Source organism: Vicia villosa, linkage group LG3 (genome assembly GCF_029867415.1).
Source record: "Vicia villosa cultivar HV-30 ecotype Madison, WI linkage group LG3, Vvil1.0, whole genome shotgun sequence".
Lineage (NCBI taxonomy): Eukaryota > Viridiplantae > Streptophyta > Magnoliopsida > Fabales > Fabaceae > Vicia > Vicia villosa.
In genome coordinates, this window is record NC_081182.1 from 4,607,510 (window position 1) to 4,674,248 (window position 66,739).

The 66,739-nt window shown below is 33.1% G+C and overlaps 7 protein-coding genes across 12 annotated transcripts; 5 read left to right on the forward strand and 2 right to left on the reverse strand.

The window, feature by feature from the left end:
• Positions 1 to 2,332: 2,332 nt before the first annotated feature.
• Positions 2,333 to 3,196, reverse strand: LOC131657446 (uncharacterized). The gene has a single exon (XM_058926844.1). It carries the CDS (start codon positions 3,194 to 3,196, stop codon positions 2,333 to 2,335), a length of 864 nt encoding a protein of 287 aa, XP_058782827.1.
• A 6,088-nt stretch (positions 3,197 to 9,284) lies between these two features.
• On the forward strand, positions 9,285 to 13,138 carry LOC131660114 (NADP-dependent malic enzyme). The gene is made up of 18 exons (XM_058929257.1): positions 9,285 to 9,668; positions 9,757 to 9,831; positions 9,926 to 10,077; positions 10,166 to 10,271; positions 10,371 to 10,436; positions 10,529 to 10,624; positions 10,718 to 10,789; positions 10,878 to 10,961; positions 11,040 to 11,138; positions 11,329 to 11,376; positions 11,466 to 11,519; positions 11,650 to 11,748; positions 11,844 to 11,933; positions 12,027 to 12,104; positions 12,198 to 12,272; positions 12,377 to 12,467; positions 12,600 to 12,728; positions 12,822 to 13,138. The coding sequence occupies exons 1-18, from the start codon at positions 9,441 to 9,443 to the stop codon at positions 12,908 to 12,910; spliced, it is 1,731 nt and encodes a 576-aa protein (XP_058785240.1). The 5' UTR covers positions 9,285 to 9,440; the 3' UTR covers positions 12,911 to 13,138.
• A 155-nt stretch (positions 13,139 to 13,293) lies between these two features.
• LOC131660116 (uncharacterized) lies at positions 13,294 to 17,244 on the reverse strand. The gene is made up of 10 exons (XM_058929258.1): positions 16,999 to 17,244; positions 16,837 to 16,913; positions 16,681 to 16,758; positions 16,427 to 16,533; positions 16,247 to 16,312; positions 15,251 to 15,352; positions 14,699 to 15,122; positions 14,200 to 14,405; positions 13,891 to 14,054; positions 13,294 to 13,648 (listed from the first exon to the last, which is right to left on the reverse strand). Exons 1-10 carry the CDS (start codon positions 17,139 to 17,141, stop codon positions 13,504 to 13,506), a joined length of 1,512 nt encoding a protein of 503 aa, XP_058785241.1. The 5' UTR covers positions 17,142 to 17,244; the 3' UTR covers positions 13,294 to 13,503.
• Positions 17,245 to 28,527: 11,283 nt separating this feature from the next.
• LOC131660117 (tryptophan--tRNA ligase, chloroplastic/mitochondrial-like) lies at positions 28,528 to 40,283 on the forward strand. Of its 2 annotated transcripts, none has more exons than XM_058929259.1 (15): positions 28,528 to 28,670; positions 28,753 to 28,866; positions 28,947 to 29,034; positions 30,019 to 30,060; positions 30,825 to 30,914; positions 31,020 to 31,142; positions 36,123 to 36,194; positions 36,443 to 36,555; positions 36,658 to 36,679; positions 36,768 to 36,833; positions 37,299 to 37,355; positions 37,710 to 37,756; positions 37,936 to 38,017; positions 39,048 to 39,137; positions 39,724 to 40,283. In XM_058929259.1, exons 1-15 carry the CDS (start codon positions 28,621 to 28,623, stop codon positions 39,859 to 39,861), a joined length of 1,194 nt encoding a protein of 397 aa, XP_058785242.1. In that variant the 5' UTR covers positions 28,528 to 28,620; the 3' UTR covers positions 39,862 to 40,283. The 2 variants fall into 2 exon arrangements, with proteins under 2 accessions (XP_058785242.1, XP_058785243.1); XM_058929260.1 differs by having other exon boundaries at positions 28,539 to 28,675.
• Positions 40,284 to 41,497: 1,214 nt separating this feature from the next.
• LOC131660118 (amino acid permease 8-like) lies at positions 41,498 to 48,371 on the forward strand. 4 transcript variants are annotated; one of them, XM_058929265.1, is made up of 9 exons: positions 41,498 to 41,772; positions 42,327 to 42,447; positions 42,983 to 43,102; positions 46,500 to 46,688; positions 46,785 to 46,827; positions 46,924 to 47,141; positions 47,243 to 47,382; positions 47,490 to 47,717; positions 47,806 to 48,371. In XM_058929265.1, exons 3-9 carry the CDS (start codon positions 43,024 to 43,026, stop codon positions 48,226 to 48,228), a joined length of 1,320 nt encoding a protein of 439 aa, XP_058785248.1. In that variant the 5' UTR covers positions 41,498 to 41,772; positions 42,327 to 42,447; positions 42,983 to 43,023; the 3' UTR covers positions 48,229 to 48,371. The 4 variants fall into 4 exon arrangements, with proteins under 4 accessions (XP_058785248.1, XP_058785247.1, XP_058785244.1 ...); XM_058929264.1 differs by having other exon boundaries at positions 41,501 to 41,772; positions 42,352 to 42,447; positions 46,500 to 46,827; positions 47,806 to 48,368; XM_058929261.1 differs by having other exon boundaries at positions 41,501 to 41,772; positions 46,500 to 46,827; positions 47,806 to 48,367.
• Positions 48,372 to 50,633: 2,262 nt separating this feature from the next.
• On the forward strand, positions 50,634 to 51,929 carry LOC131657447 (uncharacterized). The gene has a single exon (XM_058926845.1). It carries the CDS (start codon positions 50,634 to 50,636, stop codon positions 51,927 to 51,929), a length of 1,296 nt encoding a protein of 431 aa, XP_058782828.1.
• A 348-nt stretch (positions 51,930 to 52,277) lies between these two features.
• LOC131654789 (amino acid permease 1-like) lies at positions 52,278 to 57,829 on the forward strand. 2 transcript variants are annotated; one of them, XM_058924720.1, is made up of 6 exons: positions 52,278 to 52,406; positions 52,538 to 52,633; positions 55,312 to 55,639; positions 55,731 to 55,948; positions 56,759 to 57,129; positions 57,217 to 57,829. In XM_058924720.1, the coding sequence occupies exons 2-6, from the start codon at positions 52,546 to 52,548 to the stop codon at positions 57,637 to 57,639; spliced, it is 1,428 nt and encodes a 475-aa protein (XP_058780703.1). In that variant the 5' UTR covers positions 52,278 to 52,406; positions 52,538 to 52,545; the 3' UTR covers positions 57,640 to 57,829. The 2 variants fall into 2 exon arrangements, with proteins under 2 accessions (XP_058780703.1, XP_058780704.1); XM_058924721.1 differs by lacking the exon at positions 52,278 to 52,406 and having other exon boundaries at positions 52,425 to 52,633.
• Positions 57,830 to 66,739: the final 8,910 nt, after the last annotated feature.

Below are 66,739 nucleotides of genomic sequence, written 5' to 3' on the forward strand. Positions count from 1 at the left end.
CAATTCAAGCTGAGTATTGATCAGTGTCCCAGTACTGATGTCGAAAGAGCCTATATGAATAGCATCCCATATGCTAATATAGTCGGTTCTTTGATGTATGCTATGGTCTGTACTAGACCCGACATAGCATACGCAGTAAGTCTTGTAAGCAGGTACATGGCGAATCCTGGAAAGGCTCACTGGCAAGCATTGAAGTGGATTTTAAGGTACATAAATGGGTCTCTGAATAGAGTCCTAATTTATGGTGGAGCCTTGGGTGAAGATGGTAAAGCAGTAATCGAAGGATATGTCGACTCTGATTATGCAGGTTGTATGGATTCCAGGAAATCTATTTCTGGATATGTTTTCACTATGTTTGGCACAGCAATTAGTTGGAAAGCAACACTTCAGAAGGTTGTTGCTCTATCAACCACTGGAGCGGAGTACATTGCATTAACTGAAGCTGTGAAAGAAGCATTGTGGCTTGAAGGTTTTGCGAAGGAGCTGAAACTTCAAGGTCGAGGTATCACTGTTAAATGTGATAGTCAAAGTGCAATACACCTGTCGAAGAATTCAGCCTATCATGAGCGAACTAAGCACATTGATGTGAGGCTGCATTTCGTCAGAGGAGTAATCGAGCGTGGAGAAGTCCAAGTGCTGAAGGTTTCGACTGAAGACAATGCTGCTGATATGATCACCAAGACATTGCCGAGTTGCAAGTTTTTCCACTGTATGCAGTTGATAAAACTGCATGAAGAAAGCTAGTTTGTTCCCTTGATGTTGTAGAGTTAGATCCAAGGTGGAGATTTGTGAGATTTTGGATCGAACTCTAGTATGGCCGAAGGGTAGCTTCTTGGTTCGACAGGGTTAAGCATGAAGTCGAAGGTTGTTCACATGCTTGTGTCGAAGATGCTAGGGTTGTTAGCATGTTAAATTAGGTTTTAGTGTTTAAACCCTTATTTGTTAAGTTAGCTTGTTTATTAAGTTGACTTGTGTAATGGGCCTTGTGGAAAAAGCCCATTAGTTAGTATGTTAGGTTTTATTATAAATAGCATACTAGTCTCTCATCATTGCTAAGCTGCAAATCCTAATTTAGGGTGAGAGAGATTATTTGTTATTCTTGTAAACTTGTAATCTTGTTTTAAGAGAAAGTAAAAGAATAACGGTTATAACCAATTCTTGTGTTCCTCTTCTTCCTTGTCCTTTATTCTTCTCTTGCATTATACTTTGTTCTTGGCATTGAATTCACAACAATAACAAAGAGAAGTGGGGACAGGGGGTCTCCCTGTCTCAGCCCCCTCTTGGCCTCAATTATATCAGTAACATTATGGTTAATTTTGTACCTATAGGAGACAGTTCTTACCATAGTCATGATCCATCCAATACACTTATTTGGAAATCCCAGTTCAGCAAGAATGTCCTCAAGCGTTGTCCAATCTACACTATCATAGGCCTTCTGGATATCCATCTGAATCATGCATCTGGGTGGTCCACTTATTGCGCCATAGCCTCGAATAAGTTCATAAGCCAGTAGTACATGGTCTTGGATGTGTTGGCCAGGGATGAAAGCAGTCTGACTTTGGTCAACAATGCTCCCTATCATGCTTCCAATTCTGTTTGTGAGGACCTTAGAAATAAGTTTGTAAACAATTGTGCAGCAGGATATTGGTCTGAAGTCCTTAACCTCACAAGCATTTACCTTCTTGGGAATAACAGTCACCAGGGTACAGTTAATAGCCTTTTACATTCTCCCATTCTCAAAGAAATCCTGCACAGCCTCAACCACATCCTTTTTTATGATATGCCAGCAGGCTTTGTAGAATTTTGCCCCAAAACCATCTATACCTGGAGCAGTGAGGTCATTGATCTTTTTAAGTGCATTGTAAATCTCTTCTTCAGTAATGGGTGCTATGAGCATTTTGCAATGGTCTCTACTCACTTGCTTTCCATTCCTTAGCACTTCAATGTCCACCTTTTGCTGCATAGGTTTTTCATCACCCACAAGTTTCCTATAGAAGCTAAGCACTTCCTCCTCAATTTCCTCTTGAGTACTCAGATTTTTCCCATTTGCATCCTTTAGCATTGTAATAGAGGTTTGAGAGAATTTGCTCTTAAGGAGAGCAAAGAAATATGCATTATTACAATCTCCTAGCTTAATCCACTCAGCTTAGGCCCTTTGTCGAAGGAGATTCTCTTCTATACCAGCCAGGTCCAACAGAATCTGCCTTTTCTCCTAAACCAAATCAATTCTGATTGTTGACATTCTATCATTGAGGAGATTTTCCTGAGCTTCTGCCAAGTCTTTTCTAGCATTATCAATTTGTTTAGTCAGCCCTTTTAGTGGCTTCATGTTCTACTTTACCACCTGCTGCAATCTTTTCAATTTTTTCCACAGCCTAACCATAGGTTTACCTTCAATCTCAACACACCAGTTTTCCTTCACAGAGCTCTCAAAACCCTCCATTTGTAGTAGGACATTAGGGAATCTGAAACTTTTGTGCACTGGGGTTTGCTGCATTTTGTATTCCAGACATAACAGGGCATGGTCTAACACTCCATGGTCCATAATTTGCAATTTGGAGTCAGCATGCTGTTGTTGCCATATCACATTTCTAATGACTCTGTCAATTCTAGAGTAGATAATCCCATTCACTTGATTGTTTGACCATGTGAAGTGATCTCCACTACTTTCTTTCTCGAACAGACCTGTAGCAGCCATCATATCTCTCAAATCTCTAAACTCATGCTCTAGTACAGGGTTCCCTCCAATCCTATCATGTACAGACATCACGTTGTTAAAATCCCCCATGAGAAACCATGGCCCCTGGGAAATTTGAGCAAGACTCTCAATATCAGACCACAACACCTTTCGTTTCTCCAGCGTATTGTGTGCATATATGGCAGTCCCCCACATATGAAAATCTCCATTAGGTTTGTAGACACTAAAATGGATAAACTGATCGGATACTTTGATAGTCTTAATACAAACTTTATTAGGATTCCAGAAAATCCACAATCTACCATTTTCATGGGATTGGTAATTGTCAATAAAAGACAAATGACCACCCAGCTTATTCCGAATACTATCCTTCTTAGAAAACTTCACTCGGGTTTCTACCAAGATACCAAAATCAGGGTTAAGTTTTTTGAGACGGGCTGCGATCTCTCTACATTTCCCTGCTTTATTCAACCCTCGCACGTTCCAGGAGATGATCATGGGACATGTTCAGAGCCCACTATGGGTTCCTTCCCAATTACTAATGGATGAAAAATATTTCTACATGGAATCTCCGTCTCATCTTGAAGAACAGCTTTCCCTTTCAAGCGCCTAGTGGAGACCTGTGTCCATTCCTCATAAGTACTGATTGGGTTATCAGGTGTGCTTACCTCAGCAGTGTTCTTTGGAGCCTCCTCTACTTTCTATATTATTTCTGCTCTAGCTTTTGGCTGCCATTGTTTCTTTACTTGACGTTTCTCCTCTTCACAGTGGTGCCCTACCTTTTGGCAAGTATCACAATACTTTGGTTTCCACTCATACTCCAATGGTTGATCAAATTGAATGCCTTGGTTGTCTTTGATCATAATACTCTCCTTCAGTTTCTTAGTGATGTCAATCTCAACCAAAATTCTGGCAAAAGATATCCTTAATTTGTTCGCAGTGCATTCATCCGTAAACAAGGGTTTACCAATCGCACTACCAATATTTCCCAGGCTCGAAGCACCCCACAGAGGTAGGGGAGGTTTGGGAGTTTCACCCACACTGGGATGGTCCTTATCATATCCCTCTTGAAAATAAAGCTAGGATCCCAATGCTTCAGCACCATTGGCATGTTATAAATCGAGTATGGTCCTTTGGCCAACACTAATTCCTTATCCTCCGCCGAGTGAAACTTCATCAGAAAATAGCCCTCGTCGTGGTACAACAGGTATGGTAGCTTGACAAAGTTCCAGGAACGCTCCATGAATTGCTTAGTAGCATTCATACTCATATCTTTTCCTAGTGCATACATTATTAGAGAGTCTTCCCAGAAGCGAACTTCTGAATCTACATCTGCGTTCTCAATCTCTATTTCGATTTCACCATCAACAAGCTTTGGCACTGAGTACTCAATAGCTAGGCCATTAGCTGGGAGTCTGTTACCACTAATAACATCAACCCACAGCTTTTTCCCTTCATCTATCTTTCCTTCAAGCATCTTACTTTGTTCAGTCTTTTTTTGGTTGCCACCCGCCTCCGAACTACCATCCTTTACCACTGCATCATCCCTAGAACCTTGTGTTTCAGAACTTGTGCCCCCCTTCTCACTTCTCACCCCTGATTGCACCGTCGGAACTGACACCTTTCCTTTTGGACGTCCCCTCCCACGAGCCATCGCACCAACTTTTCCAGAGTCCTCGTCGACCTTTCTCCTCTTCCCGTGGTCCCTAACCCTAGAGCTAGGAATTTAAACCAACAGGAGCGAGGAAATTAGCTTAGATTATCTCTGGAACCACCGCGTCGAAAACCTAAAAACCTTCGCCGGAAATCGCTTTAGAGAGAGCACTTCGGAAACCTCCCAATTACAAAGTCTTTTATTCCTTATTATTATTATTATTATTATTATTATTATTATTATTATTATTATTATTATTATTATTATTATTATTATTATTATTATTATTATTATTATCATCATCATCATCATAAATTATAATCCTATAACTTCTTCCCTCCAAAACTCCCACAAAAATTAATTCACTTATTAATTAATTAATAATTAAAATAAAATTAATAATAATAATTATCTTAAATTAATATTAATAATAATAAAATATTAAAATTAATGATAATAATAATAGTATTAAATTAATATTAATAATAATAAAATTCATTTACCCACTAACTATTAACCATAATAACCCACTTCCCACTTTCTATTTTTAAAATTTCCTAAATTTATTAATAAATTAATAATAATAATAATAATAATAATAATAATAAAGATGTTAAATTAAAATTAAGAATAATAAAATTCATTTATCCATTAACTATTAACCAAAATAACCCACTACCCACTTCCTAATTTTAAAATTCCTAAATTTATTTTTAAAAAAATTAATTAATTAAAAAAAACAAGAATAACGGTAACCCACATTAAAATTTCAAAACCCAAATTTTCTTTAATTTTTATTTCTTTTTATATTCAACACTTTTTCAATATTTATGAATGAATTTAATATTTGATACAATACTCAATCAATAAAGATAAACTAAAGACATCACATGTCAAATGTGAATTAGTTTATTTGTAAACCATGGATTAATATGTGAATTAGTTTTTTTCTATTTTCTTTAAATTTTAATATTTTTTATTCTTTAATTTTCTCGTTTTCAAATTATATTAAAAATACTTTAATTTTCCCGTTTTCAAATTATATTAAAAATACAAATTATTAAATCATTGCTATTTTTTTTATAAAATAATGCAATCAATATAAAACAAAATTACATCAACATATTCTTTTTTAAAACATTAATATATAATATAAAAATTCAATAAAACTAACCCGTGCATTGCACGGGTAGAATGTCTAGTTATTATTATTATTATTATTATTTTTATTATTATTATTATTATTATTATTATTATTATTATTATAATAGAGTTTATAGAAATGAAAAACTTTATCATGGATTATTATAATTTTATATTATATTAGATTATTTTAAACTAATACTGTGTTTGTTTTTATAGAAAGATAAAACTAAGGAAAGAAAATGAGTGGATTGCTTCTCTTTCCACCGTTTGAAAACGCTGCAAAAAAAAAGCAAAGAAAGATTCACGTGGAACCCATAAAAAATCCTTTCCGCGCGACGGAAACAAAAACATGAGTTAAGTTTTTGAGGAACAACCCTATATAATAACTTATAATACTAAATAATATTTATTGTTTTTGTGATTAAGAAGAATAATGCAGTAACTCACAACAACAAAAATATTTTAGTATACATATCTGACGTATTATTATCTTTGTAAACAAATACTATCAATTCTATTGTAATTTTTTACAAGAAAATTTTAACCTCTATTTCTTTAATCAAGTTATTGACATTTTTGTTAAAACACATGTAATTAGTTAAACTTGAAAACGATGAATTTTGTTTAAAAATTAAATAAAAAGTTTCACTTAAAATTTGATTAAACTTAATAAATAAATAGTTAAATAAAAACAAATAAAATTATTAGGGTTATTTTTGTCATTGTACCAATATAATTTTTATTTCTTTATATTTTTAATTTTCTTTCCATTCACTTTCTCTCATACAAACAATTAAATAATTATTTTATTTTCTACTGTTTTCTTTTTTTATACTTTCTTTACTTTTATTTTCTTTCCTCTCACTTTTTCTCGTGATCCAAGCATACCATGATTAAAAAGTTATTTTAAATTATTTCAATATTTTAAATTTAATTATAAATAACTTTATAAATTATATTTATAGTTTTTTATTTTTATTTTTCTTAACAAAAATGCGGGGAAATGAGATAAAAAAATATCATGTCAAAGACAATTATAATTTTTTATTATATTAAAAAAATAAAAAAAATTTATGGGCAAATATAAAATTTAACTTTTTATTTATTTATGTATGATATTATATATTATTTAATAAGTCGATATATGATTTGTGGTTCTAAATAAATAAAAACCACGGAATATTTATTTTTTCAAAGGAAAATAGAATATATTATATATAAAATAAAAGAAACATTAAATTTAAAGATTTTAAATTTCAATTGTGGAAAATGAATTTTTTTATATTATTTAGAAGAATCTTTAATTCCTCATTATCTAAAGAATTAAATTAAAAATATAATAGAAAAAGCATCTGAAAATAACAGTATTATTATAAAGTTATCTAAATGGATTTTTTTTTTAGATTTGACATGTCAACAATGTATTTGCTTTAGCAATATATATAGATATTTTTTACTAAAAGATGTTAAAGAATATTTTAGACTAAAAGATTTTAAAAATAATTTTAAATTTATTTATGAATAATATTATATATTATTTAATTAGTCTATGTAGTGTTTGTTATTTTAAATAAATAAAAACCACTAAATGTTTCTTTTGTTTTCAAAAGCAAATATAATATACTATATACATAAAGATAAAAGAAACATAAAATTTAAAAAAATTTAGATTTGAATTGTGAAAGATGGAAAGTTTTCATAAAGAATAGGGGACTTTAATTTTTTTATTATTCTAGAAAATAAAATTTAAAAATTTTAATATAAAAAAAATATGAAAATTACATTATTATCGTAGAATTTATAGAAATGGAGAATTGTTTTAGATTTTACACGTCAGTAAATTGTAAGTTGCTTTTAGAATATTGCAAAAAATAAGATTAAAAAAATTATATCAAAAACTTTAATAATTTTATATTGCTTTAGAATATTTTAGACTAGAAGAAGTTCAAAATATTTTTTAATTTACTTATGAATAATATTATATATTATTTAATTAGTCTATGTAGTGTTTGTGATTTTAAATAAATAAAAACCACTAAATCTTTCTTTTTTTCAAAAGCAAATATAATATATTATATACATAAAGATAAAAGAAACATAAAATTTAAAGATTTTAAATTTGAATTGTGAAAGATGGAAAGTTTTTATATTCTTTGTAAGGGTCTTTAATTTATTATTAATCTGAAGAATAAAATTAAAAAATTTTGATATAAAAAGACTCTAAAAATTATATTATTATCATAAAATTTATAGAAATTGAAATTTTATTTTAGATTTAACACGTCAGTAAATTGTAATTTGCTTTAGAGTATTGCAGAAAATAAAATAAAAAAATCACATCAAAGACTATTATAATTTTAAATTGCTTTAGAATATTTTAGACAAAAAGAAGTTAAAAGTTTATTTAATTGTTTCAATATTTTAAATTTATTATGAATAACTTTATAATTATTTTATTGTTTTTTAATTTTTTTTGTATCATTTCTTAAAAAAAATGCGGAAAAAATGAGATAACAAAAAAGCATGTCAAAGACAACTATAATTTTATGTTATATTAGAAAAAATTTAAACTCTTTCAAAAGCATATATAAAATTTAATATTAATTATAAAAATAATTTTTTGATTTAATTATGTTTAACATTATATATTATTTAATTATTTTATGTAGTATTTGTGATTCTAAATAAATAAAAGCCACTAATTTTTTTTTCAAATGCAAATTTAATATATTATATATATGAAAAAAGAAACATTAAATTTAAAGATTTTAAATTTGAATTGTGAAAGTTGGAAAGATTTTATATTTTTGTAAGAACTTTAATTCATTATTATTCTAAAGAATAAATTTAAAAATTGATATGAAAGGCATTTGAAAATTACATTATTATCATAGAGTTGATAGAAAGGGAAGATATTTTTGTAGATTTGACATGTAAGCAAAATATAGTTTGCTTTAGAAAAAAATATATAGATAGATATATAGAAGGTCTATTTACTATTTAGGATAGATAAGAAAAATGATTTTAGTTTTTCATCTCATATTAATGGAAAAAATTTGTTTGGTAATCCAATTTTAGCTTTTAGTTTTTTTATTAGTTTTTAACTTATTTTTAAAAGTTATTTGATGTAATTTTTGAGCTTTTAGCTTTTAACTCGTGACTTTTTGGTCATTTATATACTCTTATTATTTTAATAAAATATTATTACACTTATTAAAATAATTTTTTATATCATTTTATATCTATCCGCTAATGAAAGTATGAAACAGATAATTTACCAAACATTCATATTAACTTATCAGCTATTAATCACCAACTCTAAACAATCAACTATCAGCTATAAACTACCTACTAATTTTACCGAACATAACCTTAATTTCTGATTCTGAATAAATAAAAAAACACTATCTTTTTTAGACTTGTCTCCAACTTGAACTTTTGTTTGCTGTTTTCACAGTTTGACCGTGCCACTTTCATTGATTATTGACTTTTACAAAACGCGGAAAATCTACGAATCTTCTTCCACCGCTTTCACCCAGGCCAGGCTTATCTACTAAGGTGTTTACTGTTGTCCATCCTCATTTTTTTCCTTTCATATTATTATGACGACAACAACAACAACAACGTGAAATATAAGGCAAGAAAAAATCAATAAATAATTGACTTGTATCTGTTTGTTTTCTAGAATCATGTCTTTCAACTGGTCCATATCAGTAAAGACAGCTCATAACTGGTCAGAAAAAGACAACAAATAGTACTTTCTCTATTTCCATCATTAATGCACGTTCCTGCCCATGTTGAAATTATCATATCTACCTCTATTCTTTTCCCATCACATAACCAACCAAACAACAGATTATATATATACAGATATAACATAAGGTTTTCATGCACATTCATTACATTACATATCACAAACAGTTAAGGTTAATCTGAGACAATATGGCTTACGAGAACGGTTCTGTCGGTGGTGGTGTTAAGGATCTATATGGTGAAGATAGAGCTACAGAAGATCAAACTATCACACCATGGAGTTTCTCTGTTGCTAGTGGAAGCACTTTGCTCAGAGATCCACGTTACAACAAAGGACTTGCTTTCACTGAGAAAGAAAGAGATGCTCATTACGTTCGTGGCCTTTTGCCTCCTGCTCTTTTCACTCAAGATCTTCAGGTTCATCACTTACATTTTCAACACACTGTGTAACATATATAATCACATTTCATGTATTAACTTATCAATTATAATTGTCATATCATAGGAAAAGAGATTAATGCATAATCTTCGCCAATATGATGTTCCTCTTCATAGGTATATAGCCTTGATGGATCTTCAGGTATGTGCTTCTTCTGTTATACATGTTGTTAACTATATAGTTTCATTTGAAGTTTCATTTTTTTCACTTTCTTTGAAATTTTTCCTATTGACAGGAGAGGAATGAGAGGCTGTTTTACAAGGTTCTTATCAATAATGTCGAGGAATTGCTTCCTGTTGTTTACACTCCAACTGTTGGTGAAGCATGTCAGAAATATGGAAGCATTTTTAGGCGTCCTCAGGGTTTATATATCAGTTTGAAGGAGAAGTATGTTTTTTATTTTACGCAGTACTTTTTTTTTATAACTTACATTTTAGATTGGAAAATTCTGATCAAGTGCTTGAAAATTTTCCAGAGGCAAGATCCTTGAGGTTCTTAAGAACTGGCCTGAAAAAACTATTCAAGTTATTGTTGTGACCGATGGTGAACGTATTCTAGGACTAGGAGATCTTGGTTGCCAGGTAAATTGCGGGTTTAGTTACGCTGTGAATCTTTATGTTTAGAAAAATTCAGGTGAACCTTAATATTGACATGGTCCGCTTCTTTGATTATTTTGTTAGGGAATGGGAATTCCTGTTGGGAAGCTTTCTCTATATACTGCATTAGGAGGTGTTCGTCCTTCATCGGTAAGAACTACGAAATGCTTTTCTTTTTCCTTTTCCCTTTTGAATTGATTAACCAACTAATGGATTACAATCTGCGTATTTGTTAATTTCAGTGCTTGCCTATAACGATTGATGTTGGCACAAACAATGAGAAGTTGCTGAATGACGAGTTTTACATTGGCCTTCGACAGAAGCGTGCAACTGGGAAGGTTTGATCACCCCTCATACTCACTGGATTTTTTACATTGGGAGTGAAATTTCTATATTGCTAACATTGTGTTTGTTTGTTCATTGTGGTTTAGGAATACGCGGAGCTTCTAGACGAGTTTATGCATGCAGTTAAGCAGAACTATGGAGAGAAAATTCTTGTGCAGGTATATATCTGATTCAACATCTTAAGTGGCTTCGGTGTTTTGCTTGAATTGATTGTTTTCCTGATTTTATGATTCTTTTGTGTTCCAGTTCGAAGATTTCGCCAATCATAATGCGTTCGATCTTCTGGATAAATACAGCTCGTCACATCTTGTTTTCAATGATGATATACAGGTAAGGTAGCATAGTCGAAAGATTTTGACTTATGAACAGTTTCTGTTATTGACTGTGCTCTACTTTGATTCAATTCAGGGTACAGCTTCTGTGGTATTAGCAGGATTGCTTGCTTCCCTTAAGTTAATCGGAGGAACCTTAGCTGACCACACATTCTTATTCTTGGGAGCTGGAGAGGTAGGTTTCTTAGCAAGCGTAATTTAGTTATTTATGTTTGTTATGAAGTTAACTTTTTTGTATTTAAACTTTAGAATCTATGAAACACAGGATACGATACTGACATTGACACGTAGAAAGTAGTAATGTTACATAGTTTAGAACTCTCTCTGTAAGTGAAATTCTTACTTCTATATTTTGATTATTGAAGGCTGGAACTGGTATAGCAGAGTTGATAGCTCTTGAGATTTCAAAGCAGGTATAACTTGGTTTTTATACTCGTTTCTTTATATCTAAAGGCTTTCTTTTATTTTAAGTACTTAGATTAAATTCTATGATTTTAACCAGACAAAAGCCCCTGTTGAAGAGACTCGCAAGAAGATCTGGCTTGTGGACTCCAAGGTAATAAGAGCAACTAACTTCTGACTCGGTGTAACTAGTTTGTAACTAACTTTTACATCTCTATACCTTGCAAAGATGAACGGCACGTCATTTTTTCATAACCTCTCATGACAAGTTTACGCTTTTGCAGGGTCTTATTGTTAGCTCTCGTCTGCAATCTCTTCAGCACTTCAAAAAGCCTTGGGCTCATGATCATGAACCTGTGAAGGAGCTTCTAGATGCTGTCAAGGTGAGCAAAGTGTCTCGAGTTTTATTCTTTTTGCTCAATAAAATATTTGCTACCCTTAACTCTTTTACATGATGTCTCACAATTCATTTCATCAGGCAATTAAGCCGACCGTATTGATTGGATCATCTGGAGTAGGAAAGACATTTACCAAGGAGGTTGTTGAAACCATGGCATCCTTGAATAAGGTACACTCATGCTTTTCTCTAGTAATAATTCTACCACAGTATGAGAAGATTCTTATAACTAATATTTGTAATATTTCTTGGCATGTAATGTAGAAACCTCTCATTCTTGCACTCTCCAACCCAACTTCACAATCTGAGTGCACAGCTGAAGAAGCTTATACATGGAGCAAGGTAAGCTTGTATACATTATTTCTGATTTGCTCAACTTAAGAAACATCTTTTTATGAATTATTTCTTACTATATTATGCCTCTTATATTTGCAGGGTAAAGCAATTTTTGCTAGTGGAAGTCCATTCGATCCTGTTAAATATGAAGGAAAAGTTTTTGTTCCTGGACAGGTGTTAATTAAATTCTTTACTAAGCTTATTCTTTTTCAACAGACATGCCTTACCACAATTTAGTGACTAACTTTATATTTTGTTTTTTCTGCTATGCAATTTAGGCCAACAATGCTTACATCTTTCCTGGCTTGGGTTTGGGTTTGATCATCTCTGGTGCAATCCGTGTGCGCGACGAGATGCTCTTGGCAGCCTGTAAGTACATACAATTACAAACTTGAAAGATTATTATATAATTAGAGCATGACATTGAATTAATGTTGCAATTGTGTTCGTTGAGACATGGTTTTGATTTGAATGCTAACCGTTTTATTTTATTTGAAACAGCTGAAGCTTTGGCTGCACAGGTATCACAGGAGAACTATGATAAGGGGCTGATTTACCCTCCATTCACAAATATCAGAAAGATATCAGCCAACATTGCTGCCAGTGTTGCGGCTAAGACATATGAACTTGGTGAGCTTCAATGTGAAACGTGTTCTGTTTCAGTTCAGACAAAACTCTTGTGTTTTTGTTGTTCTTAATTGTGTTGTCTGTTTTGTTTAACAGGTCTAGCTTCTCATTTACCTCGACCAAAGGATCTTGTCAAATACGCAGAAAGTTGCATGTATAGCCCAGGCTATAGAAGCTACCGTTAAGGTTTTGATCGAATTATATATGCATGTAGAGACTACATTGTCACTCTGCAGTGTTTTAGGAGCCGTTTTGATTTATTTTATTGCTTGCTAGAAGTGTGGAATAAGGCATTGCCATTTGAATTTAAATTCATCATTCCATGGTTCACTTTGAAAAGTTACCAATCTTTCAAAATAGACTTGTAAGAAGGAAAATCATTATCAGTAATAATAGTATTCAATTCCTTTTTAGTTGTTTTTTTCTGAATGCAACATTATTTTTACATTAGCATGATTTAAGAAACATGGCATTTCATTGTTTGGTTGTAATATGACTTAACTTGGGGGTTAAAACAAGATAAGGAGACCCCATTTTGAAATGTTTCTCTCTACTAGGTGGATAAGAATTGGTGACAGGGAACCAACTCATCAACATTATCTAATTATAAACATAACATAATATAACCATGCACATTGCTACATGAACACTGCATTAATTTATATTATATACATAATAGCACCATGCAGTGCTTTATGAACACAGGTTTCCACACTAAGCTAGATTTATCTAGTCATATAAAACTCAAAACTATATGGTCACTACTACATCAGCAGAACTAAACGTTTCGGCGTATTTCTTCGGCAAGTTGACAGCTCCGAATACCCCAAAATGAAGCAGGCCTCAGTTTTTTGTTGGTGGTTGTAAAAAGCCATCCCATTTGGGTTCTACATGTGGTACAAATAGCAATTGTCCATGCATATCTGCCAAAAGTAGCATATATTGGCATATAAGCATATCAGATTTCAAATTAAACAGCACAAGAAAAGACCAGCCTGCCCGCCCGCTCCCAAATTATGTACTAGCATTCAGAGTGCTAGCCAACATTACTAGTAGAATTGTAAAGCTTCATGGCATGCAATAGTTTGATTCTTGATATATACTACTATTGAACAAGTTGTTTCTTTCATAAAATCATAGGACATGAGAATGGACTGACACTCACCCGGGAAACCAGCTGTATTCTGTAACTGCTGGCCCCATGAGAGCTAAACCATTGGCTTTGTAAAGAGTCATTATCTCGTGTACATAACCGTCGGGATTTACATAGGCACCAAGAGGACCCTCATTTGACATCACCAACATATCACTTCGTTTTGCAATTGTAGTCTACAAATTTGAAGACATTTTTTTAGAAAAAGGCATAAACATTAATCTCGGCACTTTCAAGAATTGTATATCCAAAATCGTATAAACTTTAAACACAGGCAATATGGTGGGCAAAATTGAGAGGCTTTGATAAGAGAGTGATTACTTGGCATATTTTACATCGGACAAGATCAATGCTCTCTAGTAATTCAATTTCCCGGCGCAACCTATATACGATGCCATCGATGTCTAAAAGCTCTTGCCTTGTAGATTCAGAAACAGGTATTTTACTGGCGATATGAAATGATAAAACATCAGGCTTCTTGATGAGACTATCCATACTAGGAACCCCGACTATTTGCTTCCACATATCTACAGATTATCAAGCCAAAGTTCAGAGATAAATTTAATACTTAAATTGAATAGTTGTACAAAAAGGAAGCTTAACAAACACACAAAAAAACGAGGAATTGTATTATATGAAAATCAAGTAATAATTGCACATGAATTTTCCATTAATATTTGTTTAAATTTTAAACTCAATAATAGAAGACCAGCAAACAAAAGAAAAGAAAATTTTCATCAGCCATAATAGTGATATACCATACCAAAGAACGGGAAAAGGCAAAATATATCTAATAGAATTGGAAGAAAAACAAAACTACCTGCAGCCTTTTGTGCAAGCCAATAGGAGTCATACATACGATATACCCAGTGGGGTAAGAATGCTTTTGAAATTATATGTGATGGTTTATTATTAAGCTCTTCTTTGGATGACAGCTTTCCAGAAGTGGAACAGATCCCAATGCTCGAATCCAAATTGGACCTTATTTCCTGATCACTACTGTTTGCTAATACATCCATCATTTCAGATGCAGAATCAGATAGGTGGATTTTACTTTCCATTGGTGAAAGCTCACTGTCAAAACCCTCATCTGAATTTGCTTTTGAATCATTTTCCCCGTTTTTTAAGCCATGCATTTTAACACGGCTGGAAAGCATATTACATGATGATGCTGATTTGCCAAAAGCATCCCTTGGAGTTCTCAATGGTAAATCTTCCTCGATAATTTGGACCTCTCCATAAGGCTAAGAAGAGCAGCCCCAACCAAACAAAGAAAAGGGGAGTCATCAATCTTTAGCTGATAGCTAAAGCACAAGAGGATAATAAATTAATAATAATAAAAAGGCAGCAAATGTAGGAATATATTTCTAACCACTCCGTCCACATCATTCCAACACCGCCTTAGGTGAAATCGTTGTTGTCCACGGGTCACCACATTCAGCGAACCATCTTCTAGACGCCCATATTGCCGAATCTGTAGATATGATATTAGCAAGTAAAAATAAGGTAATAGACATACTGAGACTGATAGCTAACTATTGTAATTTGTAAGAACTAAGAAAACTAGTAAATACAGATGATCCCATTTGTTTTGGGTTCCCTCCATTAATGGAAGAAGTTTGTTCATTGTTGCATTGCAAAATCAGGCATTGTATTAACGAATAGAATGTTAATTACTTAAGCAATTAAATTAGCTCTATTGGTCTCAAATTCACATCAACAATCAAACTATATCCCACTAGGGACGGTCGACTTCATAAATAAGAAGGCAATGGCATCATAATTCCCTATCATGTATTAAGTTCAAAAACATATCATCGTCTTTAAATCTCTCTTGATGGTTTAGTCGGTAATATTTCTTAGTCTCACTCTATCTCCAACTATTAGACTACTCTTCATCTGATCAACCCCCTTACCAATTTACCATTATTGGTGCATCTATGGGTCTTCTAAGTTCTTTCATCTTTTCTACCATGGAGCTACCTCAATTTTCTCTCTAAATTTTACTTTCATTTTCAATCTTATCTTGTCTTGTGTGACTACTCATCCTTCTTAACACTTTCATCTTTGGGACACAGAGTTGGGTTACTTGTTGACTCTTTAATGCCCAACATTCAGTTTCATATAGCATAAACCGAAGACTTTTGCACATACACATGTAAACTGTAAAGTTGATATAATTTAAACCTTTACCAACATAAAATTTCTGTGAAGCACAGTGTCCGGAATCCATGTGCTATTTATTAATACAAAAATTAAAAAGAAAGAACTTTATATTTTAGTTAAAAACCATATTGAACACACATTTATTATGCAAATTATTCGGCGTAAGTTTGGCATTAATAGTACATAAAATGAGATGAAATACCACTGCAGTTGTCCCAATGCTTGCCGCTTTCATCGTAAAAATTCCAGTCTCCCTATGAACCCGAATCTGAAATAGAAATGCATGTCAATGACTCATCCATGTTTTATGAGAAAAAGTAAAGCAGAATCCCAAACATGAAAAACTCCGAAACAATCATCATAAGGAGTTAAGTTAACATACCACAGCAATGGTATGAGGAACATGACTTAAAGCTCTCTCAATAGCAGTCACAAAACGAGAAACAGTAACCCTAAGGGGAAGAGTGGCCCCAGGAAAGAGTACAACTCCTGAATATTGCAAGAACTAGTCAAATAATTCAGGCAATAAGCACGAGTTAGCGTGTTTGTGTCTGTGTCGGTGTCAGTATCGAGTTTCCGGTGTCCGTGGTAAATGCATTATAGAAGAAAGTGAAAATTGCAAAAGTAATATATTACCTTGAAGACAAAACAGTGGAATGTTCAATATAGCTCCGCCGTCCAAAAAAGCAGTCCGGTGGCGCGTGTCTTCCACATCTATGAACAACGAAATTTGAGCTTAGTGAAAACGAAACAATTACATAACAGAAAAAGAAAATTGAAAAAAAATCTTACCACCGAGGTATGTGTGCAAAGAGGCGATGCTGGTATTGAAAGTGAATTCGGCGGGTGAAGCGATTGCAATGTCGTTACTGCATGAGAAGAATGTGAGAATTGTGTGTTGTTAGATGCAGAAATTGTGAATAAGAAAGTGAAGGTGATGAGGGAATTATTTACGGTTGGTCTTGGGAAGAGGAGGAGGATGGTGGAGAGGGAGGGGGGAAGTGGAGGAAGGGGTTGTTGAATTGTTCTTCGACTTCGTAGAGGAATTGCTCGATCTGAAATTCGTCCTCGATCTCATCATCGGTGCTATTGTCCATTTTTGGCTGCCAAGGTTTGGGGGATTTCTTTGATGTTCGACGATACTGGACAGAGTTCAGTTTCAACCCTGTGTGTTTGTTGATTTTTTTTTTTTTTTCAGATGTTTGTTGATTTTCTATTACTCTCCCAAATAAATTTTTTTTTAGAATTTCTTTATAGACCTACTATTTTCTTTTACCCGCGACGAATTATTCAGAATGCTTCTATATTTCGGAAATGCATCTCCGAAGTCACATTTTTATGAAAAAAAATGGTTTCGGATATGCACTTCCGAAAATAACTTTTTTTTCAAAAAAAAATAATTTTGGAGATGTACATCCGAAATAAAATTTATTTTCAGATAAAAAGTGAATTCGGAAGTGCATCTCCGAATTCACCCCCTAGAACAATTCGAATATGTACTTCCGAAATATTGTCTGATACAGCAATCATGAAAACAAACATCAACGCGTCGATTTATTATAAAGCATGAAAATTACAAACATCACATAACATAAAATTAAAGTTACATATTGTTAAACACAAGTAGGTGAGGATGAGTCAACATTTTGATAACGTCGGCTACCGATCTTTGAAGTTTCGCATCCAACTCGATCGGACCCTTCGAAGAAAATCTATTGAAATTTGTCCACGAAACCGCTAAATCCTCGTCGTTCTTGACTTCAAATGGGGTGAGTTGAACGTTTCCCTCGTCGTTAAGCGAAGGCGAGCGGTACTCAAGCTTAACAACCTTCCATGCAGCATGTTTTGACAATTAACCACGTATTCAACCTAGCATAAGCATAACATAAACAATGAGAACATTAAATATAGGTATATTATATGTGTATTTGATCGGTTTGATTTTACATTCTAAACGACAATACATACAAAAAATGACACACATCCGGTCATTACAAACAAAAAGGATCCGACAAAAACTAAAATGTGCAGAACCAATCCTCACCGCTTAGTTCTAAAACCGGTAACTTCTTCGATCGCTCTCTATTTTCCTCACGCTTTTGCGTCATCATTTCAAGTCTACTACTTCCATTGTCGGACTTTAATATAACAATGCCAAATCCAAGTCTACTAGCTTCACTTCGAACCCAATCAAGCAATTGTTCACGACAAGCGAAGCTCATATCATTTGTAAATTGTTGTCGAACATCCACCGCAACAATCATGGTTTTAACATCGTTAACCGACTCTTTATCAACGTTGACCTCTTCCGGAACTTCTAAGTCATCGACAATAATGTTGTCCGGATGCACCATACCTAACATATGCAAAAATATACCAAAGGTGTTAAAACTGTTTTTTTTATTTCTGCTAGACCTTATTTCGGAAGTACATTTCCGAAATTTGTTAGGTGATTTATTTCGGAAATGTACTTCTGAAACTGACGCAGTTTTCAGTCTCCTAAATCAGCAACAATGTAGTGGAATAGAAGATAAAATGAATGATGTTTACCTCAAATTGTAGCTTTCTATGCTCCCTTTAGTATGATCATCCGTTTGAAACTTGATTTTGAGACGAAAAATTGATTGAGAATGATAGAGGTTTTGGAGAGGGTTTGTGTTGAAAATGATGAAATACTGAAGGGGGGAAAATTGTATATGAACAGATTTTTTCGGAGATGCATCTCCGAAAAAATACCTGACAGTTAAAATCCAACGTTTATTTTGAATTTTTAGTGCTTTCGGAGATGCATCTCCGAAAACACCACAAAATGGGTGTTTTTCGGAGATACATCTCCGAATTCTGGAAAAATCTGAAGAAAAAAATACTTCGGAGATGTATCTCTGAAGCAGGGGTATTTTTGGTTTTTGGGCAGGGGTTCTCCCAATAGGGGGTCTACAAAGAAATTTCTTTTTTTTTATTAGAAGTCCTCTAGACTTAATTATAAAACAAACGCATTAATAGATAGTTTCTTCTTTAAAGAAATGTATTTGAATTATTTTGATTAATTATTTTATTTTGAATAAAATATTTGAACTACAAAGTCCAGTCTAGTAGGGGTGTCACTGACCCATGTAAAAAAAAGGTATTATCTTCGTCTCATATTATTTGTCGCAATTTATCATTTCACACAGATTAAGAAAAATAATAAATAAGAGAGAACAGTGACTTTACCAAATTATCATGATTAACTATTGTGTATTCAAATTAGCATTAATGTTAAGTGGAAAATATTAAATTAAAAGTCTTTATTAGAGGATACAATTTGAAGATTAAATATAAAATTGGATTGGAAATCTAAAGTGACAAGTATTTTGGGATAATTTTTTCTAAACGTGACACTTATTTTGGGACGGATGGAGTAGGTTGTATTGAAATTTTGGGTCCGCTTTCCACCAAAGTTAGTCCAGCAAAAGTTCGCCGCCCGTTAAAACTCATCCTGTCATAATTTGTCTTTCACTAAAGTACGTTGCGCCTATTCGTTTAATCTGTCTCACCCGATATTTCAGCTAATTTGTTTAAATAAATGTTGAGTTTACATGACTTCATAGATGTAATGTTACTGAGCAAGATAATGAAAACAAATTTCGGTGTATTCGAGTGTGGAAAAGAAGGTTGGCGATGTGTGAGTATGAGCTCTTCTAATATGGTAGTGTCAATCTCTAATACAATAAGCGGGGGCGTACCATTAAAGTTAACACTCTAACGTCCAAGTCAATGAAGTCAGAGAGGTTGTTAGCTAGGGAATTTTAGTTAGCATTTTGACATGTAAGTGTAATATAAAGGTATGAAATTGCTAGGTATAAGATGACCTAGCTATAGGTTTGATAGGTTGATTACTTTGACTGAGGTGGTGAATTCGACTCGCCTATCATATGTTTTGAGACTTAGTATTTTTGTAGTATAAGGCTTTTATGACCTAGAAACCAATTAAGTTTGGTTTAGAGGAATCTCATAAACCGATCCACAAAATTAGGATCACTTTCTTCAAATCATGTTTAAAAGACTTGAAGATGTCTTTGACATAACCAGTTAAGAGATTTAAAGGCAATTGTCGACATGGGTAGCAGTTTGCAGCAATTTAAGAGTTAAAGGCACATGAAAGCAAAGTAGAGAACAGAACTCCACGTAATAGTATGTGTGTCAAACGCTGGAGGTTTAACTGTTATCGACAGTTATTGGAGTATTTAGTATATGAGTCGAGTTCACTCAAGTAATAAGGGTTCACAAATTTTATTAGCATTCTCTATAGAACTCGAGTATCCAAAGTCTCGGAGAGAAAATAGTTTGTGAGAAAACATGTATGAATTTGCTTTTGTTTTCTAATTCTTTAATCAAAGCATTTATTTCATTACTTTTATTGTTTTCTTTATTTACTTTATTTCTTCAAACAATCATGCATTGTACTTATTAGAATTTCTATACAATTTTCTCACGTTCAAACATCAAATATCCGAGCACAAACACATATTTTCTCAAAATTTTTGTTCAAATTGTCCATATGATTTTTTTTTCCCGATTTTAATCCTTAAGTGAACTAAAACATGTGATTTAATTTACTAAAAACACCCGTAAACAAATTGGCATGCCCAGTGGGACCCTTTTGTGCAAGAAATTTAAATTTTTGCATAAAAGTGTTTAGTGCTTTTATTATTTATTTTGTTCTTTATACATGAAATGTTTTTAATGTCTGAGTATTTATGCGTTTTAGGAGTGATAAAAACATAATAGAAATAACTAAAGTTTGTAACATAACAATTATAAAACTAGCAAGAAAACATAAGCAAAGTCTAGCATAAACATAAGCATAGAAGCATAAAAAAACACATAATAAGACACAAGACAAGACACAAGAGACACTCTGATCACTATCTTCCTCCATCCCTCTATTTACTGTAAAAAATTGGTAAACAATCCTCTGGTCTCCAATGAAATGGGTTGCTTGCAGAACCAACCAGTTAATCATAGGACATGTGCTATTGTATTTAGATTTTGATTTCTTGAAGCACAGACACTTCGATAGCGTTCATGGTCTTTAAGATTGTTTGTTTTAATCTAAGTTAATGCAATGTAACTTTGCAGAAATGTAACAGAAATGCAGAAAAAGGCACTTTAAAGATAAATTACAAGAAATGATAGATTCTGGAAATATATAGTAAACTATAAATTGGAATATAAATATGGTGTTTACACGTACATTTCTTAGCAACTCTTTTCTCAATTCACAATGTACTTTGAGTATTTATGAGTATGTATACAACAAATGAACACCCATAAATCCTAACATTAAGACTCAATATACTAAATTGAAATAACTCTTATTAACAGTCTTTCTCCCAAAACATGATATGTTTCGCTCGACATGTCTTCCAATCACCCTGAGGCTCCACGCGTCTTCTTTTGAAAACTGGATAAGGATGAATTTCATTCATTCCTTATTCAAATTCAAAACTCTCCATCGAACACGCCTTTAGCGCTACAGTTCTTCGAATTACACCTTAAACTTAGAAAATATTTCTAAGTTCTTTCCAACGTCTTCCTCTCATACAAGGACGACTTCGACTAGAACTTTCCCATAAAATTTTATCTGTCGAAAACTCAAAATATTTCCAAACATACTTTCTTTTTACTTATCTCATTTGATCAAACTCTTGGCATAAAAACTTCCTGCTAACACTCTCCTCACTTTTTTGCACTCAAAATAGTGTCCAAGAAAATATAGAAAAACCATTGACAATAACTAAGGCATACACATTACCTCTAAAGCTTCTTGTTCTTGATGAACCAAATAAGTCCATGTGCAATAATTGAAGTGGCCTTGTAGTTGTTACCACATTCTTTGGCTTGAAAGTTGATTTGGTTTGCTTCCCTTTTTGACATGCATCACATAATTTATCTTTGGTAAACCAATAACAAAATCATGTTTGACTAGTTTGTTTAAATGTTCCATATTTATATGGGTTATTCTTTTGTTCCAAAGCCAAGAGTCATTATTGTTTACCATAAGACACTTTATTTTCAAAGATAAATCATCTAAGAAAATCATGAAAATATTGTTAAATCTTTTACCCATAAGTTTTATCTCATTTGTGGCTTCATCTTCAATAAAACATTCATATTTGGTGAACTTGATTTTGAAGCATCTGTCACAAAGTTGACTCATGCTAAGAAGATTATGCTTTAGTCCTTCTACATAAAGTACATCTTCAATTGCTGTAAAAGATGGTGCTCCAATTTCGCCTATGCCAATAATATTTCCTTTGTTGTTGTCCCCATGTGTGACATATCCCTTGGCCTTTAGAACTAGAGATGAAATTTTGTTTATGTATCTAGTCACATGCTTAGAATAACCACTATCAAGATACCATAAATTTGTAGTGGTCTTTAAGCAAACCTACAAAAATAATTAAGTTTTGTTAGGTACCCAACGTGCATTGGGTCCTTGATAATTAATTTCTTTCTTGATCCACGCATAATGTCCACTTGCAACACTAAAGTTCCTTACATATCAAGCATTAGACGTGTGATCTATTAAACCATAATAAAAGCATGTAAAAACAAAATGACTTCTATATCTATGAACACAGGGCTTTGTTTGAACAACGTTTTTCTTAGGATGATGATGAACACTTTACACTTTATTTACCTTATCTTTATTGGATTTGTCACTTGCCTTCACAAAGATAGTTTTACTAGTACCTGACTTATCAAACTTTGAATAACCAAGTTCACTTTTATCATTGGAATATCTTAGTCTACTACTAAGGACACCTTCCAATCCAATTTGTACATTTTCATATCTTTCAATAACTATTTTTAGTTGGACAATTTGAAAAACGTGAATTGCACTCATTGCATGTATTTTTTTTTCTTTTCCAAAATAATTTTATTTTTCCTTGTCAAAGTCTTTTTGCATTTTGTCAATCTTCTCTTCAAGAGATGAAATTTGTTTCTTTTGAGTTGACACGGTTTTGTACAAAATTTTACATTTATTAAGTAATTCATTAATTGCTTCGTGTGCATCATTATCATAAGAAGGTTTTTTTATTACTAACCTTATCTTCTTCATCATCGAAATGATGAGATGCCATCAATAAAAAATTTGCGCATTCTTCGCTTTCTGAAACAGATGATGAACTTACTTCATTATCATCCCATGCAATATAAGCCTTTTTGGACTTTGATTCTTTTATTCCTTTATGAACATTCTTCTTAGACAGTTTTGGACAATCCGCCTTCACGTGTCATTGCTTTCCACATTCAAAGCAAGTGAAGTTTTGGGTTGATGTAGAAGCTTCCTTCTTCTTGAAGAATTTCATCCTTTTTGCAAAGTTCGAATTATCATTATTAAAAAAAAATTGAACCATTTTACAAGAAGCATGAAGTTCTCATCTTCTTTCGAAACGTCTTTTTCTACTTATTGTCTTGAGTCAACCTTTAAAGCAAGACCTTTGGATTCTTCTCTTGAGTCTCATGCCTTTCTAGTCTTCCAAGTTTAATCTCATATTTTTGAAGTTTTTCGAATAACGCTATAAAAGTCTTATTCGATATACTCTTCTTTTCGGATATCGCTGTCACTTTTGGTTGCCATGTCCCAGTCAAAGATCTAAGCACTTTAAGATTAAGTTCATCATTATAAAAAGTCTTACCGAGGGTCATCGAGTGATTTTCAAAATGCACAAAGAAACATCACATTTGTTTTCACAACATAGAAGATAAGGCATATCACTTTCATTTGTGTACAATTATCACTTACTCTAAGTGAACAAAAACAAAATTTGAATAAGAAGTATAGTTTGAGCTTGTAACAATTATGAAAATTGATATTCCCTTTCAATTAACAACGTATAATACGTAAGGGCTCAGAACTTTTATGAATGAAACTTTAATGATGCAATAAAGGTTTATGCAAAAAAATTTCACAAAGATTATAGCTCAAGGCACTTAGATGAAAATCGAGAGAGTTTTGAATTTGAATTGAATTGGAAGAGTTCAAATTTGAAAATCTAAATCTATAGCTAATTATACTTGAATTATACATTTTGGAAAGAGTATAATATCATGAATCATTGCCATGATAGAGAGATGAAGTTTGTAATTTGTTGGAATCAAATTGAAAATGAAAAGGTATTCACTGTTTTAGTGGTAATCGATTACAAAGTTTGGTTAATTGGTTACAACTAAAGTTTTTTCTAAAAATGTTAAGTTTTCGTTCTTATAACCGGTTAACACATTTGTGTAATTGGTTCCAGTTGATTGAAAATGTAAAAAACAGTTTGTAACCTCGTGGTTTCAAAAGCACATGTTATCAAATGAGTTTGAATGCTAGAGATCAACAATTCCTTATTGTTTTGAGTACTGTGGCAATATACAAAGCTTAATTGTAACACACTATCAAGAAAATTGTTACATTATTGACAGGTTGTGGGGTTAAAAACAAATTCGCTCCCTAACAATTCCTGCAGAGGCTGAAGAAATCTGAAAAATACTCCCTATTAATACAGAATTAACGATTTCTACACCACCAGCGGAGCGCGGAGGCGACACTAGTATAGACGTGATCTTGCCAAATTTGTATTCATTTTGTGTTTCTATGTTTTAAGAAAAAAAGAAAGTCTGACGCATGGCATATTTTGGAGCACACGATTGATCAAATGGAGAAGGTAGTTTGAAAGACACATACCTTTTCCGCCTCAAATGCAGGAAATCCAGATCATTTTTCAATTTAACTTAGGCACGACAATAAAACTCATATCTGCGAGTACCCATCCGAACCCGCCCCAAAGTTAACGGGGAAAACCCGCTTTGACTGAGTTTGACTTTTCCTTGATTATAAAATATGGGGACGAGTCGGGTAATGGAGACACTAGTACCCACCCTGAATCCTCCCCGTTTATTTTATTATGTACATTATTATTTATATTTCATAATTTATATTATTGTTCCGGGATCGGGATTCTTGTAAGACCGCGACCTAAAGACGAGCATACTTATACGCGCTTCATAGACCTACCCGACAATAACCTACAAGGCCAGTCGGGTATATAAGCCGGATATGGGCTACTATACAGGTCCATCCAGGTTGACGTAGCCGGATACAGAGGTATCATGAACGAGTACCTCACCCGAGTACTGGTAAAGCCACGTAGGGACAAGATGCGAAGGGTCTTAACGTCTAAACAGGTTACACACAACTTGGCTATAACTGATGATTGATTATGCCATCAATGATCAGACATTTAAAGTTATCTCAATGTTTGTAACGTGAAAAACTCGAAAGTCACCTCTTTAATGAGGTCTTAAGGGCCAAAATAAAGCTATAAATAAGGGCTCCTGCAAAAGGGTTAAGCAAGACATTCATTTTGGAGCAAAGTGTTCAGGACATAGCATCCAAATCCCCAAAGCTATTCACAAAGACTCTTCGTTTAGCAGCTTCCCTTACCATATGGGCACGTTCGCCTTCTAAACTGATTTTTACACAAGAACAATTATTAAATATGTGGCTGATGTTTTGATAATTTGATTTGTATTTATTATTTAAAATATTTGAAATGAATGTAGGAAATATTTTGAGATTGTTTTATTTTGAAAATTTCTTTAGCCACCTCCCTATGGGGGTCACCCCCAGCGAAAATTCCAAAATACCCCTGCTTCGGAAGTTCATTTCCGAAAGCGTCTTTTTTTGAAAAAATTGACTTATTTCGGAAGTTCATTTTCGAAAACATTATTTCGGAAGTTCACTTCCGAAATACTGCGATTTCTGCAGATTTATCAAAACACTCCCTCTCCCCCAATCATTTACCCTAAATCAAAACAAAAAGTGGCAAAGGCGAAAATTTGTGCAAACAGAATTCCAAAGCTGCATCAAGGCTCCAATCACACTGCTAAACAACATTCAAAAGCCCTCAATCCTAACACTTTGTAAGTTTTGAAATTTTTAGATCTATTATTCAAATGCATGTTATTTAGGGTTTTAATTGCATAAATGATATATGGTTAGGTTGTTAGTAGTATTTAGGTTGTTTAGAAGCATTTTGATTTGGTTTGAAGTTTGGTTTAGGGGTCTGCCATGGAAGTTGCAGAAAACTCCATCGCAGGGGTGTTTCGGAAGTTCATTTCCGAAAACACCTCCATCCCAGTTTTCGGAAATGAACTTCCGAAATGTATCAGAAGTTCAAATTTTTTTGTTTTTTATTTTGTCTCGCATATTAATCGATTTCAATTGTTTACAGGAACATGTCAGACAATCAACCAGCACGCAGGACTGCGTCTTCTAGAGAGGGTAGGGAGTGTCCGTTTTAATTTGCAAGTACTTTATTTTTAACGCCTTTGTTTATTGTGCCTGTTTCTTTGAAGTTTGTGTCCCTTTCTTCTTTTATTAAAGGAGGTCTCATGGACCTTTCTTTCTTCATTTTTACGCAGGAATGGGTGGCGCTAAGGGAAGAAAGGGTTCTTCAAAGAAGGAGGTGAAGGAGGTGAAGGAGGTGAAGGAGAAGAAGAAGGTTTTGACTGGTTCTGCTTCTCGTCCCCTGGGGGTCCATGGCTCGGACGTGCAGACTCAGTCTTCAGGCGTGATCAACGCTGATGGTTCTGATACTGAGTGGGATGAGGATTGGTATAATTATCTTCATTCGGAGGAGTTCGCTCGCCGGGAAGAATAACATGTTTTTATTTTGTTTGATGTGTATTTTGTAACGCTCGTCGGGCAGAATAACGTGTTTTTGTTTTCTTTGACGTGTTTTGTTTTGTTTTGTTCTGATTTCGGATTGTATCGCACAGTGTTTTTGTATTGGATTTATCATCTTAGTTTTTGGATTGTTCTGATTTCAATATGTAGATTCTTGGATTTCATCGCCGCGAACACTATCCATCTCCTGGATTATAAACATAGAACTTTGACCTTCCCAGCGCACCCCTTTGTTTGATTTTTTTGTAATGACGTCCCCTGATCAGGTAAGAAATGTGGACACATGTGCCTACGTAAGCCTTCTAAGACGGTTACCTTCTAAGAAATGTGGTAACACTTTCCTACTTAAAAGCCTACGTAACAAAAATTGGGAAGCTCCACAGCCACGCCCTATTTAAAAGAATAAAAAACCTTTTGAAATTTCGAAGTTCCCTTTTCCTTCTCCCCACCACTCTCAGACGGTTAACTTCTAAAACACTTTCCTATTTAAAAGCTTCTCACCCATTTTTCTTTCAAAATATCCCAAATCATTTTCGATCCTAAGTCTTCTTCTTTGCTTTAACGTTTTCTATCTCTTGTTACTGCTTTCATCACAATGTCTCGCCGCGGTGGAGGAAATCATCCCGAAAATCGCCGGAGTCAACCATCTCTTGCACATTCTCAACAATCATCCATCAATGCTGCAGGATCAGGCCGCGGTGGTGGTGGCCGTGGCTCTCGCGGTGGACGTACCTCCAATCCTTCTTCCTCCGGACATCCACCTCCTCCGTCATATCCTCCGGCCCCGGTTACCTCTCCTCCGTCTGTTGTTGCAGCTCCGGTTGTTCGTCCATCTGTTTCAGCGCCGTTTGTTCCATCTGTCGCAGCGCCGGTTGCTTCCTTGAGTTCGGCTCTGATCTCCATCGAGAGCCTGACTGCCGAAGTTAAACAGAAGGCTACTCAAGAGTCGGCTCCGTCGTCTCAGAAGGAAAATTGGGAAGGAAAATTCAAGTTCGTGCTAATCATTTTCAGTTGCGAGTGGCTGATAAGGATCTACACCACTATGATGTAAGTATAGTTTGCTCATAAGTTTTTTGTTGTTGTTTATTATGTTGGTAAGTTACAATGTGGTATGGATTTCTAGAGGATCAGGACTTTCTAACCTGTTGCAGCGTCTCCTCCATCGTCTTCATCCGATTAAATAAAGCGAATCGTTCTTGTTTGTTATTTTTCTTCTGTCTAGACCTTTTTTCGGAAGTGCATTTCCGAATTCCTCCAAGGGGGGTGAGTTCGGAGATGAACTTCCGAAACACCACATTTTCTGAAAATGTAACTTTATTTCGGAGATGCATCTCCGAAATCAATATTTTATATTAAAAAAAACACGTTTTCGGAAGTTCATTTCCGAAAACACCTTTTTTTCAAAAAAAAGTACCTTTTCGGAAATGAACTTCCGAAACAAGGGGTAGTGTTGTAAATTCACCAGGGGTGAGCAAGAAGGTTAGGAGGTGGGTGAAGAAATAATCTTTATTTTATTATTTATAATGTAATTTGATTTTTGAAAAAGTAATTATTTTAATTAAAAAAATTAGTTTTATTAAATGGATAGTGGCAGAGCAGAGATATCCGAATTCAACTCGAATCCATTTGGGACGGGTTTGAATTTTAATTCTCCGCCCTGTTTGGATTTGGGACAGGGAAAGAATTAATTAAAAATTCGGATTTGAGTTTGAAGAGGTAAAAACCGTCTCCGACCCATCTAGTTTCCATACCTAATTCAACCATAGCCGTTTATCTCATCTCATTTTGACAGGAGTATATTAAAACCGAAACCAAATCAACATTCAAAGGTTCCGCTTGCAGAGTAGAAGATGGGTGTTCTTTCTCAGTACGCAGTTCCGTCATGCTTCATTCCTTCACTGTACGGTATACACTTACTCATTCACTCTCTTTGTTATCCCCTCTTTTCATTTTCATTACAAGTTAGTCATTTCAACAAACAGGTCATGTGCAGCTTCAACGCTCCTTCGTTCTCGCCTCAGACCCACCATTCGATGCTGCACCACTCTATCATCTACCTCTACAGACACTCCAACACCTACCTCAACCCCTATCAAGTAGTAATTCACATTCAATTCAATTCTCATTTCAATTTTATCATCTTCAACTAACTAACTAACGTCTTCTTTTTCCACAGGAAACGAGTTGCCTCGGGAGTTCAACCTACCGGCTCAATTCACCTTGGAAATTATTTCGGCGCCATCAAGAATTGGGTTGCTCTTCAGGTTTTCGTTAAATTTCTTATTTCATGTTTTTTTTTTAATAAGGAACCAGCTTCTGCCTACCGCTACATTGTTGATTGATAATGATATGTAGTTTATTTCACTTGCTATCTATGAGCATGGACCCGGGAAACACGACATTGACACGTCGACACCAATAATAATTTGTAAAAATGAATAAATTAAATGTAATCATGTCGGTGCCGGTGACATTGACACGGACACACCTTTTTTCCTGAGGTATTGGTGCTACAGCGCTAGCTATCTCATATGCATATTTTCCTCTACAAGTCAATATTCTCCGTATTAATGTCTTATTGTGGTTGAATACTCAATTTAAGCCACCTTCTAGAGACTGAGTCTGCATGAATTGTCAATTAAGCACACTTTCGGTTTGATTTACATGCATTTCTTTTTGTTTAATCCTTCTATTAGTAGTGTGGGATATTGTTACTCAGACCAATGAGTGCGGTTTTCTAATATAATATGTTTTGAGTTAATTGTGTATTTGTGTTGAGTCCAGTTTAACATTAAGGCTTTGTTTGCGAGTTTGAAAGGGAAGGAAGGAGAGAGTTTTGGAAAATAAGAAAAATTATGTGAAAATAATAAAAAGATTTTAGGTAGGAGGGTTTTGGAGGGTTTGATTTTATTCATGACACCAAAAACCCCATAAAATGGGGGAATTCAAAAAATATATTGAAGGAGGGTTTTGGAGGGCTTACATAAAATTTCCAAATATTTTTTAGGTTATACTATTCTGAAAATTAAAAATTTAGTAATGATAATGACTCTTTTATCATTCTAAACAAAATCGTTTTTTCAAAAAATGTCAAATATTTTTCTATATTTTTTTAAAATTTCGTTTTCGGAAGCCTTCCCCTTCCCCTCCCTCCAAACTTGCAAACATAGCCTAAATGTTTTTTTATTCACAAATATGCAAGACTTTTTTAGTTTTAAGAATTAACATTGATTTCAATTTTGTTGCAGGATGAGTATGATACTCTTTACTTCATTGTGGATCTGCATGCGGTATGTTCATATTTCTTCTGCTAATAACTAGACTCGTATAACTACTGGTGATGATTTTTTTCGTTCTCTCTTTTTTGTTGTTTGAGCTACAGGTCCGACGTCATTTAACTTGATCTTTTGGTATGCTTTGTAATGTGATAATTAATGGATATTCTTGAATTTCATAATTTTCCCTCTAATTGTGCTGCTGATGAACTTTAGTGAGTTTACTATTCCGCAAGTGTGGACTCACTATTGTGCCGTTCCCTGTTTCTTGGACAAATGTAAACTGGCTTTATAACTAGGTTATTTAGTTTTAGGTTTCTTGTAAATTAGACTGAGCAGGCCAAACAAATCCACATATTTGTTTATTGATGAGGATATCGATCTAGAGTATAGTTAAAGCCACCTTTGTGCCAGTTTAGATTTCCATTTTTGTTTTTAGTTGAAACTTCATCCAAATTCCTCACAAACAAAATTTGTTTAGAATAAAAGTAGTAGCTCGACTTGCTGGTCAAAAGATGTAGCACATGTAAAACGTGGTCAGTTGAAATCACATGCACACAACCTATGCAACCTATGCAACACTGTCATAGAAAGATTTGAAGGGTCCATACTTCACAATTACACCTTAAAACACACTCCGGTTAATCATATTGGTTTTTGGATAGGAATTTTGGACTAACCTTTTGCACTTCATTGTACTTATTAAACTCAACTTCCATGTTTTATAGACATTGAATAATAATGTCCCATTTTTCACCCCTTTAGATTTTCTCACACAGATTACATTGCCGCACGACAGACAACAATTATCTAAGGATACAAAGTCAACTGCAGCCATTTACCTGGCATCTGGGATAGATCCTTCAAAGGTTCTTTACAACTTTTGCTCAGATCTTTTTAAGGAATGATATTTATGGTGGAAATCTCTGAACCTTTGCCCATTGAGGATAAATGACATTCATTTCTGCAAACAGGCTTCAGTTTTTGTCCAGTCTCATGTCCGAGCACACGTAGAATTGATGTGGCTGTTAAGTTCCATTACACCAATCGGCTGGCTGAACAGAATGATACAGTTTAAAGAGAAGTCTCGCAAGGCGGTGCGTTTATAGCTGTATGCATTTCTAATTTCCATTTTATATTTATTTATTTATTATTTTTGCTATCTTGTGGATCTAGTTTGCTTTGCATTATATATATATATATATATATATATATATATATATATATATATATATATGTTAAGAGTCTCACATCAGACAATATATGGCCTGAACATGTCCTTATAAGTGGGGGCAATCCTCACCCTATAAGCCGGTTTTGTAGGGTTGAGTTAGGCCTAACCACACTTCTTAACATGGTATCAGAGCCTCGTTTAAGATCCGGTGGGCCACCTTCTATGGTTTCCGCTATCGGGCCACCCGCCATTTATTTCCACGCTCCAGTTGTCTAGTCCTGGGCGTGAGGGGGTGTGTTAAGAGTCTCACATCGGACAATATATGGCCTGAACATATCCTTATAAGTGGGGGCAATCCTTACCCTATAAGCCGGTTTTGTAGGGTTGAGTTAGGCCTAACCACACTTCTTAAAATACGAGAGACTAAGAGACATTTGAATAAACCGTGTATTTGTAAAGCACTACGGAGACTTTATTATATATAGAGAGATTACAACTAATTATATGATATAGTCGATGTGAGACTATTTTATATACAAATATTATTAACACTATATATTTACAAATATCAACACTCCCCCTCAAGCTTGAGCATATAAGTCAAATGCACCAAGCTTGCCACATATATAATTAGTTCTGGGACTTCGTAAAGATTTTGTAAACACATCTGCTAATTGATCATTGGAGTTGACAAAGCTTGTGACAATGTCGCCTGATTCAATCTTCTCTCTGACAAAGTGACAGTCTATCTCAATATGTTTGGTCCTCTCATGGAAGACTGGATTTGAAGCAATATGCAATGCAGCTTGATTATCACAAACAAGTGTCATTGGTCTTGCTTCTTCAATTTGAAGTTCTTTGAGCAACTGTTTTAACCAAATGAGTTCACATGTTGCCATTGCCATGGCCCATACTCTGCCTCGGCGCTTGATCTTGCAACTACATTTTGTTTCTTACTTTTCCAAGATATAAGGTTTCCTCCAACAAGTACACAATACCCAGAGGTGGATCGTCTATCAATGGGTGACCCTGCCCAATCAACATCGGAGTATCCAACTATCTGAGTATGTCCTTTATCTTCATACACGAGGCCTTTTCCCGGAGCACGTTTGATGTATCTCAGAATTCGGACAACAGCATCCATGTGTTCTTGGCAAGGAGAACTTAAGAACTGGCTTACCATACTAACTGCAAAAGAAATGTCCGGACGAGTGACTGTGAGATAATTCAACTTTCCAACCAATCTCCTATACCTTCCCGAGTCAGATAGGGGCTCCCCCTGATTGGGTAGGAGTTTGACACTTGGATCCATAGGAGTATCAGCTGGTTTAGCGTTCAACAAACCTGTTTCTTCCAAAATATCCATAGCATATTTCCGCTGAGAAATCACCAAACCATCTTTAGATTGGGCTACCTCAATACCCAAGAAATAGCGGAGTTTACCAAGATCTTTTGTCTGAAATTGATTCGAGAGATGTTGTTTTAACTGGAGTATTCCCTGCTGATCACTGCCAGTTATGACAATATCATCCACATATACAATAAGATAGACACACCCTTGGGTAGAGTGACGATAAAACACAGAATGATCAGCTTCACTACGGACCATACTAAACTGTTGTACGACAGTGCTGAATCTGCCAAACCAAGCTCTCGGAGATTGCTTAAGACCATAAAGAGACCTGTGTAGCCTACAAACCATATCTGAGGACTCCCCCTGAGCAACAAATCCAGGTGGTTGCTCCATATATACTTCCTCTTCAAGATCACCATGTAAAAAAGCATTTTTGATGTCAAGTTGATGAAGAGGCCAATGTCGAATGGCTGCAATGGCTAGAAGAAGTCTAACAGATGCCATCTTGGCTACAGGCGAGAAGGTATCACTATAATCCAACCCAAAAATCTGAGTGTATCCTTTGGCTACCAAGCGAGCCTTAAATCGATCAATCTTACCATCTGGACCAACCTTCACTGTATAAAGCCAACGACAACCTACTAAAGATTTTCCAGGGGGTAGAGGGACCAGTTCCCAAGTACCACTGCTTTGAAGAGCACACATTACGTCAATCATTGCTTGCCTCCACTCAGGGTGAGGTAATGCTTCACCTGGAGTGTTAGGAATAGAAACAGAAGACAAAGAAGACAAACAAGTATACTGCAGAGGAGAAAGACGATGATAACATAAATCAATATAATGTGGAGAAGGATTTCGTGTTTGACGTATACCTTTTCGAAGGGCAATCGGAAGATCAGACTCAGGTTGCGGGATCGGATCCAATGATGGCGAAGGCATCAGAGGAGAGTCTGCAATGACCTCAGGGACATGTACTGTCTCAGGGATAGGTACTACCTCAGGGATAGGTGTGACAGGCGTGGGTTGACGACGCTGATATGTTTGAAGTGGGCGAGAAGTGGGCGAGAAGTGGGGGGGTCAACCGTAGGGCTAGAGTGATGGTGGATAATGGGAAATGGGACTTCCGGAAGAGGTGTGGGAGTACTATCCTGAAGGGGTTCCGGAGTTACTTGGCTGGACTCGAAATATGGAACAGACTCGAAGAAAGTAACATCGGCCGATACGAGGTATCGTTGTAGAGTATGTGAGTAGCAACGATAACCTTTTTGGGATCGATGATAACCAAGAAAGACACACTTTAGTGATCGAGCTGATAGTTTATCAAGACCAGGAGAGAGATTGTGTACAAAACATGTGGACCCGAAGACTCGGGGAGGAATTGGGTGAAGTGGGGAATTGGGAAAAAGGATTGAATGAGGGATTCTATTGTTAAGGACTGATGAGGGCATGCGATTTGTAAGGTAACATGCCGTTAGCACAGCATCCCCCCAAAACCGAAGTGGAACGTTACCATGGAGAAGTAGGGTCCGAGTAGTTTCTACGAGATGCCGATTTTTGCGTTCGGCTACCCCGTTTTGTTGAGGTGTATGAGGACAAGATGTTTGGTGGAGAATACCATTGCCGGACATAAAAGTTTGAAATTGTTGGGATAAGTATTCACGAGCATTATCACTTCTTAAGGTACGAATAGACACACCAAACTGAGTTTTTATTTCTTTATAAAATTTTTCAAAAATAGAGAATAATTCAGATCTATTTTTCATTAAAAATAACCACGTGCAACGTGAAAAATCATCAATAAAGGTGACAAAATACCTAGACTCAAGTGTAGAGACAGTACGCGAGGGACCCCAAACATCAGAGTGAACTAAAGCAAAAGGGGATGAAGCTCGTTTATTGACTCGATTTGGAAATTGACTACGAGTGTGTTTCCCTAACTGACACGACTCACAATGTAAATTAGACACCTTCGATAAACTTGGCACCAACTTCTGTAGTTTAGGAAGACTAGGATGACCTAACTGAGCATGGATAGTGAGTGGGGAATCTTTGGCTGAGCATGCCTGAGATGACACTGAGAGGTAATAAAGGCCTTGAGACTCACATCCGACGCCAATCGTCCGTCCCGAATTCCGATCCTGCAGGGTAACATTACTATTAGTGAAAGTGACAATACAATCAAGAGACCGAGTTAAACGACTGACTGAAAGTAAATTAAATGGACAATTAGGTACATAAAGAACCGAAGTAACAGAGAGAGAAGGTAGAATTTGAACAGTACCAATCCCTTCAGATCGGGTTTGAGAACCATTGGCAGAAGTTATAGTAGGTAAGAAACCCGAGGTAGAGAGGGAAGTGAAAAGATTTTTATTACCAGTAACATGATCAGACGCACCAGAATCAAGGACCTAGGATCCAAGAGAAGATGATTGAGAAAGGCAAGCAGATGAATTACCAGTGTGTGCAATCGAAGCAGTATAATCTGAGTTCTGATAATTTTGATACCACTTGAGAAAATCATCGTAGTTTGGCGTAAAGTTCTGAGTAGCCATGAGTATCAGATCTGGAACAGTTGCACGTTGGCAAGTGGGGCGATGGAAAAATCGTCGGGATCGACCGAATAGGTGGAGACGTTTCTGCCGATAAGGTTAGTTAGCCGGAAGGTTGCTGGAAACAATAGCAGCAACAACGAATGGCGGCGGCGACCGGAGAAATTTGAAAACAGATGCCAAAATGAGTCACGGCAGTGTATGGAAGGCAAATCGGAGTTATGACACGGTTTGCCAAAAAATTTCTCACCGGACGACAGTGGGTCAACCGGGTAAAGCACGGTAAAGATTGTCTCTCAGTAGGCTCTAGATACCATGTTAAAATACGAGAGACTAAGAGACATTTGAATAAACCGTGTATTTGTAAAGCACTACGGAGACTTTATTATATATAGAGAGATTACAACTAATTATATGATATAGTCGATGTGGGACTATTTTATATACAAATATTATTAACACTATATATTTACAAATATCAACAATATATATTTCTTTCGTTCTTTTTAATTAGTCAACAACAATAGTTTCCTTCTTCTATAGTAAGAGTGTTTTATTTGTAAACAATCAGGAAATAAAATAATTATCTCGCGGCGCGTGCACACACATGCATTAACATATTTAAACAGGGAATGGAAGAAGTTATTCATAATTAAGTATAAAGATTTGGTTTTGAATGGAAAGAGCTTGAGTGCATGCCACATTTTTTTTTTGAGATTTGCTTATGCTTTCAGCTCTCAATACTGCTACTTGACTATTTTCATTATTGCTCTCCAGCTAAAGTAAGGAAACAATTTGTGTTCAGATGTTTAGGCCTTGATAACCGTTGAAAGACTATTCTAAATTATTAATGTCTATCTACTATATTTCCATTTGATTGTACTATGTTTAAGCCAGTATATATTTGCTAAACCAGACCCTTGTTTTTTTCTTATCTTTTCCTCACAGCTTGTATTATTCATTCATCCATATAACTTATTCTTTTGGAATTGAATTTTAGGGAGATGATGAAGTTGGGGTTGCTCTTTTGACTTATCCTGTTCTGATGGCTTCTGATATACTTCTATATCAGGTGGTTTTTTACACGCGTTCTCATGGAATTTTATAATTAAAATTTTATGTTCTATCTTATATTCCCCCCTGATTTATTAAGTAATAGTGAAAGTTGAATAGCCTAGTAAATATGATAATGTTACTTAATTTAAATGTAACCAATCTTGCTTGATTAGTTTTTGGAACTTTTGAAATGCATTCTGATATTATATTATATTTACCTTGGGTTAGTATAATTCTTACAAAAAATGCAGCATGCATCTGCAGACTGATTTTGTCCCTGTTGGTGAAGATCAAAAGCAGCATTTGGAGTTGACCCGTCACTTAGCTGAGCGGGTTAATAATTTATATGGAGGAAGAAAGTGGAAGAAATTAGGCGGGTGAGGAATTATTTTTAGATTAGACATAACCGTCCACTATTTAGCTTCTCTTTTTAAGATTTATTAGGCTTGACTTTTCTTTATTTTGTACATATATGACAGGCGAGGTGGTGCTTTATTTAAGGCAAGTTATATTTCACCCCATTAGAATGAACTGATGAATTAAAATGCATTAAACATGTTTTTTTCTAACAGGGTTTTATGGCATTTAGGTTCCAGAGCCCCTTATACCTCCAACTGGAGCCCGAATTATGTCCCTAACTGATGGCCTGGCAAAGGTTTGTCCAATATTTCCACTTTCCCTCGCTTATGTGCGCATAGGAAAAGATGCAGAATATACTGTCCCTGTTCCTAAATATAAGTCCGAGTTGACTTTTTCTCTAAACATTAGTCTTGTTTCACATTATACATTTATTATTATTGTTATTCAAATATACCTCTAATTATTATTACCAGGTCGTGTCTTAGGAGATGAAAAGTCCGAGTTAAACACATTTATATACAAGAGGGTACTTTAAGAACATATATACATAGCATATACACATTAAATAAGCTGTCTATTTTTTTAATATATATGAAATGACAGAGTTTATAATAAGGGACAAAAAAGTAGTATTATATGATAATAATAGCAAACTTTATTTTTTGATTTGAGTATGAATTTATATATATGAAACTGCAAACTTTATTTTTTGATTTGAGTATGAATTTATTCTGACAGTATCACGGGTTCAATTTTATAGATGTCAAAGTCTGCACCTTCTGATCAATCCAGAATCAATATTCTTGATTCTAAAGATGTAAGTAACCATATTCACTAGAAACGATTTACTTATGTGGATTTAAATTAAATATGATTCTATCACACATATTGAATGAATAATTTTTTTGCAACTTACATATTGATATATGATTAAATTGCCTATCAATACAAACAACAATAAACAAACAACAACCAAGCCTTATCCCACTAAGTGGGGTTGGCTATATGGATCAACTTTCGCCATAATGTTCTACCGAGGACCATGCTTTTATCCAATTCGTTAATCTCGAGATCTTTCTTAATAGTTTTTCTTATAGGATAAATTTGCTATTTGCTCTGTAGATTTAATTTTCCTTTCTCTTGCTCAGAGTTTACTTATTTTGTTTTGTAGCTTATAGCAAACAAGATCAAACGTTGCAAAACTGATTCATTTCCAAGGTTAATATTGTTGTTATCCCATTTTTAATGATATTATATAGTTATATAATGCTCATGGTCCTTGGAGGCTTCCTGTAAATGCCTTTTTTTTTTCTTCATTTACTCGTTTTCTATAAATATTTTCAAATTTGGTGATTTGTTAGTTCATAATTGCTTATGCACTATGGTGAATCTAACAGCTTGGAAATCGACAATCCTGAGAGACCTGAATGTAATAATCTTCTTTCCATATATCAGCTCATTTCTGGAAAGACAAAAGAGGTCAGAAATGGATTATATTTCCTTTTCATTTTTAATTACTTAAGTTGTCAGTAACTGGTTTTGGAATCTTCCTTGTTCAACCAAGCATGTTTGATGCTTTCCATGTTAAAATTTTACTTTATAGTTTTACTTTTGTGTCTCTTACGTATTAAAGGCTTAAAGCCACATTGTTCTATCAGAAACCAAAATGTTAGATCAAGGTCTCTTTTTATGTTTCCTCTTGAAGTTTCAATTTCTATGTCCAACAAATAAATGTATTGGGACTAGGAGGACATCTCATGTTAGTCTTTGTATGTTGGGTTTCCATGAAGGAGGTTATAGCCAGCCCGCCCCCTCCAATCAAAGGCCTCTCTTTCTTCCCTAGCAATTGGTCCAGCTGGTCGGATCAACTTGTTAGGAGACCAGAGAAATTGAAATGGGAGAAAGACAGATCCAATCAAAAGAAAATGCATTATTGAAAGAAAATAATTCTCCCCAAGGATTTCCTTTCTCAATAAATGCAAATGATCTCTCCTTTCACTAACAAACTATCAAAACTACAAAATACAAATAACCCCTATTTTTAAATTTTTTTTTGGGTTTAGCCAACTAGTTCCGATTCACATAGTGAACCGACTAATCTGGTTTCGTGGTTCAGAAGTTCTAATTAACTGATCCTAATTACTTTATTGCCCTTTATTATTGTAACAGATATCTCATATTTGCTTCAAGAATATTGTCTGTTTTTCAATCCTTGATCATGAATTAGTCTTTCTCAAATTATGGCATTCAGATTAATATTTTTTAAGCATCCTCAACATATTACGGCCAATGTTGGGAAGAATTCCTGGACATTAATTTGTGAAGTAATTCTTTCTACTATGACTAGTCAAAAGGCATGAAATGGGATATTGAACCTACGTAGGAAAGCCCGGTGTAAACTTTAGTCTTTACTGTTATATTTCTTCAAAGCATTTCCCAATCAAGCAGTGATGTTTGACTTCCTAACATTTACATAGATATTTTATTTTATACCCACTTTTGTGTACAGGAAATTGTGCAGGAATGCCAAGACATGAACTGGGGCACATTCAAACCTCTTTTAACAGATGCCTTGATTGATCATTTGCAACCCATTCAGGTTCGAAATACTAAAATGTGACCTTGGCTAAGATTTTTTTTGGCACAACAATAATGACTGTTTAATCATGCACTTATTACACAAGTTTATTTGGATACTTTTAGTTTTTAATAACCCATTCTGAAGGGATAATTTTAGACCATTCTGAAGGGATAGTTTTAGATTGATGTGTGAAATTTGTTACATGAGTTTATTTGGATTAGTAGTGTTTTATTACTTTCGAAAAGTTCAATTTTGAAATAATGGGTTTATGTTGGATTTGTTTCAATGAGAATTAAGTTTTACGTAAAATTACCAAAAATATAATGTTATTATGCAATATTATTGAATTACCAAGAGAAGTTTAGTGCATAACTCATTTGATAGCATTCTTGAATTGGAGACTATTCAGAACAATGGTGAAAATCTTCCTCGCGAAGGGAAGGGACTGTGACATCATAATTATATTCTGATTAAATTTTGATTAATAGTATTAGGAGAGTAATACTATTTTTTCTCACTAATAGAGCAGTTTGCCCCTTATATTTTCTTGGTGAGCTTGTAGTCTGCATTATCACTTCATGTTTTTTCTTCGATTCCTTAACAGGCTCGGTATGAAGAACTCATGTCAGATTCAGGTTATTTGGATGAAGTATTAAGAGAAGGTGCTAGAAATGCAGAAGATATAGCGAATGCTACACTTCATAATGTTTACCAAGCAATGGGATTTTCGAGGAGACAGTGATTGATGACGCCAAGCAAATTTAAGCTATAAGATTTGCGATATGGCTACTTAATTTAAAGGTAACTTTTGTATGATTTATCATCATCAGCCTCATTATTTTGGAGTAATCAGGGGACATATATAGTCGACTCCTGGAAGTGGGGAAGATTATTCGATGCAAAGCCTAAAGTTTTCGTGCATTCTTGATGTAACAGGTTGTTTCTTCTCAATGATTATGCTTGTTGCATTTGTTTTTTTAGTTTTACTTGTTTTGGATCTCCTCCATTGTTTATTTGTTCTGGAATAATATTGTAAACCAAATTAATAAATGAAAGTTGAGGTGTCTAGAATCTGACAATAGGAAACTCCACAATACAATTTCAGTTCACAAAGTAGTTGAAGATGTAAGAATATTGGATTTTCATATCTGACAATATTTTTCAGGTTGTGGCTTTCATTATTTCATATTTCATTTATTGTTGTTCCATTCAAGGCAATAATAATTCCCTTGTCAACTTGATCACTGAAATTGCAGCACTCACTGAGACATTATTTCTCCCCATTGCTTTATTCCTTATCCTCTTCTCCACTAGCTCTAATGTCAACTTGATCATTATATCCTCTTATTACATCTCCACTATATATTAGTTGTTGTCGAATAACACATGAACATTATATACTTATTACATCCCCACTATTATAATGATTCACTTTAATAGCTCTTTTTTTTCCCAATTAAATAAAACTTAACACACAAAAAATTTAGAAAATATTTACACATTAACTTTGTTTATGAAGTAAAAGTTATCCAAATTAACTTTGTTTGTATGCTGATTTCAAATGTCATTTTGGTTAAAGTTTATTAATTATTAATATAATCAACAATGCATATATGCTAGAATTTTTTTTTTTTTTTTGGTATAAAGCTACGAGAGAATATAAGCACAAAATGCATAAATAATCACACATCATACATAGCGTATTTCTCTCACATCAGCAAATAAACTATACTGTCACATTAGTATCAATTTTTTAATTTTTAGAATATTTTTAAGTTATAAATGTTTTAAAAAACTCTTGATTCTTTTAAAGTGTTTTTAAAGTGTTTTTTGTTGGTTTCTATTATTCTAAAATCTTTTCGATGTTATGATTTTGGAAGACCTAGTTATATAAATTATCGAGCTCTATAACTTTTTGATCTTATAGGTGTTTCAATGAAATAACGTTTTTTGGAATATATTCTCAGTATTAGTAATTTTTAGGAGTAATATTGTCAAAAATTTTATTTTTCAAAATTTTTATTTAATTTAAAAAATTATAAAAAAGATAAAGAAAAAAAAAATATAAATACTAAGTTGTAGTTAATTAGTTTTATTTTTTTTTAGAATATTGAATTTTCACACTCTAAACATACAAATAAATATGAAAAATTGTGTGTAACAATATTCTCAAAAATAAGAAATATCTAAGAATAATTTTCAAAAACTTAAAACAATCGTATCATATTTGAAACAAACATACCCTACATTACAATATTGTATTTCAAAATTAGATAATATCATTTTAAAATACAATTTTAATATTTCTTTTCGATGATTTTTTTAAGATTTTGAAAATATTTTTTATATATATTTTTTGCATATAAATTTGATTACACGTGTCTTACATAATTTGTGTTGATGTATTTGTGTCAACTTGTAAAACAAGAAGGGGCAATTTGGAATTTTCTATGATATTCTTCATTCTTATATGATATAATATCATATGAGAATAAGTGTAATCATTTTGTGAATTAGACCAATGGAGTAGTAGAAATCAAAATTCATTTCAGAGCAGATAGAAGAGATTGAAAGGAAGAGAAAGAGAAACAGAATCAAGCAGAACAACAAGAGAAGAGAAGGGTCAATCATTGTCAAATTCACTGGAGAATAGGTAATTTTTGAAAAGTCTGGATACTGTTTTTGGAGTATGTTACGAGTTTTTTTTTTTTAAAATTAAGTCTTATTATTTTCTCCCATATAAAGCAACTAATTTAATTAACAAATTCACACAAACTAACAAGATATAGAATTGTATTTTTATTAAAGTATTTAAAGTTATTAGAATAATATTAATTAAATAATATATTTTAAAAATTAATATTGTATTGAAAATTTAAAAATATCTTTTAGTTTGTAATAATTTTTTAATTAGTAAGATGATGCAAATATTTCATTGCCTGTGTTCTGTTTGGTTAGATTATTTCAATTTTCAAAGACTTTTTACTCTTATTAGGATAGGTGTTGTTTTCAAAACAAAATGCAATGGTCCCTCAAATAATGCATGGTTAATGTATGGTAGTAATTATACACACATGCATACTGAACAATAAAATTAATATAGGACTAGGAGTGTCAATATTTAAAATAAGGGCAAATTGAAATTTTGCATAACATAATTATTATCATACCATATTATAACAAGTAACCATTTTCTGCACAATGAAGTAGTGGGAGTCAAAATTCATTTCAGAGGAGATAGAAGAGATTGAAAGAAAGAGGAAAAGAAATAGAATCAAGAAGAAGAACAACAGAAGGGCTAATCACTGCTAAACTCACTGGAGAACAGGTAACATGATAAATAACTTTTATTTTTAGAACATGTTATGAGTTTTTCTTTAAAATTAATTATTATTATTTTCTTCAATGTATATAAATCAACTAATTTTAAGAAATTCTCACAAACTAACAAAATATATAATTGTATTTTTTATTAAAGTATTTGATCATATATTTGTCTTCTCACTTCTATTATAAATATGTAAATTGAAAGATATTAATTTGAGAGTTATGTAAATCATATTACTTAGATAGTATAATTAAAAGTTTAATGTTGAATTTAAAATATTTGTTATTTTGTAATATTAAAAAAAAAAAACTGAATCAATCATTTTAGAATAGTTTGAGTAAAGTTTAATGGAATAAGTAATATTATTGCTATTAAATGACATTTTTTGTATGAATGTTAAAGTAAGAGAAATGAATAAAAAAATAAAAAATTATGATTTATTGAATGTTAGACATCAAATTTCTTTTTTTTTTTTTCAAAATAATATTTTCCAAATTTGTTTTTGATGCTAATTGGAAGCTATAATTGTTGACAGGGTATTGAGATTAATTAATTAATTAATTAGTCTGTGTGTAAATGGAGGGTGAAAAGATTGTGTCTATCAAAGAGTACTCAAATGAGGAAGTTGATGATGATGGAAGAATAAAGAGAACTGGTATATATGCATTCTATATCATCTGAGTTCAGCATATCTTTCTTTTTTCTTCTTTCTTAATTGGCATTTCAGAAGCTTATGACCTTTTCCTACACATCTTTTTTATACCTTTATGTTGTGATGTAAAAACAAAACTAAAATGTTCCTTATAAAGATGTTTTCTAGAAAATACACTAACAACTTTGGAGTACACTTTTTTTAAACTGAAGAATTAATTAAAATAAAAAGGATAACAAGGTACACAAGAGAACCAAACCAAACCCCTTTTTAAAAGTAAAGCTTAAGTTTAGGGGTACCCTCCTTATCTAAGAGGTAATCCTTAGCGATAGTAGAATGAACATAAGAGAACCAATAATAACCGCGCAAAGAATATCCAATGTCCACTAGAAAATCAGCACAAAAATTGGCCTCCCTATAAAAATGGGATATCATGAATTCAATAGTGCGAGTATACGCAACACAATTAAGCCAACGGGATCTAATAATCCACGGAACCAGAGAGAAATCATTAAAAACTTTGGAGCACACAATAATATATATATATATATATATATATATATATATATATATATATATATATATATATATATATATATATGTGTTTTTTTTTATTTATTTTAAATATTTTACTCTAAAGTAATTTTACTTAATTTTTTGTGTTGGATAAATAAACATCCACCTATATTTAATTATCATTTTGAAAGGTGATTATGCTTTATATACGAGTTATCACAATTAATTTATATACTTATTTGACACTTACCTACAAAGACTATTAATTTATATATAATTTTTTTTAATTATAATACCTTTAACATGTGCGTTATATAAGAAAATTAAAATTTCACACTTAAGTATAACTTGGACATGAGAGAAGACTTGAAGGATTCAAAAACTATCATCATCTTCATTAGTCTTGCATCAAATACAAATCATTCTCTTTATCACAATACAAAGCCCATCCACCATAACTATGATGATTAGGGTTGGCAAACATACATGTCCACCCTGTTTAAATTCGTTCTGCAAAAGTCTGCAAAAAAATAGAGCAGGACGAACATAGTTAAGGATGTGGGCCTAAAACCTTGGCTCACGCTGTACCCGTCAACTATATTTAATTTATTTTTAATAGTTTTATTACTCATTTGCACTTTTTAATGTTATAATATCATGTTTATTAAAATTTATTTTTGAAAATACAATTTAAATAAAAATGTAAAAAATAAAAAATGCTTTTAAAATAATCAATTATTTAGTTTAATTATTGATTTTTATTTTTATTAAAAAAGGTATAAATTATAAAAAAATTAAAATTTTATTCGGGCGGGTGCGGGAAAATCCGTGTCTTGTTGGAGGCGGGGGAACAAATATTAGCCCGACCGAATTTGGGGGCGGGTGCGGGTCTGGGTGACGGGTGCGAGTCTGGGTGTGCTTAAAGTCGTCCCAACCCGCCCCGTTGCCATCCCTAGATGGGGCAGACGATTTCATTAAAGTGTGAGGGCTTAAACCTTTAACCTGCCCCACACTAAAGTGCAGGAAAAATGAATTTTCCCAATAGGCCGAACCTGTTTTACCACCCCTAATGATGATACATAGTCAAATAAGTCAAATGAGTTCAATGGCGAAAGAGACAAGAACTCTGATTGTGGTGGTTGTGGTGGTAAAGGACACGATGTCTGTAGTTCCCTTCATGCCATGTTAGTAATAAATTTAGCTATAATGCTTAATTCAATTTCCATCGCTTCAAAAGAGACTACAGGTCACCCGCAGCTATGGCTCAAAGTTCATATGATAATTCATATAACTCTCTTGATCTTCTACTACTACAAAAAATCCCATTAACCATTAGCTATCAACATTCATCTACGCCATGCAAAACAATTCATATTTTAAGAATATATTTTTCAATATTGTCCATCGAGGAAAGCATTAAATTATAGAGTGTTTTTTTTGATTGACATCATAGGAAGATTATTCCAAAATATAACAATGATCTTGTAAGAGGTGAAAACAACAACAACAACACTATTATGTAATATAGATTGCAAGAGTGGAAAAAATGTTTTATTCAAGGTTGGTGTTAGAAAAACAACATACAACACAAAACCTTAAAGATTTTTTCTGTCTAGCAATCCATCCCAAAGAATGATTTGTACGAGTTTGAAGCTACTATAGATGAGTCATGTTTAAAGTAAAACTTAATTAACGAGTGCTTTTATATTAAAATCTTATTATCTAACCCCTCGATTATTACAGAAACTGAAGGAATAGATCATTTAATGTACAAATAATAAATAAAATAAAAAGAAAGACGCCACTTTAAAAGAAATAAAAACATAAACTGCATTTTTGAGATTTGAAGCATGTTCTGATATAGTTTCCCCTCAGTTATATTAAAAAACCGAGGATATAGATGATATTTAAAAAAAAAAGCGCGTCTTGGAGTTATACATCGTTTTTTGTGGTGAGGTGAAAGCTTTGTCATAAAATGTATTATTTGTAGTAGTGAATTAAGAAAGTCTTCTAAAAGAAGTGTGTGTGTGATTTTACCTTAGTAATTGCAGAAATATCCTTGTGTCTTTACAAGACTCTGGTCACTTAGACAAACACGACTATGTGAGCTTTTACACTTCCAAAAATTTTGAATTTAGCATCACACAAGAAATTTGTATCTATGGCTCAATGAGGCCAGAGATGTGCTCAAGTTGATTTTAGAGAAACCAAATCACCGAAGAAACTTGAAACATAAGTATTCATTTGAATGTCATTGGACAACATTGTTGATTTCAAAGAGATGACTTGATCTCCTAGGCATTTAAAAAAGAGCATATTCAAAAGGATAAATTGATAAAAACATCTTTGTACGAAGAGCATCTTCAACCACTGAAGCTATCTTTAAGAAAAAAAAGACTTCATTAAATATCGTTGTATATCATAAGTTTTCATCATTAAAACCAGACAATTGATATCAATAAATCCACCACCACTTTGATTCACCTTGAATGCACTATGGCACTTGCTCACAACCATGTCTTTCATGCTTGTGCCAAACACATGAAATTGGACTCCTTTTTAAAAAAAAAAAGTGTTCAACAAGCAAATCATTGTTAATCATGTTCCTAGTCATTATAGATGTGTTGACATCCTCACCAATCAACATGACTATGTGTGACTCCACTCAACTCATCCTCAAATTAGGTTGAGGAAGAATATTCAAGAAGTAGATCAAATCTAACTTACTAAAGCTCATGGAAGCTTATTATAGGCCCAATGTATAGCACTAACAACATATATCTAAATGTATAGTACAATGTTGAATGACACATGATTTGTTAGATACCATTAAATCATATAGAAATATTTCATGCATTTTTTTATTGGATATTTTTTATTTTAGGGAATGTGTTGACGGCAACAACACACGTTATAACAGTGGTAGTGGGAGCAGGAGTTTTGGCTCTAGCATGGGCAATCGCTCAACTTGGATGGATAGCTGGCATAACCATTATGATCACATTTTCATCCATTTCCATTTACACTTACAATCTTATAGCTGATTGTTATAGATATCCGGATCCAGTTAATGGTAAAAGAAACTACACTTACATGCAAGCTGTGCATGCATACCTAGGTGGAACAATGCACGTGTTTTGTGGATTGATCCAATATGGAAAACTTGCAGGTCTTACAGTTGGATATACTATAACTTCCTCCACAAGCATGGTGTATGTTATTTCATTGATCTCTTGGTAGAACTTTACTCTAATTTTATGAGTTCATTTATTTTTCATCTAATTTATGATAATGATTTTATGTGACAGAGCTATAAAGAAAGTAATCTGCTTCCACAAAAATGGACATGGAGCTTATTGCAAGTTTTCAAATAATCCTTATATAATTGGTTTTGGGATTGTTCAGATTTTCCTGTCTCAGATCCCAAATTTCCATAAGTTAACATTGATATCAATTATTGCTGCTATTAGTTCTTTTGGATATGCATTAATCGGAAGTGGACTCTCTCTAGTCGCTGTGATATCAGGTATAAACCCTTTCACCAAAATTATCAAATTTGTCGTTAAATCGTTCACTATAATTATGTATTTACTATACTATTAAAGTATTTTATTTGGTGGTAAATAGGGAAAGGAGAACCAACAAGTTGGTCTGGAGTAAAAGTAGGACCAGGATTATCGAGAGAAGAAAAAGTTTGGAAGATTTTAACTGCATTGGGAAACATTGCACTTGCATGCACTTATTCTACCGTTGTTTACGATATAATGGTAACAACGCGCCCGCGCGCAGACACACCTTACTAACTAGACTTCAACAATATTCTCTATCACACATTTTAAGAGATTTTTCTATTTATGTATATGTTTTTTTTTAGGACACGTTGAAGTCATATCCACCAGAAAGCAAACAAATGAAAAAGGCAAATGTGTTAGGGATCATAACAATGACAACACTTTTTCTCCTATGCGCTTCACTTGGTTATGCTGCATTTGGTGATCATACTCCAGGGAACATCCTCACAGGCTTTGGATTTTATGAGCCCTTCTGGTTGGTTTCCTTAGGGAATGTTTGCATTATAATTCACATGGTGGGAGCATATCAGGTAAATATCTTTGGATTTTTCTCTTATTGATATGTTAGATATACGATTTGATAATGGTATAACAAGCGATGTTTATATTATGATGCAGGTGTTAGCTCAACCATTATTTCGTATAGTTGAGATGGGTGCTAATATGAAGTGGCCACGCTCGAGTTTCATAAATAAGGAATACGCAAACAAAATTTGCTCCTTTTCATTCAACATCAACATGTTTCGGTTAATTTGGAGGACGATATTTGTGATAATGGCCACGGTTATGGCCATGGCAATGCCATTTTTCAACGAGTTTCTCTCTTTGCTTGGAGCATTTGGGTTTTGGCCACTCGTCATCTTCTTCCCAATACAAATGCATATATCTCAGAAACAAATCAACAGATTTTCATTGAAGTGGTGTGTACTCCAATTATTGAGTTTTGTGTGTTTTATGATTTCAGCATGTGCTGGAATTGGCGCCATTCATGGAATTTGTAAGAATATCACAAAATATAAACTCTTCATGTATAAACAGTAATATTATTTAAAAATTTGTCGCACAAATAAAATGTAACAGTGTTATTCTAAGATATCAAAAAACTAACAAACACATTTTCGTATCTTCTCCATCAAGTTATTGTGATAGATATAGAGAAAATTCACTACAACAAAATTGTAATCTGGCATTGATATTTTCGAGAGGCATGGATTCTTAGAGAATAAAATGTGTCTTTAAGAGAAAATTCCTCGAATATCTTGACGAAATTTTATAATATATATTTTTTAAATAATTAAAGTTTCACAATTAATCTTGCTTAGGTTAGTTTTTTTATACATAGTCGGTTTCAAGTCTGGATAAAAGGAGAGAGTTGTGTTAGGCATTCGACAGACAACATAAAACTTTTTTCGAATCTCTATGATATGGATCAACTACGAAATAATGTGAGTTCTAGGTCGTTTCCTGTATACGACACGCTATATGGCTTGAATAAAGTGTTAAAACAACAAGGGCTTTTTGCATCTCCGCCCAGTTATAAGAAAAATAAGTAAGAGTTCTCACATTTTTGTGAACGGGTGTGGATAAAGAAGTTAGTTCATGAAAGGAGAATTCACTTTGTATAATGGAATATAAGCACACTTATATTGGAATAGTGGATGTTATGGTTAAGAGAATTTTATGTGCCTACAAAAAATTAAGTGAACAGGTGAAAAAGCGAAAGAATTAAACAACTAGAAATTTAAACTATGGTAACACTTCGAAAAATAAGGTGGGGATTATTGAAGAGTAAGAGCATGCTCCATAGCCAAGATTCCTCCTATAAACTCACTAAAAAATGCATTTTCTTGACTAAGATTTCAAACAATGCTACTAAGAAGTCTCACATTGGTTAAAAAGAAAAGAATGAACACTTTATAAGTGAAAGAACCCACACACATATCACCTTAACTTCGGAAATGCATTTCCGAAATGCAAAAAAATGCTGTTTTCGGAGATGCATCTCAGAAAACGCATTTTTTTCTTCAAATTCGTCTTATTTCGGAAATGCATTTTTGAAAACAGCATTTCGGAAGTGCATTTCCGAAATACTGCGCGTTTTGCAGATTAAACAAAACAGCCCCTCCCCTATTCATTTTTACCCTAAATCACCATCAAACTTCCTCTCTTAAGTTTTTTTGCAAAACCAAGTTTCAAGTCTACATCAAAGCTACTCAAAAGCTACTCAATCACATTCAAAAGCTACTCAATCACTTCAATTGGTAAGTTTCTAAATCTTTAGATCTATGATTCATATTTTAATTATATTAAAAAAAAGAATTCTAATTGATTTTTTTTATCGCTATACAATAAAAATGGGTTAAAGAAATTAACGATCAAATTAGAGACCAATTAATATATAAATTGATTAATAACTTTTTAATATTTAGATTTTAAATTAATCTCTAAATAGCATATTTTTAAAATGTGAGATTTTTTTCTAGAATTTGACTGACCATTTTTAATAACTTTTTCTTTTTTAGTTAAGTTTTTTTTCACAAGATTTAAACTCAAATTCTTGGTTAATTATTTAGTTTCTGAAAGATGCAAAAATAATTTTAATGATATAAAATTGATTCTAAAGTAATTTTGACGTGTTTGGTTTATTTAAATTAAAATTGATTTTGTGTATAAAAAAATAATTCACTTTAAAGTTAAAATTTGTAGTTTTTGAATTTAAACATGATTTTTTATCGAAATTTGATGTTCGACTCACATTTATACAAATATATCCCAGATATAAATAAATTTTACCAAACTCAACTAAAATCAATTTTATCAAATTCAATTCTATTAAAATTAAATATTTACACCGTGGTTCCAAACACACATGCATTATTTCAGTTTCAGTTAGAACACCTCATTATTTATCAATATTAAAGGCTTTTGACTAAATCGTATATCAATTTATTTTAAAATTATTATTTTTATCAGATTTTTTCATTTATTTTACATCAAATATTTTATATAACATTGATTTGAATTAATAAATAAATAAAATAAAGAAACTATTTTTACAAAAAAATTCACTACTCTTTAAAGTTTTTAAATAAAGAATATATTTTTAGAAAAATCAATTTTTTAAATTTTTAATACATTAAATATATATATATATATATATATATATATATATATATATATATATATATATATATATATATATATATATATATATATATATATATATATATATATATATATTTAAAACTTAACTTTTTCAAGAATTTAAAAAAATATCCATGGAACTTGTTAACATTTAGCTGGTAAAAGATAAATTCATAATATTAAATATTAAAAATAGAATTTCCTACAGGTACAAGGTTAACCGTGCTATTTCTGATAACTTACAGGCTTGTAGGGGTTTGAGACAAGGGGATCCCTTGTCTCCTCTCTTGTTTGTCCTAGTGATGGAGTACCTAAACAGAATCCTCCAGCAGCTTGATTATAATAAGAAGTTTAAGTATCATTCAAAATGTAAAAAACTTAAGATTGTGAACCTCAGTTTTGCAGATGATTTGTTATTGTTCTCTAGAGGTGATGTGGACTCAGTGCAGCAGGTTATGAGAGCTTTCCATACTTTCTCTCAATCAACTAAGTGTAAAACTTATTTTGGTAATGTAGAGGATCATGTCAAAAGGGATATCTTGAAAGCCACATCCTTTGTAGAGGGTCCTCTCCCCTTTACATGTTTGGGTATTCCGCTATCTAGTAAAAAGTTGTCTGTGCAGAATTGTATCACTCTAGTTGACAAAGTCGTTTGCAGGATCCGACATTGGAGTTCCAGGCTTTTGAGCTTTGCTAGGCGGATTCAGTTGATAAAGAGTGTTCTTTTTTCCATTAGCAATTTTTGGCTTCAATGTCTCCCCATTCCTAAAGCTGTCATTGGGAGGGTGGAGGCTATTTGCAGGTCCTTTCTATGGTCGGGGACTGATACTATTACCAGGAAATCTCCTGTATCGTGGCAAAAGGTGTGTACTCCAAAGAACAGGGGTGGCTTAAATATCATTGCTTTGTATAACTGGAACAGGGCCTGCCTGACTAGGCACATTTGGAATCTTTCGGGGAAAGATGATAGTCTGTGGATTCATAGCTACTACATTAAAGGGCGAGATATTATGCATGTCCAAATGAAGAAAACTAGCTCGTGGATCATGAAGAGCCTTCTCAAAGCTAGAGATGCTGTTAGGGATATGCAGGAATGGCAAAGGATGATGCAACATGGTAAGTACACTGCTCGGAGAATGTATTTTGCTTTGTGTGAGGCTGTGCAAGATGTAATGTGGAAGAGAATCATGTTCAACAACTATGCCAGACCTTATGTGATTAATATGCTGAATCATAATACTTGCCATTTCTGTCAGGAAGTTGAAACTCAAAGCCACCTATTGTTTGAGTGTCAAGCGATGAGAATTATTTGGTACAAAGTCCTCACCTGGATGGGCATTAATCGGAGTCCGGGAAATTGGGAGAATGAATTTAATGGGATGTTAGGAGAGTGTGGTAAGAAAGGAGTTAAGTCTAAAATTCTGGTGTGTGCTTTTACAAAATCTGTGCATGAAGGTTGGAAGTACTGCAATCAAATGGTCTTTGGAGAAGCTGTGGAGGTCCAAAAAGTGGTTTCCAAAATCATTGACACTGTGGTTTATCGCTGCTGGCCTAAGGTCAAACTTAGGCCTCATATTAGTAATCTGCTGATGGTTTAATGTACTTCTAATGGTTTTTTTGGTTTTTAGGCTATAGTTGGATCTTGTTAGATCACTTGTTCTTCATTGTTTTTTGGTTATCAATAAAGTTATTTCTTGACCCAAAAAATATTAAAAATAGAATAAATAATTTTTTTTTGAGTTTAGCCAATCAATTCCGATTTATATAGTGGACTGATTAATTTGGTTTAATGGTTCAAAGAGACGACTCACTGATCAAGTCTTGTTTCCACCAAAAATCAAACCCGAATGATATTTGAACAATTCACCCTTAATAGAAGCTATTTTTCTACTAGAGCCCAAATCCTTAATTTAAAATATGATTTAGAATAGATAATTTGATTGCACCCTACTTTGACTAGACACATTTAGAATAACAAGACCATAAATACTAATAAATGAAAGCAACATTAGTCTTGTATCCATTCCCTCGATAAACTGAATTGAACTAAACTTAGCGTCATTGTTTCCCATCAGGTTTCATTTACTTCTTTCTCACACTATATTATATATCACTGCATTCTTCACCATCTTCATCACATTTATTTTACTCCATTGTTACTTATTCATATTTTCTTCTATATAATAACCTTTTTAGATTGTGTCAGGTTTCAAAATGAAGAAAGATATCATAGCACTTGAAAATGGTGTTGCAAATGATCCAAATTCTCTTCTTGATGATGATGGAAGACCCAAAAGAACTGGTATTATTTCTCTCTTATATCTTCTCCATGCATTTGTTTTTTTATGATCTTTGTAAATAGCTCTACTTGTTTCACCAACCAGTGAATTTTGCACACCTTTTATGATCTCTATGCTTTTTTTTTAGGGTGAAATTGTGATTTTTTTTTAACATAGTCTAGTGATCAGAATTTCTTCTTTTAGATCTTTTAGAATTAAATAAATTAGATGTCGCAGATTCAAATTAATAAAATTGTGATAATTCTAATTTATCTTAAATCAACGGTAAAGTTATTTTAAGAATTTTTTTAGTACTTAATATCCAAAATGCAGTTCAAATATGAGAATTATTATTATATGCGTAATTATTAGTGAATGCATTTTATTATTGTATGCGTAATTATCATTGAATGCATCGATTTTTAAGGTTTGGTCTGCTTTTTTTTTTCTTTAATTTAATTTAATTTTTTTATTAAAAAAAAAGAAGTAAAAAGTTGATTTCTAAGTAAAAAGGAAATAAAATTAAAAAATTTGGATTCATGAATTTGCCTTTTATTTTATATGCATGAACTTACACTTTTTTATATTCATTGAATATTTGTTTGGTTGTGGATTTATCTTTAATCTTTGATGTATTTTATGAATTGCCATTTGGGAAAAGGACAACCACTAAGCTAAGTATCTTCAAAAGGGTAATCACTAAACCAATTTCTTATTTGTTTTTTTACATATAGTCAACTACTTTTCACCATTTTAGTTATCTAAAATTCTTGTTCTTGTTCATGAAAATGTTGTTTATAGTTTTGACTCACATAAAGGACTAAAAATTCGATTTTCCAAGATAGATTATAATTAGATAAATTCTCTTTTATAAATAACTATGATTATGTGTTAACAGCTGTATAATTTTTTTTTTTTACCTTAACAGTGAAGGAGAAGTAAAGTATTTATCTTTGTCTATTTCATAAGTTTCTTATGTAACTTTTCATAAAATTAATATTTAATTTCCATTTTAAATCTTGATACTATTAAAATATAATTACTTTTTATATATGGTGTAAATTCTTTTTATTAAATGACAATGTAAAATTAAAATTAAAATATATTATTTCAAGGGAAGTTAAAATAAAAATAAAAAATTACAAAAAATAAAAAATAAAAAATTAGTGGTTATAATTAATTGATAATACATTTTAATTAAATTCTTTTATATAAATATTTCAGATTCTATTTTCTTAAATCTCGGAACAAGAATTAGTCTTTGTTTTAGTAAAATAGTGTTGAGATAAAAGAAAAGAAAATATTGTTTTTTGACTCAACAAATATATTTAATAATATAAATGTGATTAATATAGAGAGATCATTTTTAATTTATTTTTATTTTTATAATTGAAATTTATCATTAGTCATATTTAGTATTTTAATTATTAAGAGAGGAAATTAATAAATCTTCAATACTCTCTATTTAATTATAAATAGATAATTTTTTAAATAATTATTTTAATGTAGCTTTGACCTCTCTACTTACCGAAAAATAATTGTGGTCACTTTATTTGCTTTTTGCATCTTCCAATTTCATTTTTTTCCTTTTTTTTTACTTCATCTTAATTTTTAGCTTAATTTTGATCATGTCCTTATTTATTAATGATAAAAACAAATATCTTTCCATCCTATATTATAAATAAATTTCATTTTTTAAGTTCATTGAATGATTAATGTATTAGTCTATATAAGTTAATTTTACTTTTTAAGATTCACTGAATAATTAATATATCTGGTCATATAGACTTCATACATTAATCATTCATTTCGTAATTTCATTGATGGGTGCGGGATGATTTTAGAGTTGAAGGATGGCATTTGGGATCTAACGACGGATGAATCCTTTTCGGTTGCTTCTTGTTATAGCAATTATGCGAGTAGAAATATTCCGTATGGTCCGCCAAATAAAAATGATATTGCTTTAGCCTTGATTTGGAACATAGATGTACCTTTCAAAATTAAAGCTTTTGATTGGAGGCTTTTTGTGAATAGGTTACCAACGAAGGATTTATTGGTAAATTGGAAAATTGCTTTGTCTTTGGAAAATACTAAATGTGTTTTTTGCAGTATTGACCCGGAAAGTAGAGATTATTTTTTCTTAGGGTGTAACTCGATGGAGTTGGTGTGGAGGGAGGTGGCGGTTTGGATAGGGAAGGAGGATGGTGAGTTAGAAGAAGAATGTTTATCAAGTTTCATGGTTTGGTCCCATTTTTGTAAAAAAAAGAAAGTGAAAGGAGGAAAAATATGAGTGATTTGGTTAGCTACTATTAGGTTCCTTTGGTTAACTAGGAATGATATATGCTTTAGAGGTGAATGTTGGAATGTGAATAATACGGTATGGGGTATAAAATCTTTGGTTTGGAAATGAAGTTTTATAGGAGAAATTACTCATTCCATTAGTAGTTTTTACGAATTTAACAAAGATCCTTTGTTATACCTTTCGTAATTCTAATTGATTTGTAATTTCTCTTTTGGCGGGGTTTTCCCGTTCTTGTGTAAACAGGTTTTGAGAACCCTTAGTTCTCTACTATAATATATCCTTGCTTACAAAAAAAATTTAATTATTCAATAAATATAAAAAGTGAAATTTGAGTAGTTGTGTTTGTGATCTTTTTCATTTACATATTTAGAAAAGTGTTAAAATGATTATCATTTGCAGGAACTGTATTGACAGCGGCCGCACATATCATAAACGCGGTTATTGGGACCGGCGTCCTCTCCTTACCATGGGCCATGTCTCAAATGGGATGGACCCTTGGAATATCATGCATTTTTGTTTTTGCTGGTGTTACACTCTTCACATCAAATCTTCTAGCTGATTGTTATAGATCACCAGATTCTGTTACTGGCAAAAGAAACACCACTTACATGGAAGCTGTCAAAGTTCACTTAGGTGGAAGACAATATGTGTTTTGTGGTTTGGTTCAGTACATCAACCTTTCTGGTGTCACAATTGGTTCCATCATAACTACATCTACAAGTATAGTGTAAGTTCTTTAATCATTCTCTATTAAATCTTCATAATGATGCACAAATGACGTTACTAATTGCATGGATGTATGTATGTATATTTTTCAGGACGATAATGAAAAATAATTGCTACCGCAAGAATGGGTTTGAAGCTTCATGTCGTTTTTCTAATAACCCATGCATGATTGCTATTGGACTAATTGAAATAGTATTATCTCAAATTCCAAATTTTCATAAGCTATCTATTCTCTCAATCATGGCAGCCACCATGGCTTTTGGCTACGCTTCCATCGGAGTTGGACTTTCTCTTTCAACTCTTATTCAAGGTCTGTTACTTTATTACTTTTATTCCACTCCCATGTTGTTAGAGGTAGTTAGTTAATATTTGTTATCAGGGCCGGTCCTGACTTTTAAGAGGCCCGGGGCCAATAATAAAAATGGATCCAATCTAAAAAATTGAGCAATTAACATTAAATTTTGATTATATAATAATTTAAATCTAATAATTTAATTCACAATCCATTTAATTATAAAAATTAATTAAAAATAATATTAGTTTTGCTTAGATATTAATATTGTAATAGAAATAAAATTAAACAATATATATTTCTATGTAAAAATAATAATGGATCAAACCATTCTTCATGGAATGATGAAATCATGTTGTAGGAAAAATGCTGCTTTTTTCTTTTAAAAAACAATTAATGTTTCCTAGTGAGATGGAGATCTAGATATTATTGTGCAGCATTTCCATCCGTTTATAACTATTGCCGTATTGTATTTTTAACTTTTGGCAGTTGAAGAAAACACAACAAAAATATTAGACATGCCTCATATCAAAGAATCGAATACACAACCTTAGTTTTAGAGGAAAACTTAACAACTACTGGGACAATGTTGCAACGATACAATTATTTTCAACAAATAATATATATAAAAACATTTATCATATTATTATGCCCACCACCCAAGCTTTTAAAGCCCCATTTTTGGAGGTCCTGGGCTATGGGCCTGGTTCCCCTGGCCCAGGGCCGGCCCTGTTTATTATAATTAGTTATTAGTTAGTTTGGTTATAAGTTAGTTAACATTTGTTAGTTATTTGTTAACATATAAGTTGGTTTTTTATATTTGATTAGGAAATGGAAACATAAACAATACAACATTATTTGCGGGAAATGACGAAAATCGTAGAACATCAGATATAGCATGGAATATGTTGGTTGCAATAGGAGACATTGCACTCGCTAGTACTTATGCTCAAATTGCAGTAGATATTCAAGATAGTTTGAAATCATCACCACCAGAAAATAAAACAATGAAGAAAGCAAACGCACTTGCCTTATTCATTATGACTATTTTCTTTATCTTGAATGGATGTGCTGGATATGCTGCATTTGGTTCAAATACTCCTGGTAACATACTCATGAGTTCTGGCTTTCGGAAACCTTTCTGGTTATTGGAATTGGCCAATGTCTTCATAGTTGTCCACCTAGTGGGAGCATTTCAGGTTATTCGTTGCTTCTTCAACTATATTTAATATGGTTGTTTTTCATCTTCACTTTACACTTTACATTAGAATACTGGTTATTGACAGGTACTAGTCCAACCTGTGTTTCGTATAGTTGAAATGATGGCGGCGGAAAAGTGGCCAAATTCAAGTTTGGTAACAAGGGAGATTCCTATGAACTTTGGCAAAACAAAATACACTATCAATTACTTTAGATTACTTTGGAGGACAATCTTTGTAATAGTGGTAACTGTTTTAGCCATGGCGATGCCATTTTTCAATGCAATGATTGCCCTTCTTGGTGCTGTTGGATTTTGGCCTTCAGTTGTTTATTATCCTGTGGAGATGTATATAGTCAAACAAAACATCAGAAAAGGAACAATTCGTTGGATTGGGCTTCAAACACTGAGCATTTTCTGTTTTATTGTGTCATTGGCTGCAACGGTTGGAGCTATTCATGGATTGGGTGAAGGCATTAGAAAATACAAACCTTTTATGTATAAGGCCTAATGAGGTTTATTGGTCTAATTAATGTATTCAATATGGGCTAAGATAATCATTTATCATATAATTATATAATAGCATGAGTATAAAACCTTGTAAACAATAATATGGTCATTGTGTGTGTCATTTTGATGACATATATTTAAGACTATGCTTAGGAAATAAATAACCAAATGTGGAGGAAAAAATACTTATAATGCAACTTAAAATTATGTTACAAAATTTGACTTAGATTAATTTTTAGCCATAATTAAAATTGCGACTTGTTGTATTTCTATGGTACATTTTTCAATCACGATTGTTTGGTTTTAAAATAATATTTTAACGGCGTAAATTTTAGTTCTTTTAACTTTATGTAATTTGAATTGACTGATCTCAAGCTAATTGTATAAATTGTCCACAATTTTGTAAATGTTTGTTTCCTTTAAAATATTAAGTGGAAAACATGCATGAATATTGACTTATTTAAAATTGAAAAGGTTTGTTTTAGAATAAAAACATTGTTAAAAATGTAGCATATGTCACAAACAAAAATTTGATTATAGTTGCTTGAGTTAGGATATCATATGAATATTTTTTTATATAAATCGGGTAACCTCTGCGCGTAACTGCAAAAACTAATATCTCGAGTGTTGTAGTGTTGGACTTACGACTCCATTGATACACAAGGTTTAAGATGAAGATGAAAGAATCTTAGAGAGAGAGAGAGAGAGATAAGTTGTAAATAATTTTCTAACAAACTTTCTCTCAATCACAAAATGATAAAATTTGTTACAAATGGAACTCACTTTGGATTTAAATACTAACAACCAAATTAAACTGAAATGAAATGCTAGAATCTGAATTACATTTCAACATCATCTCTTAATTCATATTGATTTCTCGTCTTTGTGCGGGTATTTTGTTTTTCCGTTTTTGTGCGGTGTTCATTTGTTTCAGGTTGAAAGATTAGTTTCGATCTAATGCAGATTCAATCAATGATTTTGGTGCCGTCAACGCTACAGATCCGGAAGCATGAATATTTCGGACATCTCAATACAGTCAATACATTAATATTTGTAGGCATATGCAATTTGCCGTTTTATGCTATTAACATGGATGCTGTGGATTTGATCGCAGATTCATCCTTTTTGTTTTTGGCGATTTTGAATTTGTATTGCAACGATGTACTTTATCGATTTGAATGAATGAATATCATTTATTTTCTGTCAAAAAAAAAAGATGAAAAATCAACAACGCCAATTTTATCCCTCAAATTAATGAAGTGTTCAGTTTTGATTGTTTTCGTCATAAAATATACAAGTTGCTTCTGAGTACTATAATGACCTGTAAGTATCAGATATGCCTAAGAGGGGGGGTGAATTAGGTACTTTATAATTTTTCGGTTTTATGGTGTAAAGTGATTATTTTTCTGGTTTATGATGATGTTACTAAAAGATGTAAAGTGCAGAAAAATAAATGACACAAGGATATATCCTGGTTCCCCTCACAAACCGAGAGTACTCCAGTCCCCTTACGCAGTAAGAGATTTTAATATAGATGGTATCTTGTACAAGCCTAACCAAACACCAAGAACAATCCTCTTGGACCAAGAACAATCCTCTTGGATTTTCAACTAAGACCACTTATGAGAACAATCCTCTCAAAGTGTCTAACTTGTTTCCAACAATCCTGGATAACAAGAATACAACAAATATTTGATTTTGTATAAGAATTTGGATAGTAGAACAATGTATCAATCACTTGATTGATCTTCCCTTTCAAGCAATTATCAATGATAGTATAGTGCTCAATGTTTATGATCAATGATATGAATTTTTTCTGGACATGTATGAAACACTAATGCAGAAAAAATATCAATGTGAAAGTTTGAATATTAAAGAGCACTTGGTGTGAAATTTGAGAGAATAAAAGTGTATAATTGCAAAGTGAAAGAGGTGAGTATGATATCTGAAAAAATGAGAGAATATATAGTGCCTTAACACCTTTAAGAAAGGGTAAGATTATGTGAAAAGATGCAATGTTTGAATGAACAAAAATCTGATTCGTATGCACTGAAAAAGAATGAACAAATGCTACTGTTTCAGCCGTAACGGGTTACGAGAATGGCCGTAACCGGTTACGCTGTACCGTTATAAAGAAAATATTTGAAAATGCGTTTTCGTAACCGGTTACACCAAGAACCGTAACCGGTTACGCTGGAAAGAAAAACAAAACCAGTAGCAAAGGAAGTCTGGCTGCGTGACCGTAACCGGTTACGCCTATAACCGTAACCGGTTACACTGAAAGAAGATATAAAAATTTGTTTCTTAACACTTCTAAAATGTAACATTTTTCTAGAAAAAGACCTTAGAGTGTGTTTGGATGAGGTAATTAGAAATTTTAAGGGAATTTAAAATTCAAAGCAATTCAAATGATTCAATTGAAATCCATTCATTTTAAATTATTTTGTTTGGACGAAGTATTAAGGTAATTCATTGTTAGATTTTTTGGGTATTTTTTATAAAATATAAATGCTTTGGACCAAATTAAAAATTTGAAAAGTAGGGACCAAATTGCAATTTTTAAAAATTTGAAGGACCAAATTGTAAATTTTAAAAATTATTAAGGACCAATTTGCAATTTTTAAAAAAATTTTGGGGTCAATTTTATAATTTTGGAAAATATGAGGACCAATTTGTAAAATTTGAAGAAATAATAATAACAAATACATTCTATGGAACATGTGAGGAATTTCAAATTCTTTGGTTTTTGGTGTCATTTCAAAATGATTAAAGTTAACTTAGATGAAATACTCCATAAATTTCCATCATTTTAACAATTCTTCATTTTTGTATCCAAACAATGGATTTTGGTCAAATCATTTTAAATTCCCTCAAAACATTACTTTCCCTCATTAAAATGCTCCATCCAAACACACTCTTAGTGATTTTATGCAATATTGTATGTATTTTGAGCACTATTTTATCAAGATAATAACATGTTTATACCTTAACTTCACAAGTCTTCGTTTTAACAATCTTGATGCTATATTGAGACTTGGATTGAATGCTCTTTGAATCTTTTTCTCATCCTTTCTTGATAGTTAGATATCCATGTTGTCTTCATCAAAACCATTTGATTGAGAGGCTTGTGTTTACATTCTCCCCCTTTTTGATGATGACAACCAAGCTTTGTATGTTGTTTTTGTTTGATCTTTGTTAAGTAATATGTAAGGCTCCCCCTATGTTGATGACTCCCCCTAAGTCCATGATTCTCTTGAAAATTGGGATTGAATCTATTTGTCATTTAACAAGGGCCTGCAAATTTTGAACAAACAACATACAACATACAAATCTCTTCTCCCCCTTTGTTATTATCAAAAAGGATGGGGAAAAAGAGAGGTGAATTTTATACCATAGTAAATCATATACATATAAAGAATTACCAAGACATAGATGATTATCATTAAAAAACGACGAAGTAATAGATATTTTTAAACATTATAAGGAAACCAACGATTTTTGTCTAAAGAAGCAAAATACAACCAACAAAGAGACCACATTAAGCATAAAAAAAACATAGAAGGCTAAAGACTTAAACTAAGAACTAAGAAATAGCATAGATAAAACAAATATAGATCAAACATTTTGGTCATCATCTAGCATCTCCTCATCTCCTTCATCATCATCTTCTTCTTCTTCATTTTGGTTGGCATTGGAGATAGCGGCAAGAATTTCATCACGATGATTGTCAAGGCGTGTGTTGTAGCGAGCTTCCATTGCCACCATATAGTTGTAAAGGAACTCATTAGTGTAACCTTCGGGTGGAGGTGGAGTTGGGTTTGAAGGTGGAATTGGATTTGTAGATGGAATTGGGTTAGTAGGTGGAGGTGTGGCTTCATCAAGGTGTTTGTAGAGGCCATCACTATCTCGGAAAATTCCCATATTCTTGTCACAAATGGAGGATGTTATCATATGTTTCCTACCCATAGGTTTGACCGGTTCTCTCCCGATACGCATGTTGCAAGTTTCCAAAATCTTTGAAATGAGTCGAGCATATGGAAGGCCAGATGTGAGTTTCCTTTGATAATCCATATGATAAAGAAAGACATATGCCCAATTTACCTTGAGTCGGTTTTTGATTGCGAACATCAGTTGCATCTCAGTGTCACCAATTTGTGATTGATTGGAACTCTTTGGAACAAGCACGTATGCAAGAAAATAGTGAAGCATACGGTCACTGACAGAAAGCTGTTTGCTTGGTAGGATTATTCTTTGAGATGAACTGTACTGAGCACGACGAGCATAAAATTCTTCCTGTGAGATACGAGCTATACTGAAAAAATAATCCATTTTGGCATAATTTTCAAAAGCCTGAGAACCTGGAACAAAGCCCGGTAAAATTCTTTCACCAGTAGAAGGAACATTCAGAACGGTTCCTAATTCTTCTAATGTCAGTCTAAGAGTAGTGTCATGAACCTTAGATGTCAGGACACAACCAGGTTCAATATGAAAATTAGCATAAAATTCTTTCACTGCGTCCGGGTAAAATGGACCGGAATCAGCTATAAGTTCAGCAAGCCCCTGATATTGAAGAAGTTCTGGAAAATTAAAACTTGGAGGTTTAAAGGTTGAGAGATTACCACATTTTGGTTCAATAAGAGGACGCTGTCGGAACTTTGCGAGCAACCTGCGTTGTTTCAGTGAAGGATCTTTAGGAGCTGGAGGTTCCTCGGAGATTTCAACAACCTTTTCTTTTCCTCTAGCTCTCTTGGAAGATGCCATTGATGAAGCTTTTAGAAGTTAGGGTTTAAGGATGGTATTTTCGGATTTGGGTGTGTTGGTACCAAATAAGTGATTTTGGAGGAAGTGCTTATTTGGGTTTTGTAATATATAGAAGATATAGGATAGTGATTTTTTAATGAGATTTTGTTGGTAAATGGAAGAATTTAATTGGGTGGTCAAAGATAAGAATGAATTTTAAGAAGAATGAATGGAGGTAGGTGGATACAATGAATCATTTGACCAAAATAAACACAAAACATAGTATAAATAAAGCATTAAAAAATATAAAGAATTAAAAATCTGAACAGTGTAACCGGTTACGTATAGGGGCGTAACCGGTTACGCATACGAAACAGAGACACATAGAAAAGCTGTAAGGCCAAAATACGAAACCGTAACCGGTTACGTATATAACCGTAACCGGTTACACTGAGTGAAAAATCAAAAAATATTTAAAGGAAGGTACATAAATCAAATATTATTTAGATATATTTCCAATATTGAAAGGAAAAAAAAATGAACTATTTAAAGTAGAAGAAATGGATAGCATGCACCTTAAATGATGAACTTGATTTGAGTTGTTTTTAGTTTGTCATATATCATATTCATCCAAAATACCGAGTTCTCTTCGAATTTTGAAGAACGGTTCTTTGGCCAGCGGCTTTGTAAAAAAATCTGCTAGTTGGTTGTGTGTGTCAACAAAAGTTATTTCGACATCTCCTTGAAGAACATGGTCTCGGAGAAAATGATGTCGAATGTCTATGTGTTTGGTTCTTGAGTGCATGACCGGATTTTTTGTGATATTAATTGCACTTGTGTTATCGCATCGAAGAGGAATGCATCCGAGATCAAGTCCGTAGTCACGAAGTTGTTGCTTAAGCCAAAGAATTTGTGCACAACAACTACCTGCTGCTATGTATTCTGCTTCGGCCGTGCTAAGAGCAACACATGCTTGCTTTTTACAAGCCCATGATACTAATGCATTTCCAAGAATGTGACAAGTGCCACTTGTGCTTTTACGATCAGTTTTACATCCTGCATAATCCGCGTCAGAATAACCAATTAAATTGCAAACACTACCTTTAGGATACCATAAGCCAACATTGGTCGTTCCTTTGAGATACTTCATGATCCTTTTAACCGCCATAAGATGTGATTCCTTTGGATTTGCTTGAAAGCGAGCACAAAGACAAACACTAAACATTATGTCAGGACGGCTTGCCGTCAAATATAATAAAGAACCAATCATACCTCGATACTTAGTAATATCAATTGGAGTACCGGATTCATCTTGATCAACATATGTACCGGAGCCCATTGGAGTATTCATTGCTTTGCAATTATCCATATCAAACTTCTTCAAAAGTTCTTTACAATATTTGGATTGATTGATAAAGATTCCATCTTTGAGTTGCTTAATTTGTAGTCCAAGAAAGTAGTTCATCTTTCCCATCATAGACATCTCGAATTCTCCTTGCATCATCAATGAGAATTCCTCACACATTTCTTTGTTAGTCGATCCAAAAATGATATCATCAACATAGACTTGAACCAATAAAGTGTTACTCTTGATTTTCTTAATGAACAAAGTTTTATCAACCTTACCCTTTTCGAAACCTTTTTCACACAAAAAATTGCTAAGTCTATCATACCATGCTCTAGGTGCTTGCTTTAATCCATAAAGAGCCTTTCTCAACTTAAAGACATGTGAAGGATTCTTGAAGTCTTCAAATCCGGGGGGTTGTTTGACATAGACTTCTTCATTGATGTAGCCATTCAAGAATGCGCTCTTGACGTCCATTTGATAAAGCTGAAAATTTAACGAACATGCATAAGCAAGTAAAAGACGAATAGCTTCTAACCTTGCAACCGGAGCAAATGTTTCTTCAAAGTCGATTCCTTCTTCTTGATTGTAACCTTGGGCCACCAATCTTGCTTTGTTTCGAACAATTATACCATTCTCATCAAGTTTGTTCTTAAACACCCATCGAGTACCTATGATATGTTTATTACTTGGTCTAGGAACAAGTTCCCAAACTTGATTTCTCTCGAATTGATTTAATTCTTCTTGCATTGCATTTATCCATTGATCGTCTCCTAAGGCTTCATTAACTTTGGAAGGTTCAATTTGAGAAACAAAAGCCATGTGTAAGCAAGCATCTTTGAGATTTAATCTTGTTGCAACTCCTTGACTAATATCACCAATAACTTTATCAATAGGATGATCTCTATGAGTTCTCCATTCTTTTGGTAGATCATTGGTGTTTGATTCTTGTTGTACACTTTCTTGTTGAACACTTTCTTGTTGTACTTCCGGTGCCTTCACAATTATATCATTTGAAGGTTTTTCCGGTGCCTTCACAATTGTATCATTTGAAGGTTCTTCCGAGGGTAAATCTAAAGGATCATCATCATCACAAACAACTATTTCCTCCTTGGAGGTGTTAGTCTCATCAAACGATACATGCATAGATTCTTCAATAGTTAAAGTTCTTTTATTATAAATTCTATATGCTTTACTAGAAAGAGAATAACCAAGAAATATACCTTCGTCGGATTTCTCATCAAACTTACCAAGATTGTCTTTGTCATTGTTGAGAACAAAGCACTTGCATCCAAAAATGTGAAAGTGAGCAATGTTTGGCTTTCTTCCTTTGAAGAGTTCATATGGAGTCTTCTTTAAGATAGGTCTAATGATTACTCGATTTCCAACATAACATGCCGTACTAACCGCATCCGCCCAAAAATATTTAGGAAGATTTGCATCACTAAGCATTGTTCTTGCAAGTTCTACTAGAAACCTATTTTTCCTTTCAACTACTCCATTTTGTTGTGGAGTTCTTGGTGCTGAAAAATTATGAGAGATACCATGTTCTTCACAAAATTCTTCAAATGATGCATTTTGAAACTCTCCACCATGATCACTTCTTATGGATACAATCTTTAATGATTTTTCATTTTGGATTTGTTTTGCATATTTCTTAAAGGCTTTAAAAGCATCACTTTTCTGCACAAGAAACAAAGTCCAAGAATATCTAGAATAATCATCAACAATAACTAAAGCGTATACATTACCTCCGAAGCTTCTTGTCCTTGATGGACCAAATTGATCCATATGCAACAATTGAAGTGGTCTTGTTGTAGTCACCACATTCTTTGGTTTGAAAGATGATTTGGTTTGCTTTCCCTTTTGACATGCATCACATAATTTATCTTTGACAAACTTTATCTTAGGTAGGCCAATAACAAGATCATGTTTGGTTAATTTATTTAAATGGTCCATATGAATATGGGCTGCTCTTTTATGCCATAACCATGATTCATTATTGTTTACTAAAAGACATTTTACTTTCAAAGATAAATCATTTAAAGAAATCATAAAAATGTTATTAATTCTTGTACCTTTGAGTTTTACCTCATTGGTGACTTCATCGATGATCAAGCATTCTTCCTTAGTGAATTTGATCTTGAAGCCTTTGTCACAAAGTTGGCTAATGCTTAGAAGATTATGCTTTAGTCCTTCAACATAAAGAACATCTTCAATGGATGTGAAAGGTGGTGCACCAACTTTGCCTTTGCCAAGAATTCTTCCCTTATTGTTGTCTCCATAAGTGACAAAACCCTTGGCCTTTAACCTTAGATCTGAAAATTGGTTTAGGTCTCCCGTCATATGCTTTGAACAACCCCTATCTAGATACCATAGGTTTGAAGTGGTCTTCAAGCAAGCCTCGCCTTCTTCATCATCGGAGTGGTGTGATGCCATCAATGCTAGATTTGCACTTTCGTCACTATCGGAGTCTGATGAAGAACTTACTTCATTATCTTCCCATGCTATGTAGGCCCTTTTCTTTTTGAATTCCTTCTTGCCTTTGAATCCATTCTTCTTAGAAAGTTTTGGACACTCCGGCTTTATGTGTCCTTGTTTCCCACATTCATAGCATGTTACTTCTTGTGATGAAGTGGATGCTTCTTTATCCTTATGCTTTGAGAATTTCTTCCTTTTGACAAAGTTAGCATTATCAATATTATTTTTATTACCAAAAAATTTGCCTAACCTTTTTACAAGAAGCAAGAAGTTTTCATCTTCATCCGATGCATCTTTCATTTTGCTTTCTTTTGAATCTACTTTTAATGCAATGCCTTTGGATTTCTTCTCTAAGTTCTCATGCTTTTCCAATCTTCCAAGTTCTGTCTCATATTCTTGAAGTTTTCCAAATAGTGTTGCGGAAGTAAGTTTTGATAAATTCTTCTTTTCGGATATCGCCGTCACTTTTGGTTGCCACTCCCTTGTCAAGGATCTGAGCACTTTAAGATTAAGTTCTTCGGTAGTAAGAGTCTTA

Coding starts and splice junctions, on each gene's coding strand:
- LOC131657446 (XM_058926844.1), bottom strand. CDS start 3,196: ATGATCATCTCCTGGAACGTGCGAGGGTTGAATAAAGCAGGGAAATGT.
- LOC131660114 (XM_058929257.1), top strand. CDS start 9,441: ATGGCTTACGAGAACGGTTCTGTCGGTGGTGGTGTTAAGGATCTATAT. Junction 9,832..9,925: donor TAGCCTTGATGGATCTTCAG/GTATGTGCTTCT, acceptor TCCTATTGACAG/GAGAGGAATGAGAGGCTGTT. Junction 10,790..10,877: donor GAGAGAAAATTCTTGTGCAG/GTATATATCTGA, acceptor TTTGTGTTCCAG/TTCGAAGATTTCGCCAATCA.
- LOC131660116 (XM_058929258.1), bottom strand. CDS start 17,141: ATGGACAATAGCACCGATGATGAGATCGAGGACGAATTTCAGATCGAG. Junction 15,353..16,246: donor GCATTGGGACAACTGCAGTG/GTATTTCATCTC, acceptor TCATATCTACAG/ATTCGGCAATATGGGCGTCT. Junction 14,406..14,698: donor GCTTGCACAAAAGGCTGCAG/GTAGTTTTGTTT, acceptor GATAATCTGTAG/ATATGTGGAAGCAAATAGTC.
- LOC131660117 (XM_058929259.1), top strand. CDS start 28,621: ATGGGTGTTCTTTCTCAGTACGCAGTTCCGTCATGCTTCATTCCTTCA. Junction 28,671..28,752: donor TCATGCTTCATTCCTTCACT/GTACGGTATACA, acceptor TTCAACAAACAG/GTCATGTGCAGCTTCAACGC. Junction 30,061..30,824: donor TCATTGTGGATCTGCATGCG/GTATGTTCATAT, acceptor TTTCTCACACAG/ATTACATTGCCGCACGACAG.
- LOC131660118 (XM_058929264.1), top strand. CDS start 43,024: ATGGAGGGTGAAAAGATTGTGTCTATCAAAGAGTACTCAAATGAGGAA. Junction 46,828..46,923: donor ACTTCCTCCACAAGCATGGT/GTATGTTATTTC, acceptor TTTATGTGACAG/AGCTATAAAGAAAGTAATCT. Junction 47,142..47,242: donor TCTAGTCGCTGTGATATCAG/GTATAAACCCTT, acceptor GGTGGTAAATAG/GGAAAGGAGAACCAACAAGT.
- LOC131657447 (XM_058926845.1), top strand. CDS start 50,634: ATGGAGTACCTAAACAGAATCCTCCAGCAGCTTGATTATAATAAGAAG.
- LOC131654789 (XM_058924720.1), top strand. CDS start 52,546: ATGAAGAAAGATATCATAGCACTTGAAAATGGTGTTGCAAATGATCCA. Junction 55,949..56,758: donor TCTTTCAACTCTTATTCAAG/GTCTGTTACTTT, acceptor ATATTTGATTAG/GAAATGGAAACATAAACAAT. Junction 57,130..57,216: donor ACCTAGTGGGAGCATTTCAG/GTTATTCGTTGC, acceptor GGTTATTGACAG/GTACTAGTCCAACCTGTGTT.